Source organism: Vidua chalybeata, chromosome 1 (assembly GCF_026979565.1).
Source record: "Vidua chalybeata isolate OUT-0048 chromosome 1, bVidCha1 merged haplotype, whole genome shotgun sequence".
Taxonomy (NCBI): Eukaryota; Metazoa; Chordata; class Aves; order Passeriformes; family Viduidae; genus Vidua; species Vidua chalybeata.
In genome coordinates, this window is record NC_071530.1 from 28,104,433 (window position 1) to 28,167,802 (window position 63,370).

At 35.7% G+C, this 63,370-nt stretch overlaps 4 long non-coding RNA genes across 7 annotated transcripts; 3 read left to right on the top strand and 1 right to left on the bottom strand.

Annotated features, from left to right (window-relative positions):
- The first annotated feature begins 8,777 nt into the window (after positions 1 to 8,777).
- Positions 8,778 to 10,156, top strand: LOC128801170 (uncharacterized). The gene is made up of 3 exons (XR_008435145.1): positions 8,778 to 8,831; positions 9,865 to 9,987; positions 10,095 to 10,156. It is a non-coding gene; the product is annotated as an uncharacterized LOC128801170 (long non-coding RNA).
- Positions 10,157 to 20,174: 10,018 nt separating this feature from the next.
- Positions 20,175 to 25,905, top strand: LOC128801163 (uncharacterized). The gene is made up of 3 exons (XR_008435144.1): positions 20,175 to 20,285; positions 20,958 to 21,047; positions 25,843 to 25,905. It is a non-coding gene; the product is annotated as an uncharacterized LOC128801163 (long non-coding RNA).
- Positions 25,906 to 36,160: 10,255 nt separating this feature from the next.
- On the bottom strand, positions 36,161 to 57,608 carry LOC128795135 (uncharacterized). 3 transcript variants are annotated; one of them, XR_008433419.1, is made up of 6 exons: positions 57,492 to 57,608; positions 54,060 to 54,224; positions 42,434 to 42,557; positions 41,025 to 41,222; positions 37,533 to 37,590; positions 36,161 to 36,280 (listed from the first exon to the last, which is right to left on the bottom strand). It is a non-coding gene; the product is annotated as an uncharacterized LOC128795135 (long non-coding RNA). The 3 variants fall into 3 exon arrangements; XR_008433417.1 differs by lacking the exons at positions 36,161 to 36,280; positions 37,533 to 37,590; positions 41,025 to 41,222; positions 42,434 to 42,557 and adding exons at positions 44,817 to 44,921; positions 46,420 to 46,499; XR_008433415.1 differs by lacking the exons at positions 36,161 to 36,280; positions 37,533 to 37,590; positions 41,025 to 41,222; positions 42,434 to 42,557 and adding exons at positions 44,817 to 44,921; positions 46,420 to 46,551.
- Positions 57,609 to 57,750: 142 nt separating this feature from the next.
- Positions 57,751 to 60,745, top strand: LOC128796773 (uncharacterized). Of its 2 annotated transcripts, none has more exons than XR_008433892.1 (4): positions 57,751 to 57,929; positions 58,456 to 58,505; positions 59,940 to 59,965; positions 60,372 to 60,745. It is a non-coding gene; the product is annotated as an uncharacterized LOC128796773 (long non-coding RNA). The 2 variants fall into 2 exon arrangements; XR_008433893.1 differs by lacking the exon at positions 57,751 to 57,929 and adding an exon at positions 57,948 to 58,171.
- Positions 60,746 to 63,370: the final 2,625 nt, after the last annotated feature.

Below are 63,370 nucleotides of genomic sequence, written 5' to 3' on the forward strand. Positions count from 1 at the left end.
TAACTTGCATGACCAGAGTTTTGGAAGGCTAGATGCCTCAAGGCCATGTCTTAGATTTATCTTTTATCATGTGAGAAGGTGGAGTTGAATAGATAAAATTCAGTTTCTCAAGCAATGATGACAATGAGAAGATTTTCAGTCTTCGTTTTGGTAGTTTGTTGGTTTTTAAAAGCTTCCTGTTTTATTTCTGATTAGTTGTAGTGAGCTGTCAGTTTTTAAAAATGTTTTCTTCATTCTTGTTTATTTTGAGGTCAGATAGAAAAAGGACTGTGCACAACAACTGCGAAAAGGAAGCAAAATGTGCACTTCTCAGTTCAGACATATATGAGTAGTTGACATAAATTTCATAAAGGTCAGACTATCGAGAGTTTCACAACCCCAGAAGTACCTTAATCTATAGCTTCAAAATAGAGATGTTTAAGGTAAGACATATCTGTAATCACAAAAGACTTGTATTTCAATAGTTTTGTTTTGAGGGAGGTTATTCAATAGATATTAATGACTACATTAATTACTGTTATCCTCTGAAAAAATATACAGTTTAATTCCCTGTTTGCTAATCAAGCTTTGTAAGTCACCTTAAGCCTCATTGCAAACTTGTATTATATGTAGATGACATAAGAAGATAGCAATGCCATGTTCCTTCCATTTACTTGTTCTGATAAGATTTTTTCCTATGAGATATCTTCCAATAATGTTTTTTTCGGCACTTCTGAGTCTGGATAGCCTAATAGCACACAATGCTTTCAGGTTAAAAAAAATTAAATGAATTGTAGAATATGTCACTCTCTTTGTACTACTTCTGCTGCTGGAGATTACTATTTAGCTGCTGAGAGGGACAGAGTTGTTTTCATTTTCTACTAATCTCTCATCCAGAATTACCTAATTCTCAAATGTAGGTAAAAAGCAGCTCCATAAATATAACTTATAATGTCACAGAAAGTCACCGACTCAACCAATTGTTCTTTTTGATTGTCCTTGCTAATTTTGAAGTAAGGCTGGAATGACTTTATTTGCCACCAAAATGTTTTGTGTTCCAAAGGGCTTCAAACCAGAGCTATGGAGTGTCCTGCAAAGAAGCCCACAGCTACACACAAGCACGTCCTACAGCCACCTAAAAATATCATTGTCCCAACTCAAAAGCTGCAAGCTATTTAAAAACCTACCAGGTAGTGAATCTGCTCTTTTAAAATATTTTTAATTGTCCTTTGTTGTGAAAGGGAACATGCTACATATGTCAGTGTTTCCAGTGTGTTTCCTGCCACCAAGACCTCCATCTTCCATCTAGTCATTTGTAAGTCCCCAAAGTTGGCCACAAGCCTGTTTCTGAGAGAGTTTCTTCACCAACATATGGCTGTGCTCAGAATGATTGCTCTGGCCTTCAGTCTGCTCATTTAAACCTAATGAGGTCCACAGAGGTGACTGTATGACTCACACAATGAAGTCATTTTTCCAATTAACATTCTGACAAATGCCTTATAAGTAGAGCTGCTTCAATAAGTTTCCACAGGTGGAGAAGAGATCGGGTATCACAAAATACTCAGTTACTTTCTTCTGATCTGAGAAATTCCATTCACTCTAGAGTATGACTGTTCACACAACAGATGGATATTTCATGTCTGTGGAGTGTGACCCGTTCCTAAATCAAACTCTCTATCTGCAAGCCAAAGTGCTCATGCAAGGCACAAAATTAACCTTAGTCTTGAGTAGGCACTCATAATGTTCATACTAAAAAGCCTTCCTTTTATTAGGAAGTCTTTTATTCATTATTGTGGGATATAATGTTTGGAAATGTAAGCAGCTGACACCTAATGGAAGAGTTTTAAGTAACCAATTGAAAAGCCATTCTTCCTGTCTGCCTATGCCCTTCCATTTTAGTATTTGTGAATGTTTACTCAAACAGCTTTTGTTGCATGAATATGAGAGGAAGAAGGGAATCACAAATCATCTGAAGAGTTTTTTTTTATTTTTACTTGCTAAACATTATTTGTTCTTTCCACATTTAAAAAATATGAATGTTCAGAAAGCAAAAGCAAACTCATGATTTAGCAAGCAGTAATGCTCTACAAATTGTGAATTGTCAAAGTGAATTGTCAGCAGATCTCCCCATGTACTGAAATTTGGTACATATACTGTTTACATATACAATAAAAACAAGAAATAAATTCATAGGGACTCAAAATCTTTACCAGACAAATTGGAACAGAAAAAAGTAATATAGTGCTATAGATAATGTATGCCTCAGCTATCACTAATTGGAAATTTTACACTTAAAAGAATAATATTTTGACTTTCTTTGATAAAAGATTGTTATTATAAACAGTTTATTTTTCCAAATTCAACTCCTTGGATATATACAATCAGCACTACTACCGAGTAAAGCTACAGTAAATTGTGTAGAAGCTATTCAAGAGTGAAAAATAAACTACTAGAATTTCCCAAGAAACAACAAAGAATTAAACCTGTGGCTTCCTTCCTTTTCAGATTGCTTGGTGCAACCTTTCAATAATTTTATGGTGCATTTTTAAGTGGTGGCATTATTATAATAATAATTATTATTATATCCAGTAGTATATTCATTATCTTTTTATAATATTTAACTTTCATTTGAGACTTTATTACTGTTATCATGGAAGCAGGTAGTGAACCAGTTTAACCCTATGAAAAGACACAATGTAACCACAGTTCTTCAAAGAAAATCCCTTGTTTGAGATATCTCTTTCATATTTCTATGAATATATAATCTCAAACTATGTGGGAGTATGAGTATTAGAAGTAACATGAAGTGCAAATTTACTTTTACACTGTGTGTATACCCAAGCAGGGAAACTGTCTCAGTAGTAATATTCCTACCACAATATACTGATATAGTTGAGTAAAGATTTGCAAAGTGTGGTAGTATCTACTACTGGACCAGCTTCTACAGCTGGGAAAAAAATTGTAGGCTTTTTAAGACACATGAACTCCAGCAGATTTGGAGTAGGTGAAGGAAACTCCAAAGCTAAAAGCACTTACTTCATTTGTTGCTTTCAAAATATAAATGTGACTCATTACAAAGCTCTACAGCAATATTCAAATTAATTCGGAGCTAGCCAGAATGAGGCAGTGTGTTGCCTAGACAGAGAACTGTACTAAGGGGCTACAGTGACCAAAGAAAGGATTCCTGCATGCTCTTGCAAACTTACCAAGTCATTTATAGATAGTGTGGATAAGAGATCCTGTAAGCCAGTGTACAGTGAGCCATGGAGTCACTCAGATGGATTTTTTGTTTATACTAACTGCCTTTGGAAACACAAGTCTTACCCATTGTGTGATCCTTTTCACCTTCCTTTGCGTGTTCTACAGCATAAGTATCTACAGGTAGGGCTGTTTCAGGTTCCCATCATGGGAGTGAGATAGAAGAAACAGGAGCACAGTTCATGTGAACCACCTTTGACAACAAATTACTCTGACAGCAGATGACTTGCCTACTAAAACAAGAGACAAGGAAAGTCCTCTCTGTTTAATATAGTGGTCTCTAGATTTATAGGTGATGTGTTGCCCTCAATATGTTTTTCTTGTTTGATTCTGCTTTTGTGGAACAGGAAGCATTTTTCCTTTTACTTATCATTTGCAGTCAAATTATTTCCTATTGGTCTCAGTTAACATAGCCTGTTGTGAGCACTGCTCCGTAAGAATATGATACTGTAATCTTCAGAATTCCATTAGTGAATCCTTCAGAGTGACTTACAATTAATCTGTTAGCATAATATCTCAGTATTCCTTCTGGTAAGAAGAAAAAAAGCTTTCCCCCCCAAAAAATCCCATGCATTTAAGTGGTCAAGTAGTCAGATGGAAAAATCAGGCTGGACAGGGGGGGATAGAGGAAAGAGAGCAAGATACCAGCCTTCTATGATTCCTGAGGAGACAATATATTTGATGATCTCATCACGAAGGTTACTAAATAAATGAAAGTAAATGGCTGGTTGATTCCCTTTAATTCAACATGTGGTGTAGACACTTCCTTCCTATTCCCTCACTACAGTACATTGGATCACATTAGGCTTGACAATAAGGATTGACTTAGTGGTTTTCAGTTCTGTATAGTGATTTTGATTATTTTTCAAAATGATTTACTGATTGCTCTAATGTGCTTTCTAATTCCTCATTTTGTTAGTGGTGCTTTTGTTAACTTTTTTTTAAGCCATTACTAGAGCTTTATTGACGTACATTAGATGTTAATTTCCAAATTTACCAATTTGTTATTCCTATGTTGGTTTTGTTATCAGATCACTGGCCTTTTGGGTCTTTATTTTCCTTTTCATTTTTTTCCCTGTTTTTTGCTATTTCGTCTTCTCTGTTGGGTGGAGTGGGGTATGAGCATAGTTATCAAAGACAATAACTGGCTACCAAAGTTACTATTGCATTAAGGCAGGTAAGAACTTTCAGGTGTGTTTGATGTGAAACAGGAATGTAGTACAAATATTCCCCAGTGTAAAATAAAGCAAATGAAAGGAAATGAACATAAAGTACTGATTCAATGGTTCATGATCAATGCTAGTAAGGATGTTGGAATGGATGGTTTAGTATTTCTGAAGATGGTTGCACAATATTAATCCACTATCTTGAGTTATTTAATATGTCCTTGATAGATGCTAAGGCATTGGTAAGGCTTTGCATACATCCTGGAATTAGTGTCATTTAAAGAATTATCAGTTTTTATTGCCTCTCTTACCAGTCAGTACAAGTTAACTTATTAGACTGTAAGAGACAGAGAGTGATGGAGACTGCAAATTCTTTTTTTTTTTCAAATTTCTCATAGTCATCCTTTCATGTGACTTTCATCCTCATTGCTTAACAGCTCTGATCTTTCTGCAGTTTATTAATGGCAGAACTTTTGCTTTTAAAAATTGGTTGACCCAAGTAAGTCTTACAAATGTCTTCAGATATTTTCATGTATCCAGTTTAATTAATACGTTACTTACAGACTTTAACAGAAATAATTAGATATGGGCTCTTTCACCATTACATATTTTAATGGCAAAATCAATCAATTTCTGGTTTATATTATTAATATTGATTTACTTTCATTGTCCAAAAATACCCATCTGATAGCATAATGCAGTGGTGCTGGTACTTTATCAGGTTTAAAGTCATCTTTTCAAAGTAATTTTGATCTTAGTCAGGACTGTTTTCAACCGAAGTGGACTGATAATCAATAGAGAGAGAAAATATTGCTGTGCTTTTGGGACAAAAGAATTGGAATTTCAATCTATTTTTTAAGTTGCTAAAGGAAGAAACTTCTTCCTAAATTGTTTTTTGCATGTGTTGTAAAAATGGGAGAGTAGCCGGGTCCCTTAGGTTACTTGATTTAATTTAAGCAGACTGTCTCTTTTTTCAGTGCATGCTCACTTCTGGAGCACCCACCTTTTTAAGACACCTCTGATGCTCCTGCTTATGTAGTCCATTGCCTTCCTGCTTCTGGAGCTGAATAAACTCTTTTCGAAGACAGATGTTATGTGTTTTATGTGAAGGCTCCAAAAAATGAGACTTCAAAATCATACAGGGTGTCAAACCTGTCCCTGAACATTCAGTGATGTGTAACAAACTCATTCTGTTGACACTGGCGATTGCTGACTTTAATAACATGATAGCTAGAGATGTGTGAAATGTTCACAATGAAGCCAAACACCTCTAAAGTTTCATACTTTTAGAAAAGCCCTGAGTATTAAAACTGATGTAAGCCTACTCTTGAATGCAAAAGGATTTTGACATTGAATAAGACTCAGAACTTCATTGTAATTCAAAACTAATTCAGGCATTTGTTATTCTATTTATAGGCTTTTGTAAAAAATGAGTGAGTACTTTCCTCAAGGAAAACTAGTACCAATCAAAAGCAATGTGAATATTCCTGCAAGTTGTCAATGATCCATCACAAAAATTTTCATGGATCTCATAATGAAAGATTATCTATTAACTCTATTATTATGCTAAAATAATAAGCACATTCATTTAGATTCTTCCATTTATTTTAACTTCAAAACATTCTGGTGCAGTCATCCAGCCAACGGCCCACACAACATTTCTGGCCTCGAGGCTGACTCAATACAGGCAGATTTATCTTTTGAAAAGCTGTTGCCACTATTCTGAGACAGGAAAAAAAAAAGCTTCTGACTGAGAGTAAGGGTTGCCAGACATGACTCAGTCCCCAAACCCAGAATCCATGCAATGTTTAAAATGTCATTTCACATTAATAAATTATTTGAAAAATAAAAGAAAAAAAGAAAAAGGAAAAAAAAAGAGAGGGAGAGAAGGAAGATGGCACCATGCCTACATTCCTCCTGAGCCAATTTTGCACTTTCCCAATTGTAAGCATAAGTGGAACCTGCATTTGGATGCGTTTTTGTGAATGACTATGTTACAAAGCCAGTGAAGCCCAAGAAACAATAAAGTATTGGCTGTTTTACAGTCATATATGGTTATGGTGCATCTGCTGAGGTATGGCCAGCAAACCAAGTGTGATATGGAATGTGTGAATGTGATTTGCTTTGACCTTGGTATGTGAGGGTATCATCAAGCATATATTTTCACTCAGACATGTAACTTACCATTGGACCAGAGCGAGCGTGCACTAGGATGTGTGATTTGTGTATTTGTAACAGAGGGAGGGGACCTGAACTAGGCATGGGATCTTTGATGTAGTAAATATCCTCAATTATGGAGTCTGGAGGGAAAGGAGAAGGTGAGAAGGTCAGATTGTGACTAAGGAGGTAAAAGGAACAAAGACTGTTTCTTCCTTTGTGCTCATCTAACAGTAACCTGTGAACCATTTCCATCTTAGCACTATTTTGACCTGTTTAAAGGTCATGCATAAGAGAGCAAAAAGGAGAAAGCTTTCTTTGTCACCTCTTGTAAAGATGCACAAGGGACAGGGACTGTCTTGCCTGATCTAAACAAAATTCTGAATTTCCAAGCACATTTCAGAAGGGTAATTAGAGCTGATAATGTTAAATAAAAGTTTGTGCCTCTTCTTGTGTCAAGTCTTCTGTATTTGACTGACTGAATATTTGAAAAAAAATAGATTTAACTGGAACTTAACCTTTAAATAAAAAGAATTAGTTTTCATTTTCTCTCCTTTTCATCTATTGATAGTCATATCTCTTGCACCTTATCAAAAATTTTCAAAATAGGACTAGTTACGAAAAACCGAATCATTGAGATTTTTACTCCAGCACACTGTAAAGATCCTATCAAAAAATTGGCAAAATGTGTCATCTGCTCAGACATGAAAGTGTGTGATTTCAAGAATATGAACTGAAAAGCCCAATGTAGAAAAGCCTATGACTCAGCTGTAAGACATTTCATTGCACGAGAGCCTCCATGTGCCATTTAAAATGTATAAGTGTCATCATAAACCTCCCACTCTCCTAAGAATAGAGCTATCACTGGACCCTGTTATCTCACAACCCCAAGGTACAGTATGATAATGATACTGCTTAACATCAGTGTACAGAGAGAGAAAACACTGGAGATGCCGCAAGCATCTCAACTATAAAGAAAATCAAATTAAAATATTAATTTACTGATTAATATAACATTAGATGACCCATTTCTCCAGCTTGTTAAACAACAAAGACTTGCAAAACTAAATAAGGGCCTAAGAGATAAGTGTTTTAAGAATTCCCATAGAGATGTTTAGCTCCTTTTTAAACATCATTAAAGATGTACTTTGCTTATAACAGGCAGTTTTATTTTTTTGCTGCACTGACAACTTCTGCTTGTTTTTATTACTATACACTTTCAAAAAAAGGTTACAAAGTGAGGGGTTTGGCCACAGAGTTTGAACAACAGTTCATACTGTAGAATAAAAGAGCATGAGTACAAGGCAGACTTGAGAGGAAAGAGAATAAAATCATGCAGGTAAACCATGGTGCAGGGGGTTTAAAGTTTGATACGTAAGCATAAAAAAAAAAACCAAAACAAAAACAAAACATTTTTACCCTCTGTGCCAGAAAAGGCAAAGGAGAAAAGTTTCTTTGCTGACCTTTTCCATATAAAATGCCTGCTGTTTGGGAAAATGGAAATTGAAACACATGATTTTTAGACAGGTAATGACAACCTAATTTAAAGTAATTTACTTCAAAACTAAAAATACTGTAGTCAAATTCTATAGCAATTTTATCCTCGTTGGAGCATGGTAATGTCCCATGACATTAGAATATTGCTTGAATTTTTGTGCTATATTTTACTGAAAAATATAAGTAGAAATATTTGAGAGTTTTTTAAAAATTATCTTTCTGTGTAAGCCAAACCCTCACAGTATTGACATGGCACTCCTATGAGAAAATGTATTACTTGCTATGGGAAGAAACTGTGAATCTTTTGTTTCCATGGGTCTTTGTCTTTTCCTTAGTGATCCAGAAGATATGAGATTCTGAGCATGGATATTCACCTTGTATGTCAATATCATGAGTATTTTAAAATGAGCTCAAAGGGAAAACTACCAGACTAGTCAGAAAAAAACCCAAACTACTTCTGTAACAGGTACTTAATATTCTCCTTGCAAAATTTTGCCTTTCTGGCCTTGGCCCCATCATGCATGTGATTATGAGGGTTGGAAATAAGGCAGCTTGGGCTTCCTGAAATACAGGGGGATGTGTGCATGAGTCTGTTCCCTATATGTGCAGTGTTCCAAGTTCTTATCCTTCTCCTTTTCGTTCCTGTCCCCAGTCACTGCCTCCAGGTTACCAGCTTTCCTTATCCTCGCTCCCATGGCAACAAGTCTCTGTTCCAGCAGTAGTGGCTCTGTCTCTTCATCTCCTTCCTCTGTATCTATGTTCTGCAATTTAGAGGTAGCTTGATTTTCTGTCACTACTTTTCTTTCCTGTATTTATCAGGCCATGTGTGCTTGTTCCAAAAGTTCTACTCTGAATATACTGATTCTGTATGTGACACTACTTTAACCAAAGTGAATCCAGGCCTGTTTTCTTTCTTCTCCCAACCTTCTCTGAACTACTCTCTTCTATGCTTGGCTGTCTGAAAGAGGAAAGAATTACTATTATTTTAAATATTGTTCTCCCACTTATCCATGGCAGGAGCAGAATAAATTGAATTGAAACAGAAAACATTTTAAAATTTAAATTAGATTAAGAAAGGTTAGAGTTATATGTACTTTAAAAACAATCATACTGCCACCACCATTTTTGTAGGCACTTTGTGCACAGAAAAGAAGACATGAATTTTTGAAACAACCTGCTTGCATCAAATGAGAAAAAGATTTCAGAATAATCATTCCTGTTGATTTTTGTTTGGCTCCTTAATATGCTTTTTAACACAAAATATTCATGTTGGACCATGATTCTATCGTGCAAACAACTCAGTAGCCGCTAACAGTTCCAAAATAAATACGCAAACTTTTGAAATGCTGAAAGTAAATTAAAAAAAAAATTAAAATTTAAAATCAAAGAACAAAAAGGGGGAGAGAGGATAAAAGTTTAACATTAAGAAAGGGGTAAAGATCCAGTGTGGGAGTTATAAATCTCAGGGACATTGTAACAGAATCAATTGATAGATAACAGTAAATTTCTCATTTGCTGACCTGTGATTATTTGGAATGAAACAATGATGCTGCTAAACAATATATTAGTGTGCATTACAATGAGTAGCAAGTTCTCCACTTTTATTTTACAAAGTGATTTTTTTTTTTTTTTTAACTATAAATCACTTGATTTCTTTTTAAGAGCTAAAGGTTTGGGGCCTAAAATCCTCCTTAAATCTTAGTGGGAATCACAGGATATTTAGCACTTGTCACACTGCATTCCCGTGTTGTGGTGGCATTGAAGAGCTTCTTTCTCCTAAAATACAAATAATTGTATGGTTTTTTAGGGGGAAGTGCTGTTTTTGCATTGTGTGAGTTGGAGTCCAGCTGTCTGGAAAACAGCTCTGCAGAGAAGGACACCAGGATTCTGGTGCACAGCAAGTTAAGGAGCCAATTGTGCACAGCCAAAGGTAAAGTCCATACCGGGCTGCAAGAGCATGGTCAGCAGGTCATGGGAAGTGTTTATTCCCACTTCTATCTGTAGTGCCACAGTGTCGGGCTCCCCTCTGTAAGACAGGTACTGACAAATTGGAGCAAAGCCAGAGAAGGCTGCTGGGATAGACAGGAGCTGGAGCACACAACACCCTGAAGGAATGTACTTATTTAAACCTAGGAAAAGAAGACTAAAAGGTGATTAATTTTCTGTCTTAAAGTACATAATGGGTGGACAAACATAGGTAGTCTCTTCTCCAAGATTCAGGATGAAAAGTTGCATCATGAGACCTTGCAAGGGGACTTAAGGGAAAGAGTCTTCACAACGAGAATGGTGAACAGGCTGTCAAGAAAGGCTGTGGACTTTCACCAAAGCTTTCAGAATTTGACTGGACTATGCCCTATTTGATCTGGTCTAGCTTCTGAATAAGTCTTGATTTAGACAGATGATTGAACAAGATGACCTACAGATCTCCCATCCAACAAAAATTATCTTATGATTCATGAGTCTATGAATACTGGTTCCCTAGGAAGATCTGCACTGTACTTTCTGCACTGCACTGTGCTTTCAAGATTCCCAGAATAGGAAACACTAAATAAAAATAGAGTAAAGTTTGCGCATTAAGACAGACTAGGACAGAACTGTTTGATTCCAGCTCTTTGAGTAAGCCACTTAAATGATTGTAGGCTTGGGAAGCAGTAGAGCATCTGTGAGCTTCAATTCTCCTCCAGTGAAATAGAATGCATAATATTTCTTCACATTTTTTTTCTAAGAGTGATTCACCCTTATGCATCATAGGTTTTTTAACAGACTGAGCCAAATCAGTTACTGATCAGAGATGCTATGGTACCACAGCCATTGTGCATTTGGTCAATGTACATATTAGTTCACAAGCATAATCATCAAATATATGGAGAAAACAAAGAGCAAATAAATTATTCCAGAATCCTTCTTCCTGCATATAGAAACCTGCTTCGTCATCCAAGCAAGTATTTTAATTATTATGTCATATACACTCTGATACGAGATATAAGCGTAGGGGAACAGCCTTTTCTCTCTCAATTTTTTGAGAACTCCTGAATTGATGCCCCAGCATCTGTTCTACTCTAACACAAAATGCTGTCTTCAGGTCTTTGCTTCCTGGTCCTGCCTGCTCTACTGCTTGGCTTTGTGCTGAGATATTGTAGGTGGTATGTCAGTACTGTGTAAATGTTTTGTGGTTAAAAACCAAAGAAGTGATTTGTGTTTATAAGCTTTAAATTGCCTTCCTGACAAAATATGCACAAGCTGAAAGCTTCTGCTCATGTAAAATTGTGATGGATTGCATTTTATTGGAACTTATGAATAGCTCTTTGATTTGAAACAATGAACCCTTTAAATGCCTTTAGAAATTATAGTGAGATAAAGGTATTGTTCTCCCTCCATCACCACCATCAGAGAGTGACACAAAAGGCCTGTTTTTCAAGACAGACCCACACACAATGCACACTCACTCCCATATAGCCATAATTGCACATTCAAATTTATAGAAGATGACAAATATAGTGTTGAATTTTCTAAGTTGGTATTGGATAGATGCCTGATTTTCAAATATAAACTCTTTTGTAAGTACACAGAATACATGTCTATATCAGAATATAGACACTATCTAGTTATATATATATATATATATGTACAAAATATAGGTATTAAACTTAAAACATTATATGTCCAAAGACACACAACATCTATGAAAAATATTTCATTTTTTTTCACCTATAGCTGATTTAGTTAGTATCCTAGAATAAAAAAACCCCAGAGATTAATATATTTTCTCAAACTTTGGTGTGTGAGAATATATAGATTTATTTATACAGATGCACCTTCAGTTTTATCTTTGTGTTTATTTATACCCAAAAAAATGTCATTTTCATATTTCAAATATTTCTTTTAGGTGGAGGTTACTTGTTTTAGCACTCCCAAGTTAAAGGGAATATAAAGTCAAGGGAATATATAGTTAAGAGTATGTCACTTCTTTTCATTAGATTCTGTCAAAATAGAAAACTTTGTGTTTCATATATATGTATATTTAACAGGAAAACAGGGGGCAATAAGAGAGTTAAAACTATTTGTGAAAGCTTGGTTTTTTTCTGGCTAGGAAGCTTTTAGTGGCAGTAGTTAAATGTTGAATATGATTACTCAAAACTGCTGCTTAAAACTGAAAATAAAGTTGAGCATACTTGTGAAGACTATTTCAGAAATTTAAAAAGTAGTGCATAATTTATCAGTGTTAATAGCCTTAGGTGCATTTCAGTGCAATTCTGAGATAGTTCACCTAAAGAGTCAACAATTTATCACATCACAATACATAAAATGTACTTTTAATTAATAAATAGCATTCTATTGCCTTTACAGCTACAAAAAATCAATCCTTCCTTACCTTCTACCTATAGTTTGGGTTCCTTTAATGGGTTTTAATGGGTTTAATTCTATGCTCCCTTAGCAAATCTTATTCATTTGCTTCCTGGAAGACTTTCTGTATTTTGTGGCATAATCTCAGTGTCTATAGGGTATCTGCCTGATATCTTAAAGCATCATTCATTACTCGTGAAATGGCACTCTAGCCTACCTTCAAGTAATGAAGTTTCTGTAATGTATTGTAGTTCTTGTTAACAGGCTATCTGTGAAGTCCTTAAGTTTAAACTGTTTATTGGGAAAATAAGGTGTTTCCAGTATTTCTGAATGGTTGATGAAGTATTTCACTTCCATAGTCTCAAGACAGTTGGCAAAATAGATCTTTATCTCTTACAGAGAAGTAAGTCAGAATTTCAAACAGAATATAAAATTTGTTTATCGTCTCACCTTGTTATTATCATTTTGCAATTATTAAACTTCAGGAAAAGAGAAGTAAAAAGCACGAAAGGATTCCAACAATGTCACAACATGGAAAAAAAAAGAGGAATCAGGACCAAACTCAGTAACCAAATGTTTATAAGACCACTGAAATTTGTAATTTGTCTGCCTGTAATGTTTTGTCAAGTATAGGTAAGATACAAAACAAAATAATAATTAAATTATATGTATGTATTGAAATATTTCCCAAACAACTCTCTCATGAGCCATGATATCTGATTTGCTTCATGGGATAGTTTTTCATAGGCAGCACAGCACTGCTTAAAGGAATCTCAAGATAGTCTTACAGTGTTTTCCAGGAAAGGAAAATGACTCCTTTATATTTATATAAATGAAAATGACTTCTGATCCCTTATACTGCTCTAATTATGTTAAGTACATAATAGTTGTAGCTGAATATCTGTCTTGAAGGTTTTCCCCTTGTTATAGGATGGAGTTCTGCCTCTACAGGAATGAATTAGACTTCACTTTATCAGAGAATACAAAACACCTGAATAATCTGTCCTCAAGGCCATATGTATGCATACAGCTATTTAGACATAGGTAAATCCTCTTTGGAAAAGAACCAAAGATTCAGAAACTAAGTTTAAAAAGAATTATTATAGATATTTAAATCAATATAATTATTTCAAAATGTGGGAGTCAACATAACTCCTCATGGAAGCATAAAACAGATATGGGTTTTTTTGGAAGAACTATGATATGATCATTAGACAACATAACATAAAACAAATTACAGATGCCTGGTACAATACTGCTATTAACAGAACAGGGATGAATACACAGAAATATGTAGAGGCAGAATGTTATCAAACAAAATGTAACCTGAAATAATAGCACACAGAAAAATCCAGCTTCAAAATTATTTTTTCTTTTCTGCCTCTTTTCTTGATAATTTCCATACCTAAAAGTGCAGAAACATATCTCAGGTATTAAGATTCTAATTCTCTTTCATACGTCTCACAGCTGTTCTTTCACTCTGTATTAAAGCAAGGTGTCTGGCTCTTTACTATTTCTGTACACTCAAATCTCTTCTTCTTTTTTGGAGCTCACCCACTGAACGAAAACAACAAAACAAATTGACATTGACATCAGCTGTGATCCATATTCAAAACTTTGTTCCAAGAACATACAAATTTTAGAATTTAACCCACCCTTCCAAACCTAAACTGTTGCTACGGCATGTGTTACCTTACAAAGGCAGCCACACCTCAGATAAAGAGCCTTGTGTATCACAGGTAGCATGTGTGAATAGAAGCCTGACTCAGAGATGGAAATCTTCCAGTTTCCACTTTTCTCTCTTTATCAATTATTCTTAGATTTTTGACACAAAATTTTCAAAAGTAAAGGGATTTTTGACAAAGTTATTACAAAGTAGTAGATTAAATACCCTGTTTTTATCTCCAAATAGCAGTATATCAAGAATAAGAAAGATGGAAGCAAGTTTTTTGTTAAATATAATCATCAAAGAAGAGTTTTGTGGTTGGGCTTTTCTCTTTTGCTTCCTGCAACTTCCAAGTAATACTAATGAATAAACTATTCAAAGGTTGTGAGTCCAGTAGAGTAAAAGGGTAGTCATCACAATAAAATGGTCAAATATCACTCTTTTTATGATTTGAAAAATGGAGTAGTTCCATTGTCAACTGCTATGAACATTCATCTTTGAAAGTTTATTTAGTTTTTGACCATGACTAATTTTGAACCTCCTGAGGTAAAATTAGCTGTTGCTAAAGTTCTGATTGCAAAGAATGCTGAATCTGAATTTTTCTTATGTTAAAATCTACATATCCCAGGCAGGACTTTTTGTGATAATCAAATTATTTCATTACTTTATTATCCATCTACATAAATATACACCTAAACCTTAAGGATCTGTGAAGAAATAAAACAGTATTTGGTGAAATAACTTCCCACTCCTTTGACTTGATTTTTGTTATAGACAAAACAAGTAGCTGCACAGGTTGCTACCTCTATTCTGCATTTTGAAAAATGTCTTTTGCATTTATATCATCAGAGATAGCTCACAGGATACCATCAAGGTGTTGATGCAAAACCTATTGTGTGACTTGTTCTTATATGTTTTTCTTAATGAGCCGTATCCACTTTGAAGACTAAATTAGGTTATCATCAGACTAACATGATCTACAAAACATTGTAAAAAGGTTAAACTCTCTTAGATGGGGTTCCTTGATATTTATATGGAATTACAAATGCTCCTGTTAGAAGATTATCCTTGTACCCATAGATTAAGGCCACTGCATGAACACTCTTTTACAAATCAATATTAATTAAAAATTATTATGATCAGAGAACTAAACAAAGGGCCTATGCTACTAAAGAAAGGGTATGCCCCAGTGACAGATCACTGTTAAAACCTCTCATGCCATTGGGTGATATTTGCCATATGTCCAATGATTGATAGTAAGATTTAATGAGTTCTTACAAGCAATTAAATAATCAAGGGTTCCTGCTGTTACATGGCATAGCTTGATAGAACAGTGACAAATGAGAGAATATCTGCAACCTAATCAAAGGGACATATTTCCTTGGGAACAAAATAATATTATCCACCAGTGCAATCAAAGGACAAAAGAACACAGAGAGGACGCAACAGAATGAGATAAATTTTGTGCTCTTTTCATTATTCTGGCCATACAGTTTCCATTTATTGGATCCTATTAAATCAGAAAGACAATTAGGATACTTAAATATGTTTCATTTGTCATAAACTGTTAGCTAGTGGGTACATACCCATGTCCAGTCACCTTAGGTCTCCTTTCCCCATTAAACACTATCCTAGGTTATGGTTTCTGTATTTTTATGTGTTATTTATTTCTACTGTGATTACTGAAGTCCTGCTTTAGTTTGGATTTTGTTTTTCATTTTAACTAAAAGGGATACAGTAAAAGACTGCACGACACCAAATCTGTCGAACATTTTTGATTAATAAATTGTTCTAAACATTATATATTATCTATATGAACATTAGCTCCACTTTGGATGTGGAATGACATCATTTTAGAATTTCTTTTAATTTCTTTTATATTTTTATGTATTTTAAAATTTCTTTTCACTATATATATTCACTGCTTTTTCCTAATGTGGGATAAGCACAAGTTGTAAAACCTTGACATTTCCAAAAAGCCCAGAATACCTGTTTTTTCCAGCCAGCTGTGTTTAACACTGAAGTATCACTGATTCTACTTTTTCCACAATCCAGTACATTTGTTTTGTTTTTCCATACACAAAGTGAAACTTTTCCAGAGTATGTGTCATGTTTCAGACATTAGTTATATTGCTTAATGCGCTAATGGAAGATGCTCAGATACTACACCAAAAAGTTGGTACAAAGAATATACCTAATAACTATGGAACTAAGTTAAAGAAATCAGCAAGCAAAAAGCTTCTTAATTTTTCAATGATTTGAGTATATTTAGCTATAAATTCTCTTTATATATATATATAAATAAATAAATATATATATATAAATTCCCTTTATGTCTTCCAAGCTAATAACCTTTTTTAAAAATCTATGATAAAGCCACATTTGATAAAAACATAATTCTTTGTTGGATTTCAGCTGTGGATGATTCTGCTGAAATCAGAATGCAGTGATACATCATGAAAGTGAGATAAAGATGCTTAAAGTAAGGCATGTTTTTAGATTAAGAAGATCTATTTGGTTTCTGTAAGTCTTAAAAATTACATTGTCCACCTCAAATATTTGCCTTGAAATTTTGGTCGACTCCAAATATGTCAGGTCAAGAATTGCTTAGATTAGTGGCTGAGGCAGTTTGGGAATTTGAGGAATCCTGCTGCTGCAGAACCACATGTGCACAATGACTTTAATGAACCTGTCAAGTGATGCATCAGTGTGGTTTAACATGGGGGTCTGTCAGATCAGTGATCCGTTGGATCACATCAAGTCTGAACTTAAGTCTGAGCTTAATGTGACCTAGTGAAGATAAACTAAATGAGTTCTACATGTAGGTAGTGGCAAGAGTCAACAACTACTAAAATAACAACTTGGTTGTTCCAGAAAGCAAACCTCTCAAGAATCATAGAGCAATACCAACTTTTTGGCAGCATTAGATTCCTAAGGACCACTCTCAATCAATATATTCACAAAATGTACACACCTCATTATATTCTGTACAGATTGCAAAGCTAGCTATAATGTAAAAACAGGCAGACAGTCTGTCTCAATATTATTACAGGAAGGCTTGGTTAAATTAATAGCTTCTCATTGATTAAAAAATCTTGCATTTTACATGTTCTTAAGTTGGTTCCCACCATTACCTTTCAATAACAGAATACGAGTCTTTGGAGAAATGTGGGTATATTGAACTACTGTATTGAAATATGAAGGTAGGCAAAATAAGCTGTTTACCTTAACCTATTGTTGTTTCCTGTCATAAAGTTCTCTCCACCTGAAAGATAAAGACAACCCCATCAATGCGCCCTAATTTTTTGTTTTTTGTTTATTTTTATAATATTCCTAGACTATTACAAATGTAGTTAGTTTGAAGCAGTCATTGACCACAATTCCACCAAATCATTCCAGTAATTACTGAAAGTGAGAAATATTTATCTCCATGTAGCATTTGCTATTGTATACAACTCTCAGCTTTTGATTCTTTGCGATTACTATACTAAATCCAGCTAAAAATAATAAAACTAATTCTGATCCACTAAAATGCTTTTGAAATCATCCTAAGAACTCATGTTATGATTCTTGATAGCATAGAACTCATGTTATGATTCTTGATTCTTTGCTAGGCTGAGTTTTTCATGCTAATCGTATTATGTACACTCCATCAAAAACTGTTTTGAGAGCTTCTGCATAAACCTATTCAAATGTATTTTACTGACATGCAATGTTGGAAGACTTTTCTCAGTGCCACAAGATCATCTAAGCTGAATTGAAGTACCACAAACACACAACATTTTTTTTTTTAATATAAAGAAGGATTGTGATCTATTGCCCTTGTTCTTTTGTACTTCTGCAAACTTGATCTGCGCCACTAGCAATCTTATGGGTCAGATGTTCTTCTGCCAGTCAAACAGGAAAGGACAGATCAGATGTCTGACTATGCCCTGACATATTTAGACCTGAGTTTCAACATACTAAGACCTGAATTTCAGAATAATGTTGCTTGTTTTAGTGCAATGCATATGTCTTCCTCTTTGTCAACAGAAACACTAAACCAAGCAGCATGTTCTTGGATGCACAGCAAACAAATGGCAGCTGCCACATGTGCAGCGTGACTAAGATATTGGGGTGTGAAAGTGAACAGACAAGGAGATTGACGTTATGGGGGCAGGACAGCTGTGTGATTTTCCTGTCTCTCAGACTTTGGGTTGTCACTTACAGTAGTGCTTTCAAACAAACACTCCTCATTTTGTACACTTTGTGGTTTACACCACTTTAGAGACTGATGATTGAACCAATTGAAGTGGCTGCCTAGAGGTTTGGGATTATGTCTGGAATAGACAACAAGGTAGTAAATTAATGCAGAAGCATTGCTAGCTGCTCTTTGGAGTCCTTCTCTTCACAGTTCATGTAACTAGTCTTTGAAAGTATTAACTTCAGCATCATCTAGAGATGGTCTGTGCTTTTGCCAGTTGAGTTTTCACTATAGAATGTCTAGCAGATTACTTTCTCTTTAGAAAAATATGAGTCCATATGCTAGCTGAGTTAACTTTGTTACCTTCCAACTCAGTTTTTCATAGAATCATGTCATTTTGTAAAACTCTCTAGGAAGCATTTCCTCCTCATATTGGGCCACTGTCCTGATTTTCTGTGTTGACCACAGTGGTGTGTGTGCAATGTGGCAGGGAGGCTTTTCCTTCCCAAGAGGCTGAGTCCATTCCAAGTTACAGGGGTCAAGCTGCAAGTTTACTTCCAGATATTCATCTCCTTAGCTCTGTGTGTGTGTTGAATCGTCTCTTTTTTTTTTTTTTCCTCTGTTTTCAAATCATCAGTCCTGCAATGCAATGAAAAAATGTTGCTTGGTTCTCAATGAATTCTGTGGAAGTACCAAAGGGAAAGAGTAAGCATCTATATTTGGAATAAACACAAACTATTATTAGACAGAGATTTTGGAAGTAGTTGTAATTTATCTGCTATCAGGAGCAATAGAAAACCATATGGATGATAAGAAACATAACCAGGGCAAGGTCCTTCCTGTGTCTGTTGACAGCTAATATGCACCAGGAGGGCAATGCCATATGTTTGCATGTACATTACCACGGGGGGCACTGACATATGTTCACACGTATGTCACCCCTCTGGCCTGCTGTCATAAGGCTGTTTCCAAAGGGGAGTGCTCCCTTGAAAAACAGAAACAAAACCCATAAGTGTGAGTCTCCTACATTCTCTTTGTCAGCAGCTTTTCTAGGACTATCACTGCTGTTTGATGAGCAATCAGAACAGATGCATCAAAGCAACAAAGGCTTCTGTAACCCTCTCCTATATCTCTTCAAGGTATTTGAATGGCAAAGGAAGAAAATACAGACACCCCACTAGAACAGTCACACCTCCTGGAAAAGTCATACCTGCTGAAATACTAGACCTGCTATAAGCCCTGAGGATGGTGAGCAGGCGCTTCTTCCAAAATATTTCATGGACTGTTCTTCTTTTCACTTCCTTTCAGGGTGGACATATCCTCATATCATGTCAAAAGCAGTTCTTGGGAGGATAAAAGAAAGAGTTTGAGAGTAGAGGAGTGACAAAGTGAGAGAATAAAAAGGTGGTGTTCATGATACTAACTCCTGCAGTTTTGGGGAGTTGGAAATAAACAGTACATTAGATTATGCCGACCGTTCCCCTGGCAGTGCAATATTATTCCTTGCAATGTAATTTCTAGTGTTTTGTTCATTCCATTTAGTACTAATCCAAGCAGATAGCGTTTCTGTTCTATCTCTTGGGAGACCATTTATCCCTCAATCCACTTATTCCACTATTAGGTAGATTTTCTGAAATTTGCAGTGTATTTTTCTCTTTTTTAATTTCCTTCCTCTCTTTAATTATCTCTTTTGGTGCAAATATGGCTCATCTTTATATATTTGCATTCCTTCAGAGGTCATCAAGTCTGGCACACAGAGCAGGAATGCAAACCTCAGTATGAAACCTGCTTTTAGGAAAGATTTTTCTGCAGGATTTTTTGTTTGGTTTCAAATGACATGTGGCTAAGAGTACTTTGGACTTTGTGGATATGCATCTTTTAACTAACTATGTCTTATTTGGTCTAGGTGTATTCCAGTATGCTAGTAACTTGACTTGAATGCTAGTAACTATACCAAGGGCTCTCTGTGAAAGTTTTAATAGGAGCATAAAAAGCTTCTTGTTTTGTGAGAGCAATCCCTTACGTGAGAAAAATGGTGAGTATCTTGCTCTGGACTGTGTGCTATTTAAAGCCAAGTCTAACATTTCAGTAGCTGATTGACTTTATTTTCCTGCCCATAATTCAAAATTAATGAAACTGCGCTTGCCTTGCATTTTTGCAAAGGTCTGGGTGTTCACTAGTCTTTCCTGTGAAAGGACTATGAATTTGGCTTGCCTTTTTCCTTTTCTAGACATTTATCTACCTTTTCCCCATCTTAGTGTTCTGAAAGCAGAATTACAGCAATTTCACCTCCTTCAGTGCCTGGAAGCTTCTCTGTGCTTTAAGCAGCTAAGTTTATAGCTCCAGAAAACTTCTCAGAAAAACTTAGCAGGAAGCTATGAAAGAAGCAGATAGCTGAGGCAAATCCAGGGCATCATCTGAGAGTGGTCTCTGAGAAAAGTAAAGCAAGCTGAGTTAAAGTCATGGGGAGGAACAAAAAGACAAGATGCTAGGTGAAGACAGTCTTCCTGTCCCTAGGAGGAACTGGCTCTGCTCAGGATGGAAATTTCTGGATTACAGGATGTGACAGGCAGGACAGCCAGTCACAGCACAGAAACAGAAACAGGGTTTGCTCAAGAAGAGGTTTGGAAACCACTGAGAGGATCAAGGATAAAACAGCTCTGGCTTCAGAGATATTTGATATTTGATGTTTTCTGTTCTTCTCTAGGTATCTTACCATAAGAGCAAAGTCCTGCGCTTCAACCTCAAAGAGTTCTAACTCCAGAACCAATACCATTTCTTAATGAGGCCACACAAGGTATGGAAATAAAATCTGAATCCAGTAAAGATTTTGAAATATTTTTTTCATTTGTATGCATTTTTCTCTTTTTGTTCAGTGTTATAGAAGAGTTGAAAGAGGTGCTCAGCTTTATTTAATGACCATATTGTTATGATCACATTACATACCCTAAGAACGTAATATGGACTCTTCACTCTTTCTGGAAAGGACAAACAAAAGACAGATTTGGTCTTCTCATCACCTTAAATGAAACAGCATTTTACTTTACTTTTGGTTCACTCTTCTACATTTGGCTTTAGGCCATCAACACCAGACTTAATTCAAAACATCAGCAAGGTTTCTGACGAGGCCATAGGGTGAAAATTTCTCACAAAAAATTAGTAAATACTTTCAAATCCAAAAAAATTAGACAAAGCTGTAAATGCCTTCCTTATGGATAATCTACAAGAGGAAGGCTGAACTTGAATACATTATTTATTCAAAGTAATCTGCTGTATCAAATAAAATAGGTTGGAAGTAGAGATCAGTAATTGTTAAAAGTAGATGCTGGCAAAGGATATGAACCCAAAGGAAAGAAGAGAAACATTCCCCGTTCATGGGAATGATTGTGAAGGAGTGCAAATTGGACAGGAGTAAATGGAGCAATGAAGGCTTTCAGTGTTGTAGCCAAAGACAGTAATTTAAAGAAGCACAAAAAAATGTTTACATTTATTGACTTTATTTCAAGGTATCTTTAAAATTCATAAGAAAAAAAATGAGAAGAAGCCTAAGAAATCATTGAAGAAGATTGTAGTCATATTAGGAGTCATGCAAGATAATCATAATAGCAGTGTACATCTGCCTACTAGTATTTTGAGCTATAAACTACGATATATATAACTTGAGATTTATCCTTAAGATAACTTTGTTAGTTTACCTAAGACCTTTTTAGTAATGGAATATTGTTCTTTCTTTTATGCTGAATAGAGAATTACGTATGACTGTGATAATCAAGATATTCTATGAGTTCTTTATTATCCATATTACAGACTTAGATTTTTCTTTGAGTGCATGTACATGCATTTCTAACAAATGGTAAAAGCATTAATTTTGTGAATATATGCTATCAGCAGAGTATTGTAAAATTTTATTTTAATAACCCAGTCAGATATTATTTCTGCTTCTGCAGTACCTGTGCTTCCTACTTTTGTTTTAGTGGATTTGAACCCCCATGGACAGAAGACAAAAAAATATGATGTCACCTCACTCATGTTTTGTTATTTGCATTGAATTCTGATTTATTCTTTAATTTTTACAATTTGTTTTATCTCTTTCCTATTTTTGAAAGTTGGGTGAAAAGTAAACATTTTCCCTCCTGCATATGCCTATATAGAAAGCAAGTACTCATTTTTATCACCATGTCTCAAAAATTTTGGTTCATCTGGGCTTGGCCAGAACTCTACAAACATCTGTCTTGCAAACAGGTTCTAGAGCACTTGGATGGGCTCAAATTTCCACAGCATTTTACTACCTGTGCTCTATCTAAATGTTTTACTCACAGCAGCAATAATCTTGTGAGCCCTGTGCTTGTTCCTGACAAACGAGCTGTCTGTTATTCATTTGACAAAAGAAATGAACTGTGTTTTGCTGTACTTCATTTCAGACACACAAATGTCTCATGTGAGTCTATCTCCATGGAGATTGTGATTCAACATAGCATCTGGAAATGCATTTTGAAACCTTATTCCTCCTTTTCTCCAGGACAATGGGCTATCCAGAATCTTGTGTTTTCTTAGCACCATTCAGCTGATCTTAAACTCCTTGCAACAAAGCTGGTGTCTTGGAAAAAAATCTCTATATGACAAATTTGGGCTACCTTCTTATTCCTCCCAATATTTTCATCATAATTTAAATAAGCAGGCATACTCACAACCCTGGGATATACCAATGTTCTCTGCTCTTGTTCATAATTTTGTATTTGCTTAGTTTTTGAAAGAGTTCTCTTATAAGAAGTGGTAACTATCTGTCTGTCTTATGGAGGGTAAGATTTCTCTGTCAGGTTATTCCTTGATTAGGTTGCATCAAGGGAAAATGAATCAGTTCTAATGATGGAAGTGGCAATGAGTGCTGCTGAGCTATAGTTTCAGTTTTTTGACAGAGTTCCTAACTTAATAAATTATGGATCAGTAGATGGGGAAGAAAGGTCTCAAAACCTACCTGAGCAGCATATGAACTGGTAGCACACTACATTGCATCTCCATTCAATAAATTAATAAATGTCCATTTCAGTCTGGTTTTGCGGTCAAGTGTGAAGAAGAAACATCATCTGTAATTAATAACTGTTAAAAAAATCCATATGAATACATGCCAGCACAAGGAATGAAACAGGGAGAAGACAAGGGTTGGAAACAATAATAACAAGTGCTTCAGAATAATGGTGAAAACTCAGACAACCAGTCTGTGAGGTGAACAGAAGCCTCCAACACTAAGCTTTGTGGAACACATCAGAGATAAAGGCCTTTTTAGAGCCATGTTGGATTCCATAGAGAAAAAATATATCATCACACAGGTTATTCCAGTGTGTCAAGTAAGGTGCAAGTTGCTTCCTCCATGTATCTGTGCATTTTCCCCACCAAGACTGTGAGTATTTGAGCATTTGTAGTTGAAAAAAAAATACAAAACCCTGTTCTTCAGTGTGTTCATAGGGGCAATATTTATATTTCAACTGTACCCAAAGTATAACAAGCACTGTCTAAATATTACTTATTTATTAATATTGAATACTACTTTCTTAATAATAAAGCCAGATAAATTTGCATGGCCACTTTTTTAGACATGGATTTTTCTGGAAGAAGGTCAGTAAAATATGGCTTCATAGAGGCTCAACAGTAACCCGAGAAAAATAATATATGAGTCAAAAACATATATCTCTAACTAGGTTTATGGATCTATGTGTCCTTTTCCCTGTGTCTTTTTTGCCTGCTTCTCTTTTCTAAGTTTACTGTACTAACAAATTACACAAAGGCAGGGTATAAGTTCAACTTGGGCACTGCATTTATCGTTTGAATTAATAATTAGCACACTCACTGGCACAATATGGGCATGGTATGGCTTGCAGAGTGAGTTCCCATCTGAGGAGTCTGCCCTCAGCAGACCAGCTGAGCACAGCCTCCCTGCTTCAGGGAGCAAGGAGCAAAGCTGGCCTCACTTATGGCTTACTCTCAGTGTTCATACTACTACAGAGGTAACTTTTACAGCCCCATTCGTGAGATATCTCATGGATTAAAACTCTTCACCCTCTCTGAAGTCCTCTGGGGGAGGGGGAAAATGTGTTATCCCCACTCCAGCAGCAAGGAGGGAAGCACAGAACTCCTGAGTGGTAGCAAAAGAAATCTCTTCACAGTGGTGAAGCTTCAAAACCTGGGAACTTTCATATGATTTTCTGACTGTCACTGATGTTGGCTAGTAAATCAGAATTTGACATCACAAAGGAAAGTTTGATTTGGAAGCCTAGTAAGAAATTAAAATCAAGCTGATTTCATATACTCAAGATTAACATTCATACTTCTGAATCCAGTGTAGACAATGATCTTTATACTGACCTATAATATTGAAAACCAGATTCAAATAATTTAGAATAATTTTGAAAATCAAGAATTCAATTGCTGCTCTCCCAAGTGCCAAGTTGACCTTTGATTGCCACAAGATTGGTGGAAAGGGACAAGTTGCTAATCAATCAGTCCCCATTATCTAAGCTTTTATTCAGTCATACAATTTGTATTAAAATTGTCAGTTTCTGATTAAAAAAAATTAATTATTTTAAGTATCTTGGTCATTGTCTTTGCTGCATTACAACAGCAGCGCTGATTTGAGTTTTAGGATTTTCTATTGAATTCAGTGGTGTTCTAAATCAACTCACCCTTTATGAAAATCCAAGTGAGCCAGCAAAGTAGTACTTGATGGGGCTTGAAAAGAAGGTTTTTTTTCAGACTCAAGGTTTCTAAAAGAAGTGATCTGCTTTGCATGTAAATTTTAATAAACTGCTGTCCAAAATCATCCCAAGAAGTTGCAGTTATTTTGCTTTTATTTGCTTGTTCAGTATTTTATGATACACACATATTAGACTGCCACAGTATGAATATTGCTCTCTTCACAATGAGGACATGGTCTCAGTATACTGGGTCTAGGAATTTTTTGCATGACTTCACTAGTAACACATTATTTCAAGTCACATTTTATCAGCTAGCTCAACAAGAATGCCAGTGACTTTCACCTTGTTCCAGCTCCCTGTAAACATAGTAATTGCCAAAATTATATTGTCTTTTATTTACTTAACAAGCAGTACTTTTCAAAATAAATAGTCTGCCATGAGCAAACACAAATGCTAGCAGTAGTCATAAGTCTTCCATGCTTTCAAACACAGCTTCTAGCTTTTTAAAAGCAGACTGAAAAAAAAAAAAAAATGGTGCGAAGAAGAGATGGCTCAGCCCATTGTCTTGCTTGAACTTTCCCCACAAATGTCCTGTTGCCATTATTCTGGGCATAGCTCCAGCCACGGGTGGGGCAATACGTACTTGCAAAGCACTAATGCTGTAATCAACCTACCTAACCTTGTCAAAGTGTATCAGACAGTTTGGTTTGCAGTGACACATTTTTCTTGCCATTAATCTGATCCTTTTCTATCAGGGATGAATGGCCACAAGAGTTTTCTAGGAATAGGTGGAAAATATCTAAGAAGCCAATACGTGGGTTTACTGTCAAGTGGACATTTGTATTTTTTGACATTGTTTTTCTGGAAACATGTGCCATCACCTTTCTCTTTTATTCTGCTTAGGTCTTGGTCTTGCACACACATTAGCACTTCATGCTGCCCATCATCTGACTAACTACTTTCAGCTCATGCCTTCTCTGTAAGTTTAGTTAGTGGATACTTTCTTGATGATTTCAAAAGTGTATGCTTGATGACTGTCTAACCTAATATATGTTTTGTGGTAGGATTTTCATCATTACTTTGCAGAAGTTTCCTGTACAGGTATGAGACAATGGAATTTCTCTTATTTTAAATCATTTTTTTTTAATTAGGAAGTATATCATCTTGCTTTAATACAAAATTAAGTATAGTTATTATTTTTAAGTACCATTCTAATTTTAGGAGCTGATAATTTAGTAAGTTAGACTGTCATAATCTGGGGAACAGGCAGAATCCTCTCTGACAGAGTTCTAAACAATTATACCTTCAAACCCATAAAAGTTATGATATGCAGTTTTCCCATTTCCCTCTATCCCATTGAGCATATATTAGCCATTCTTAGTATAAACTATTGAAATTATTCAGCCAGTTCACAGTGTTGTTTTTAAAATGAAAAATGCTATGATCTTTTAATGTCTCCAGTGTTATAATATGTACTAAATTAGCAGAACCCTGATGCTCTGATAATTTACACCACAATGTGCTATTTAAAACTGGAAACCCAGCAGGAGATTTTATTTTTATTAATTTAGTATAATTTTAAACATTACAAAAATAGCTGTCTCACAGCTTCCCTGCTGAGCCCTAGATTGTTGCCACAGCCTGTGCAATACTTTATCAGGAGAGTAACATCACTATAAATACTGCATAGTTGATTCTGGCTTCAACACAGAATACAAAAGGATGTGGAAGACTGAAGACAAGACAAAGAAAAAACAGGGTTTGCTCTGTTTTACATTTTGTCTGCCTTTTTTTCTGCCTGCTTTCTTCTATAACTTCTTTTCTTACAGGTTTTTCTCTAAGGGTAGTTGTGAATTTGTAGTCAAAGCCAAAAGACTGAAGATCCACATTGTAGTTAACTTTAGATGTATCACACAATGCTGCTGTAAGAAAATGAGTTTTACTCTGCCTCCCTTGTCTATTGCCCTGCCATTCTTGTGGACTAAACATTAGTGGAATATTACTGTTCAAGTATAACATGTATTATTAAGAGCAACCTCCTACGAATTGCAGTTTTTCAGTTTTATGTACACAACTGGCTCACATCTGCTTGCCTTTGTGTGTATTTAGTGAAATTATATCTGCCTGATAAAAAAAAAAAAGGCAACAGTCAGTTACCATATCCAACCTTTTAGCAGCATTAGGGATGTCAGATCCAATAGGCATAACATCTTTTGGCCCTTTTATGATGCTTGTCACTTCTTTGAATGAGCTGAGTTGACCAAAAACTCTTGTCAGGAGTGCCACATTCCAAGGAACCTCTGCCCCTTTAACAATGGAGGAGTCTTGGCAATGAAGCAATATTTGCTGTGCAAAAGATGTGGATTCAGGTTCCACCGTGCACTGTTCATAATGGAAGCTGGAGGGGAGAACAGACTGTGGTTGAAAGTTATTTTAAAAATATGTGAGCTTCTAAATTCAAATTCATTGTGAAACTCGTCAGTGCCTATATTATTTATATTTATTTACTGATCAATATTGCATTTTATATTACAGAAATGTATAGATTAATTTAATTTATTAATTTTTTTACTGGCTGGCTGTATCTTCTGCCTGGTTTCCAGGTAACATTCTTAAAGTAAAATGTGAAAACTGAACAAAACTCAATTCCAAATGTTTAGGCTTTACCACATGACTTTAGTAAGACAAAGCATATTTCACTGGCAGGCAACTGACTTCCTCGTAAAACTCCCATAGTTTTCACAAAAATTTTGCAACTTGACAGATCCACAGTAGAAATGCGATTAGTGCATATGTCCCCCATTTGAACAAGAGGCCCTTATATTCAAAACATTTGGTGCTTAGGTGTTAAATGCCATATAGATTTTGGTTGAGTGACATGTAGGCAATTCAGCTGTGTCTTAGCCAGGAGCTGCATGTTCGCCTTTCTGAAGCATAGAAGGCAGTCAACCCGCTTCCTTGATGAGCCACCAATTAACCCTAACTAAAGCAATAGTATTTTTCTTTGAATAATATTATTACTGACTAAAACACCCCCTCAGCTAATTAACAGGCTGTATGGACTGAGGGCTGCTAAGGTAAACATTTTCATCACTGAAATATTTGTTGTTAAAAATTCTTTCTCTGTCCCTTGTGCTGTGATGTTTACACCTGTGTACACACATACAGGAAATAACAATTCATTTGCAACTCTCTTCTTTTTCCACAACTGCCAGGAGAATGTGAGTGAGGTAAGTCATTCCAAGGATATTGGAAGAAATGAGGCATGAAATAAAAGCCTTCCTGCACTATCTGCTGATCCTCAGGAATGTAAGGCAACCTGCTGTATTAAAGAGAAGCATCCAGGCTATTAAGTAAGGCACTAGGACAGTGAGGAGTGAGTCCTGTGTGAGACACTCTCCTGAGCTGATGACATCAATGTCCTCAGAACTATTACTCCAAATTCATGATTATGAGATCTGCAAGATATCTCATGTGTTATTCTTGTTCTTGGCAATGTCAGGGGACTTAAAAACAGGATTTTACGTTATTCACTTTTTTTTTTTAGACATTTTATGAGCTGGATGTAGTCACTGACAGTGTTACAAATAATGTAGTATTGAGCAGCTTTCTGCTATTAATATTATTAGTCATACTAATTAAGTTAATCAAGTGAGTCAATCCAAGCAGTGTTGCAGCTGTTTCATGAACAAAATCTGAAGGACTCTGAATGGCTTGTACTGAGCAGTGTCCTGTAGAAAAAAGTGGGATTTTGCTACTTAACACTGGAATTTTCTTTTCACCTGGTGAAAAATTCTTGTCCGAATTAGTTACGCTGTTCACTCAGTAGGCTTGCCTGACAAGGTGACTGAGAAAAATACTGCCACAGATTGGTAGTAGAGGAGATTTTGGATTAGGAGGATTTGGAGGTCTTGCTCTGAGGACATTGCAACAGCCCTATAGAATGATAACTGAAATGGTTATAGAATGATATCCTGAAAGGAATGTTGATTTATAGGTATCATTGTCTTTCATTAAACTGCAATAGGAAAGATGACTGCAATAGTGATTGAGCCAGAAGGACTAAATTCAGGTTTAATATTGTCTTCATGTCGAACCAGAAATCTTCATCCGATTAGTCCAAGTAGCACAAGTTCTATGTATTTCAGCAATAAGATCTAACATTGCACAGTTGTTCCAAGGTACATGGAAAATATATATTTTTGTAGTCTCTTTGTTTTCATACCTTGTTCATAATACTGTTACAGAAGCCAAAATATGAGAAAATTTCTAATTTGTCTCTCCAAGAAAAAATCTACTGAAAAATAGATGTTTTTGGTGTGGAGAGCCATGTACATCAATATGGAAAAAAAGCACATATATATAAACTTAATGTTTTTCTTGTGCTGTAAAATGAGAATTTTCACAGCAGAATATGGACAGCAGGTTATGGCTTCTGCTAAGAATACTACACATGTATATACAGTTTGTGAATCCTACATTTTTTTAAAACTTGAAATTAAATGTGTTGTCTGTGACAAACATTAGATTGCAACTCTCCAAGACCAGTTAAAAATTCACTATATTTTCATGAAGAGTGTACATATAAAATAGCTTTAAAGAATCATGCTGTTGTTTGCAATAAATGATATTTTTAGTAATCTATACATAAATTACGTATTAGATTAAAGGTACATATGTTTTGATCTATTCACATTTGCTTGAGCCACAGTTTGCCTAAGACCACAGGCATTGCAAAAAATATTCTAGATATACTAAAAACTGCTTGAACCTTTTTCATTGTTTCTTAGTAAGGCACATACAGCTTTTTATTAAATTATTTTCTAAATGTTATTTTGTAAAGAAATTTAATAAAATTTACTACTCTGCAATCCATTGAGCACTTCCTAATTTAATTTTCATATTCTGCATTTCCTGGGATTTACAATTAAAATCGTGATGAGCCAGACATTCAAACTCTTACATGTGTGAGATTTTATTATTTTTTTAAGCTGAAAAATATGAGCAGGATTTTGGTTTTATAAAATATTTTCAAGTAAAAAGGTGCAAGTAAGTGAGGCATTTTATACATAGATTATGAAGTTATTACTAAGTTTGACAAACTTTTTTCTCTTCTTCTTACTTCTTTACCCACTCAATGCATTGGCAAAGTAGACTGCTTATGCCAATGCCAGATACAGTTAATAGAAAATAATAGCTCTGATCTTTTATACTCTCCGACATTGATCAAATAAAACTAAAAAATCCTATTCTCCAGAACAGACACTGTCATTAAAATTCTTGCAGATTTATTTACATAAAACTCAGCATGTTTGTAATCAAGAATGAGCCATTGTGTTCAAGAGTTAGCTCATTTTACTACCATTTTATTATGCAAAGTTCTTTGAGATCCCTACAGATCAATACATTTATTTATTTTACAGTAATAATCCTTATTTTTATTTTTCATTTAGGACACATCTTGAACCTTACAGAATATTGCCAAGTTTGTATTAATTTCTTCACCCATTTTCTAAAAGACTATGTGGTGTTGCACCACTAGCCCAGAAATAGAAGCACTCCAAACAAACCTTAGGGGTTCTGGGTCACCTGGACCTTATGATCCTGATAGATGAATTTATCCTATCCTGAACTTGGTGAGGATATTTTAACTAGTCTCTGAACTGAGGCCTTATGCACTAAAAGCAGCAAATGCAGCAATGTTTGCATTTACTCAGCCATTCAGCCAAAATCTTTCAATCAGGGCTTCAAGCAGCAGCTTGCAATTTATGTTCAAGCTTTCACCATTTTCATATACACAGAACTCTTCTCAAAGTTTTGTAGTACTTTAAATTGAAGTTCTTTTGTATGGTTTGAAAGTAGCTTATCTTTAGGCTTATATTGGAGCAATAATATACCTAGTTTATAGGAGGACATATTTAAGGATTGAGAGCCTTCTATAACTTCCACCTTACAGAAAAAAACCCTGCAAACCCAGATTTTGTAGATGTCACTAGGAGAGCATGACAAACAATTGGCTCCAAAAACCAAACAAGCACACAGGGCAGTGCAGTGCCAGAGGAGTTGTAGACTTAGAGGGCCTTGTAGTTTGGCTGCAGTTCTGAAATAAGATTTGTTACAAAAAAAGCCAGGTCTATTAATTTTCAGAGCTGTAGGTCTGCCTAGGCTCCTCTCAGCATTGGAAATCAGTACCCTGTCACTGGATTTCTGTCAGCAGTGAGTTGTTTCTCAGGTATTTAATTGGCAAGGAGAAAAATACGAGTCCCACCCACCTGATGACTGGGACAAAGGATGTCTCGGTATAACAGGATACAGCTGGTCCTCTTGGATGCAGAGCCCTGCTCATGGTAGACTGGATAGGAATGCATAATGGGAAACGGTGTCAGAATGAATAACACATATGTGCATGTCATGTTGTCTCCACTGTGGTGTTTCTAGACTTTCCAGCACTATTTCAAGGTCTGTTACAAGACATAAGTTTGCTGAGTAAAAAAAATTCAGTTCTCAAGCAATGATGGTGTATATGAGTTAGGGCCTAAGAAAAGAAGTTATAGTTTCAGGTGCAATTCTTATCAGTATTACTGACAGCAGACTGTTCTGCTTTTATTGTATTTTATTTCTATTTTTAATAATTATCTTTGAGTGGCTACTAAACTTTGCCTAGAACTTAAAGCTGATTTCAACAGAAAGGATTTGCAAGGAAGAAAATAAATTATACTATACTTTTGCTAGATTTCATCACTGAGTAGCCTTTTGATCTTTTCCAACAGACATATTTATAGCACCTACTGACAAAATGCCAATCAATTATGGAGAACAAATAAGCCAGGGAAGCAAGTGCTTTGTATTACAAGCAAAAGAACATTTTTGTCCATCGCTAATCACTGTCTCAGCCACAGTAGATTAAAAGCAGGATAGAGGACAGAGGCTTCTAATACTCTCCAAGTTTTTGAGGACTTTGCATAGAACTCAAAAAAACCCCATGAATAATAACAGCACTATCTCTTAGAGAAGTTATGATCTTTATTGTCTCTCTCAGCTTTCCATAGCCTGCTTATACACATTCTCAAGTAGTTATACTCATGTGCAATTAAAATGAAATACTAATTAATATTAAAAAAAAAAGACTGTGCTTGCTGAATATAACTCAGTTCTAATGAATTTCACAATACATTTATTCAGTGGAGAAAAGACTTTTTTTTAGCCAGCAAAATCAATTTTCTGATCTCCGAATGGACATTTTATCCTCTTCTCTTCTCTTCTCATTTTATGGTGGCATCATGAATTTTACAGACAGCTTGGTTAATCAGCAGAGTGCTTCAGAAGAGAGTTTCCTCAGCTAAATGTAGTTACTATTTCTCTTTAAACATCCATGTTTTAAGTTCCTGAATTATAATTTTGAACCTAACATTCCTACAGTATCATTGTACTTACAGTATGGAAGAGGCTAAGGTAGCGTTAATTATTTCAGAGAATACCACAAGTGGTTCAGACTACAATTTATGTGGACTATATTGGGTTATTTTTATAAAAGTTACATATATGTTATTAATTTTGTACCTCAGTATTCCTGTGCCCTTGCTGTCACTTTCCTTCTTTCTGAAGTTTTCTTTCTGAAATTTCAAATTGTGTTATGGCAGACTGAGACATCTAAATTATATTCCAGGTGTCAGTGGTCTTCAAAATAGGAAGTATTCTGAAATATGTGTTTCCATTTGTTGCCGACTTTAACTTTTTTGGGTTTGTTTTATTTTTGTTTGTTAGTTTGTTTTACTGTTGATTTACTGTTTTTACTTGTTTTACTCTGATTTACTGTTGAATGCTGGTATTTATACTGGTCTGCTTGATATAAGCATTTACATTAAACTATTATAAGAGAAATTGCTCAGTTGAAAAGAAGGGAGAAATATTCCTGTTTGAGAGCATCATGATAAAATGATTACACATGCTCACATAAAATGAAGGTTTATGTTATTCTGTCTCTGATAAGTTTAGTACTTCTGTAACTGTCACAGAGGGTAAGATAGAAATCTTGTTAATTGTCTAGAGAACAAAAGTAATCTCATATATTCTGGAAGTCTTCAGTGATATCTGTGTCACACAGCAGAATAATCTTATGTGACATGGATTAAGGTGTACAGTGACTCTTTAGCTAAACTAGAAACATGCTCTGAGTTAAAGTCTTAACAACTGATGATGAAAACATGCTAGCACTTCAGAAGATTGTTCCATCTTCTACTACTCTGTATTTCCTTAGTTTTCCCTATTGTGAATGAAAATTAAGGAACTAAGTTTTATCTGAAAAAAATATAATTATTTTCAAACACTTTATATCCAGTTTATCTATTTATATATTAAACAATATTCTTGTTCTGTTGTCAACATTACTGAGCTTATTTATACTAACGCATCACAACTATGTAGTACAAAGCATAAGCTGTATATTGAAATTATGTATTATGTAGATACCAGCAATGTTTATTTTACAGGGGTTTTGGTGTCCTTTTTTTCTTCTGTGAGATTGGAATAAAGAATGAACACTTTGGTTTACAATCTAATTTGGGGGAAATGAGAAGTGATGAAATGTCATGAAAAGAAAACAAACCTCTGAAATAAAGCAGAACTATTACACAACACAAAATAACTCCTTCTCTGTAACTCGTAAACAACACTAATGTCCATTCCTATTATTCACTAATAACTGACATTATGGCTGTGCTTAAAGTCAAGCGTGTCACTATTGCAGCAGTGTGGACACCTGTTGCTCCTCACCCTGTAATTCCTCCACTATGCTGCCTTGAAAGAGGGATCCTGACTCTTTTGTCCACCTCAAATCAGCAAAATTGCCACAAGATGGGAGAGGAGTTTGCTGAGCAGAAACCTCGAGAACAACTCAATTCACACTGAAAGTAAGAGTGTAAGTGTCAAAAGAGAAAGGGCTCGAGCTGGCTTCTGTCCCCTGCCCTGCGATCTTTTCCTGAAGCACAAATAATACTTTTCCAGGCAATGGGATGGAAAGGGCAGCCAGGCTATAAGTGTGCTCCAAGGAAAATGCAAATATAGCCACTGTGAGGAAAACCTGGTTGAAGCTGACACTTCTCCAGGCAGATTGCTCAGCCCAGTCAAGAGTCAGCTGAAGAATAAGAAACAAAAGTCCCTGACAAAATCTCTCTCAATCCTATCAAGTAAGACACAAATCCGTAATACTTACAAACTGCAGTGACACCATTATAAAACAATGGCATCGAACAGCAATATCCAAAGCTTCATGAACACAGTTTACAATGTCTATAGCACACTATTGCAATTGCAGATGACCCATATAGCAAAAAGTGAAAACAGGTTTCTTTTTATACATTTAGGTTGTAGGTAACTATTGGTCAAATCGGTTTGATTTACATGAATTTCCAAGGTATCAGCCTCAGAAATCATAAATCTCAATAATGCATAGGTGATGGAAACACTTCTGTGCCTTTGAACTGTTTTTTGCATTTGAAACTTCCATGAATACATTTCCAATCTCTCTCTCAATTTTCTTTGATATCTAAAAGAAAATTTAGATATTTAGATAATGATTTAATTAATGGAAAAATATTTCAAAATTCTGTCCTTTTCAAATCAGTATTAATGCTTTTATTTACTTCAATAAAGTAATTATTTTACCCTCAAAATTATAATCATTCTACATTCTCCCAAATCAGCTTGTGGAAATAATTTCTAAGATTACTTCTTTTCCTCCTTTAATTATTTTAGGAATGGTTTCATAATAACTATACTTTCACAGCTGCAAGAAAACATATATGTTTCATAGTCATTAAAGACTATGCATTAGTCTTTAATAAATAACTCATTTTCTGCTCACTGGAAATTGTGGCTCTGTCCTATAAGATATACAAAACTTAGACTTGTGTTTTGGGGTGAGATTTTTTGCATGTGTGTTTTGCTTTTTAAAAACCATGAAAAATAGAAATCTATGTATCTGATGAGCTGTAAGTGCTTGTGTCTCTTGGAAGTTTGTATGTATTTTTTATTTATTGAGTAAATGAATTAAAAAGTTTCTGTTAAAAATTTTATTGGTGGAAACCAGAAAATATGGACATTTTCTCTGTGTCATGATTAGATTTCACAATTGCCTTTTGAGAAGTATATGTAATACAATACTTACCTTCACTTTGTGATATTTATTTGTGGAGTATAATTTTATAGGATATTTTCTTATAAAACAAATTCCTGTCAGTAAGGCTTTTGCTTAAAAATAGTAATAACTAACCCTTGTGTCTCAGTCAAATTGATTTTTCTGATGAGAACCTTGGAAAAAGTTGTTATTATTTTTTAATCCATCACACTGACACTATATGAGAATAAATCAATGCTGTAGTTTTAGTTTATTGTATATCTCTTTTTCATGGCCCTTCATTTTGTTCATTTCTCACCAAAGAACAACCAGTTGATCAAAATTTATTAGCTAGTGTTGATCTCTTTGGATCTAGTTAGAAACTGTGGTCTCCTACCTTGGCCATTTAGTGAAATTTTCTATGTAGCTGACCAGAAATACTATTATGTTTGAGAATTTGCATCTACTTTAGTGTTCCCCTAAATTTAAGGGCTTAAGAATAAGTTTTAGACTTCCTGTATTGCTATTAAAGGAGAATGAAGGTCCTGTTTAATTTATTAAAGATGATGGACTTGCATTATTATTAGAGTAGTAGTATTTTATATAAAAGCCAAAGGAGGATGTTCATTTATAAGGCAACTTTTCCCAGAATTTAAATTGGTGGTAACAGATAATGGACAGTTAAAATGTGGTATTAGTCACCACTTAACATCATGAGCTATGGCTGAAGTAGGTGAACACCTCTGAGTGCTAAATGATCCTGATCCTGGAGTAGATGATTGAAGAAACACATACTCAGATTGGACTCTGCAGATACGAAGATATGGCAACGTTCTACATTTAGTGTAAAATAATAAGGCAGTCCTACAAGTGGATGATTGACAAATTATATGATTTGACTCTTACAAACCAAAAGCAGGAAACACTGAAAACTATCTTGCCTATCCATCAATTTAATAATCCCTGTATTTTCCTTTACTGATACTGAGTGACTAAGGATGATAATCTTTCCACTCCTCTGATGGGCAGAGATGTCATATCTTATTTTCTTAATACAAATGTTTCTGAAATAGGATAGTTTTTACAGAAATTGCCCTTATTTTAGAAATAAATTTTCTAATCTGATGTATTATTTATTAAATATCTTCTTAGATGACTCTGTGTTTATCTTAGGGTATGCTTTTATAAAAGCTGCTTTTTTTGTGCTCACAGTGCTGCTTTTCCTTCCTGAAAAAAAAAAAAAAAGGGGCAGAAAAAAAAGTTATTATGCAAGTGAAGTCCTGAAAAATATTTCTGGAAATAATCACAACTTCAGATGTTATTAACACACAAACAGGAGAATTCCTAATTCATAATGACCTTTAATTCATATACCAAAGTCAATACCCAAGTCAAGACTGAGTTTTATCCCCAAAAAATATATTAAACATTATGAACTGAAATCAAGAAAAAATAGGAAAAAATACAAGTAAAATAATTTTTATTCTAAAATATCCCTGCAAAAGACAAGGGGCATACTGATTACTTCTTAAAAAAAATTGCTTTGGGCAAAATAAGTTGCAGTTTCGCCTGCCTTACATCTCTACAAAATTCCAGTTGAATGTCTCTGTTCTCAGTATTGCGTCTTTCTTTTAATATTATGGATTTCAATTAGTGTTCATCAATATTTGTCATAAAAGAACCTGGGAGAATCTCATGTTGAACAGTCTCACACCTCAAACTTCTACTCTTTCTCTTTTTCCCCAGTAACCACATGTAGAGCTCCTGCTTGAAACATAACAGCTGCTAAATCTGACACCACTGTTGTCACAACATACAAAAAAGTTTCTGAAAAAATTTATTTCTAAATAAAGTTCATCTATGTACAAATGAATCAAATCACTACATGAATGCTGATTTTGTTAATGTTATTCAAAAGAAAAATACCTTTCCCTTCAGGTAGATAAATGCGCATATTGTAGATGTATAATGCTGCCTAGTGCAATATGAAACATAAAAGAAAGGCACACACGTGTAATATTGGAGGAGTATGGGCCTCTCAGGAAGGAGCAGTAAGGGGGTCAAACAATGCCTCCCCTGCTCCTCTCTGAGGTTCCCACAGAGGAGTTCAGCTCACAGCAGGGCTCAGGTCAATGCTTTGCACCAGCACAGCAAGGCCCACTCTGTCAGTCTGCAATCTAGTAGTTCCTGTGGGCTGTGCAATGTGTGGGGAGAGCATCTGTATAATCTGAATATCCAGAAAAAAACACAATGCATAAGCTTGAACAGCCAATCAAAATGGGAACTGAATTCCAAAATGATTCGCTTTTTGTTATGTTTATGTTATTAAATTGTTGTCCCTAATTATTTTTCTTATACTCTCTTTAGTATGAGGCTTCACAGGAAGTTTGACAACATATTTGTTTACCTGAGGCTTCAGCCCTTTGCCTTTGCCCAGAGACACAAAGCAAAGTCAGAAATTTAACAATTTTACCCTTACCCTTGGTTGCTATCTTAACCAAATGAACCTTTTGAACTTGTCTTGAAGACAAGAAAACCTAAAGAGAGGAAGAAAGATAATCAAAAGTAAGAAGGATGCCTAAAAATTGTGTTTCTTATTTCTTAAAGCCAGCAGGACTGATCTTTTACACACAATGAAGCCTCAGTTCCCAGTACAGAGATACTTTATAAAGACAAGTTTCAGTGTTGGTGGTTGAAACACACCATATTCAGCTCACTCTTGACCCACCTGCAGTGGTGAATAAAGTTACAAGAGAGGAACTGCAGCCTACTTTTCAGCTTGTTATTTGCTGGTGAATAACCTAAAACACTTGTAAAGCTGTTGATTCTTTGGTGTTTTTTCAGACTATTATAAGTCTTTTTGCTAACAGTATGACTCTCACTCTTTCTGCAGACCTCAAAACTTCTGGCCTCAGACACATTGTGTGGCAGCAGGGTCCAAGGGAGCTGCACTAAGAATATAATAACCTTTCCTAATTATTTCTAAAAGTGTTGCAACTGAATCCTATCTACTCTTTGCAGTATGAAAGGCAGTTAATACTAGGATCAGAACTTCAATCCAAATACAATGTATTATTTTATATAATTCTCCTGTGACTGTCCTGGTGTGTGTATATATATATATGTATGTATAAATATCTCTTTAAGTAAATTGCATGAGTAATCCCCTAAATGATGTGAAAATTGAAGGTTTTTTACAAAAATACTGGACTTTGTATGTACAAATGTACATGACTTTTTTGAAGAAAACAACATATAGTTAGCATGGTGGCCTAACTCCAAAATCCATTGGCACTAAATTTACAATTTTATACCTGTGACAAGATATGAAATAGAGTGAAAGAATATTGCTCTGCTATCCCCTAGTTGCTAGTTAATTTTATTAGTTATTTCATGTTCATGAACCAAAATGAAAACAACTTTGGGAAACAAAGAAAAATGTCTTTGTGTGTTTTGTTTTACGTGTATGGTGGAATTGCTGAAACTTTTTAAAATATCTTGAAATAATCATAGGAGAATGTATCAGAGTTCTTCTGGCAATGGCTCGGAAATGTGAAACTATTGTCATCGTGATATTCACCACTGATAAACATACTATGCACACTAAATCAAAATGGGTATAAAAGTGTGCCATGTGACAGGATAGCCTTTGCCAAATGGGCTGACCTGTAATGAAAAAGTCAATCCTCTTCCTCTTTTTTTTAACTGAAAAAAAAATATAGCAGCAATAATATGGGTAAAAGCCTCAATAAAATCTGTCAGAATTGATTTTTAGTGACACATAATGTCTGGCAATTTAAAGCTTTATTTTGCCAACTGTTTAATCTGTACTACATGTTAAAGTGTTCCATATGCATAACTTCCCCTTTCAGTGATGATCCTGTTTAAAGATTTGTTCCAGCAGCATTTATTTAATGACCTTTATAAAGACTTTTCTCATTCTTCTGTGAGTTATATTTAAACTAGGGAATAATAAAATTAAAGAGCACAATGGGGAAAAAATCTCCATTACCCACTACTTTTTTGTTCAAAAATGTAATTACTTCTTAGGCAACATTAATGAGGAAGCCTGGGAATATAGGCATTCCAATCTTAGAAAAAATAATAAACCAATGGTCATTATTTGCATCCTTTTAATGCCCTAGCATACATTTTTTTGTCACGTAATACCTGTGAAGAAAACTCACGTGCACTGCAATATCCATTGCCATGGCTCCCTTATTCTATTGATTTAAATATCTTTTTGCTTCTCCCTACTCAACAGGAAGTATGAGGTCATTGCTATAGCTGAAGCACATCTTGATAGAGCACTATTCAAACCAGATATACACCATACTTTATATCATATTTTGAATTATTTATCTGTCATGGGAAATAACAGGAGAGGAAGGAGTTAGCTGGGTTTTTTGAAAGGAATGTGGCAAAAGAATTAATGTGCAGGTCCAGATGCACAGAATTAGATGTTGAGTCCTGGTACAAAGTGTCAGAGTCAGTGATGTTGGTAAAGCTCTTGGTAACACCAGGAGAGCAAAGAGGGTCATAAATCCAGAGAAAGGCTATCACATCCTGTAAACCAGGTACAGGTGAAACAGAGTACTAATTTCCAATGTACCGTGGAATATGGCTGCCTGAAACATATGTTTAAAACTGACACATATACACAACCCTGCCATTCAGAAACTTTCATATATCTGTATAAAGTACTGAGGAAAAGGTTAATCAAGAGTGCTGTAAGGCTTAAGGAAATGCACAGAGTGGCTGGCTGATTTGATTTATGTGTCCCAATGACAAAATTCTTTCCTGGAGATCCATAATGTCTGGATTCTTAATTATCTGGTCTTCTGTGCATGTATGCGTGTATTTAAAAAATGGCCAATAAAATTTCAGCCAAGAAACACACTGTTCATTCCTTTCGGTTTATTTTAAACCTATTGCACTTAGGTTTCAGCTAAATCAATTTTTCATGAATATCTACCCTAGCAGATTACACCTCAAACCAGTTCAGATCTCCAGAGAATTAAAAAAAAAAAAAAAAAAAAAGAAAATAGAAAGAAAAAAGATTTCTCAACAAATAACACCCCAGGAAAAAGAAACGGGGTTTTTAATTGCTTTGTGTGCTCCATAATTGAAGGCAGGCACCTTCTTGAGGCACTCACTGCCAGGAGGAGTGTGACTCCACTTGGCCCTGCCTAATTAATCCTGTGATACAAACCTTCTGGCTTCAATTTTCACATTTCTGTCTCTTTTTAGAGGTGATAATAAAACTAAAAATTTATGTTGGTTACTGTATGACTATAACGGTGCCAGCAGAACACAAATAAACCCATATGGATGAAAGAGACCTTGTCTTCCCATCCCTGGCTTCTCTGCTTTGTGCTGTGCACAGGGACACACTTTGTGCTAACAAGAAAAGGTAGAGAACGATTCAGTAGCAGGAAGGAAGTACAGGTCAACTGATTCTTGTGATAGTCTGCTCTGCTCAGATGACTCACTGAAGCATATGTCTTATTTGTTTATTGACAAGATCTCAAAATAGAAGTACACACTCTGGAAGCTCAGTTGAGCTGGCTACAAATCACAAAACTGCACAACAGCTCTTAATGAAAGACAAATTGTGCAGCTTAGCCTTTAAAAAGCAGTCAAGGCTGTTTGTGCAGATGCCTTCAATCTTAATAGCTTGAATACTGTGACCTGTGCACACTCCCTTACCAGTGCCTAATGAAAGTAATAGACCATCTTTATTTTCCATAGAATGTAAGGACACCTCTATTTTTATTATTATTACTAGCATTATGAGGCAAGGATTTAATTCTTGGACACTGAGAAATTGTATTTACAAACACACAGACACATATGTAGCAGTTATGAAATAGAGTAAGACAAATTCTCTTTTTACTAAATTGTGTCTATTTTCATTGCATTATATAGAAAGTGGACTTAGACCTTACTGTATTAAAGTGGAAGGGTTTACCTTTCCAAGTGAACTAGAGAAATATTCTTCCAATAGAGCTGTTGCTTTCATCTAGAAGTACACTGCAGGTTTCATTCTCTTCATCCTACTCCCAGGTCCCAGGACCTAAAAATGTAGTTCTGTACATTCAAATGCCTTTATGCAGTTGAGTACAGTAGAATTGTCCCATGGATTTGATCATTTTCATTAAGAGCAATGCTGAAAGAAGAAAGGGGAAAAAAGAATTATTTTAATTTTGCTGCTGCTGTTCTCATTTCCTCATCTTGTAAAATGTCACATGTCTCTAGAGATATTGTTTTAAAATAAGTAATATATTTTAGGGTAACAAAATGCCTCAGCTTTGTGGTGGTGTGCAAGCTGTCTGCCACACAGAAGCTGGGAGGATCGGTGTGATTGGAAAATTAGGATAATTTTGCTGCCAAACTCTAGCACTCTAGCAAATTGCTACTGAGCATCTACGATCTTTTTTTTTTTTTTTTTTTGACTTCACACTTCAATGTGTTGGGACAAAAATTCTCTCTGGATAGCAAAAAACTCAGCCCTTTGCAACTCCTCAGAAATTTTAAGTGCCTTTTCCAAGATGTGCCAACTTAATTTTTTATCTAAATATTTTTATCTGAATGTTCTGAACAATTCACCCTTGTTTCTGTAAACCTTTGTTTTGGAAAAGGCATTACTATTACAGCTGAAATTTTTACTCACAAAGAGAATACCAAGAACAGAAAGCTCACTTGAAACACTTGGAACAAATGCTAAAAGAAACATGTAGCACAAAGCACATGTGGCATGGCTTAGGGTTGAATATAAGGCTATAGAAGACAGCCTAAGTGAGAGAGGTATCAGAAACCAAAAAAGAGACAATTACCCCACAATCAGTGCTCTCACTGGGAAGGTCTTCCTAGGGAACAACTGCTGCTCCACCAATATGTTTTGGACAAGGAATACAGTTTGTTTCACCAAATGCTTAAGGAGCAGAAATGCATAGATAGATAGATAGATGATAGCTAGATAACTAGATAGATTTTTTGTGGGGCAGGATGGTGGGGAGAATCCTGTATCAGTAAAAATATATAGAAAAAGAGATGAAAAAATTCCCATCACATAAATATAGGATGTTCCAGAGAAAAGAAACTGTACTTATTGATTATTTGATGTATCTTCTACTTTAAGAGACTCTGGATTATTTAATCTCTTTTTAAATAATGAATCTGAAGCAAATATAACATATTCTATCAAATTCTCAAGATTTTTTTTACATAATCAGTTATTGAGCTGCATTGTAGCAAACAGACCAGTTCACCTCTCTTGAATCAGAGATTTGAGCAACAGATAGCACAGCAGGAGAACATGCCCTGCCCTGGTATCAGCTGAGCCAAGAGGCAGGAGGATGTGGGGCACAGATATGGTACCTTCAGCTGGGCAAAGAGCTGTTGAAGCAGCACATCAAAGCCGCTGTTTTCTATATCAGCCAGAGTGCTCAGGATATCGGCTTTACTGTCATCCTTTTCTGCCACGTATTTCTCTGTGTATTCTCTGCAAGAAAATACCAGCCAGGTCAGAACAGTCTATCCTCAGAGGAGAGAGAGAGAAATTCTTGTAGTAGAAGTGTCTACTTTTAATTGCCAGTAATTCTATGCGTGAGCCATCTGACTGTCTTGAACTCAGACTATTTAAGGCAAGTTTCATTTCTAGATTGCAGCAGCAAGTGCAGGATGTAGGAGAGAGTTTGCCCTTTGCTCAGTTCTGGAGATGGCTGGATAAGGCCACTTTTTATGAATGGATGCTTAGTCTCCAAGAATGCCTTTCACAGCCTTCTCAAGAATAATGTAAATATTTTGTAGTATTTTGTCATTTACCACAAATAATTGCACAGCGAATTGGGTTAAACCTGGTTCACTGTAGTGTTAATCTCTAACAATTTGTCTAAACTGTTCTTTTGCTGGAAAACTTGGGGGTTTCTTTTTAAACCAATATTAAATCTCCATCTCCCATGAGGAATTGTACCATTTCTAAACAAATTATATTTGTTTCATTTTAAACTATTTTTCAACCAATTCAGTTTCCATGCTTTCTAGTTACACAGGCATGTGGGATCTTATGTGACCCTGATCAATAGCAAATTTGTTACCATGAGTCTGTGGGATAAATTTCCGGTCTTCACAAAGTATATCAGGTAAGTCCTCTCCTAGCTCTCAGTGAGTTCTGCTGTGGGTAGCCCCAAATCTCACACCAGGGGTTAAAGATAAGCAAGCGGTGGCTTTGCAGCCACTACGGGGAAGCCCAGCAGCTCAGAAGCAGCAGTAAAATGGGTTAGTTAATCTAGGAAGGGAATCAGATCCTTCTGAAAAAGAAAAGCCCTATTGGTACAAGCACTGTCAGCTAAAGACTGACAATGTCTTCAGTTATGTTGATATGAATGTGTGAGAGGAAGAGGCAAAAGAATGTTAAAGTGCATTTAGCATAGTCTTTTTGTCCAGGATTTTGAAGTCATCCTCTCTGACTTGGATTATGTGATATATTCTAAATATTTTTACTACCACTCTTTAAATGACTGGACTCTATGTAAAATTGTATTTCAGGGCTTATGTCCCATTCCAATTGCACTTCTGTTCAGAAGTCTCACAAAATCTTTCCTTTTATGTTATTTAGTAATATGCCTAACCAGAGCCAGAGGGGGAAGAAATAGAAAAAATAAGAAATGTAGAACAGCGCCTAGCCTACAATAAACATTTTCCATGTAGGTATTTAATTTTTTAACATGTTTTTTCTTTTTATTAATCTAATTTAAATAACTGTTTTGGAGACTATTATATACATACAAATGTCTGACAAAACTGTCATTGTAAACAGTCAAGAAACTATATTATTTAATATTAATAAAATCAAATCAGGGAAAGTTTTGAAGGAAAACTGCACTCAAACTTAAAATTCTGGAGACATAGTAACTCATAGCAAAATGTATTACAAAATAATGTAAATAACAGGATAATATATAATGAATCTGGGAAATCAGAGCAGAGGTTAAACTTTAATGTAATCTCATTACAATAAAATATGAAATCATACTGATTATCTCAGCCCTGTTGATGTTGCTATGCAGTGACACAAGTGTAGTAAATATGATTATAATGAAACCATTTATGGTTTTTGTTCTCTTACAGGATTGAAAAAAAAACAAAAGGATTGTCTACTCACTTTGCTTCCTCCCTACTCCCAAAAATGCTGGCAAAGTTGATACAGTTCTGGGCAGGTTGAAAATATGTAGATTATAAAGTGTTACAGAGATCCACAGATGTGTTACAAATTATGGTCCAAATTGTGACCCAGTTTGCATGGTTATGCAGGATAGGAGGGAGAATAAAGAAATAAAACTCTCCTTTATTGCTAATACCCAGGGGAGCTGTAAGAGGTGAATAAAAAGAATAACCACAATAGGGAATCTTGCACTGTATGACCTAGTTGCACCACCATGTAAGAATTCAGGCACTGAAAGGGAAAGCCAGGAGACTCATTGTCTCTTTGAGCCACAATTTGTCTCTTTGTTTATTTAAAAGCAATGCAAAAATATGCTTGGCTTTGTTCAGGGCTAAAGAGCAAAGACCCAGCAGTAATTATTTCTGTGAAAAGTGGTTGATTTCGATGTGTAGTATTGGTGTTTCTTTGAACAACTAAGTTAATAAGACTGTGTTATCCTTCATAATTAAGTATGATTCTTTTGGTTGTGTCATGCCTTCAACAATTAAGCCAAATGCATATAGCTCATTCCCTTTCATGCAGCAGTCAGAGATTGGATCCATTTCCTGCCATGTCTTTTATTGCAAACGGTTCGAGCTTCAGCAGTCTTAGCTTTGCAGATGAACAAATTAATTCCATCGCCGTGAAATGTGATGAAGATACCTCAAGATAAAACGCAGACTTGTGAGCACACTATGTATCAGATTATGTATAGAACAAATTATAGAAGCAATTAACAACAACAAAAAAATACTAGTTTTAATTGACTTCATGAAGGAGGAAGAACATTCTTGAGATATATGATACAGTCCTTTCTTTAAAGCAGAGCACTTAGCTAAAATTTGGTGCCTAAGAGTTGAAAATTGTGATAAAACGATTTAACTTAATCCTTAATCATAGTAGTAATCTGACCCAGGTCATTTAGATCATTAAATTCTTAATCTTATTACTCTACTTTTTCTCATGTCCAGGTTCCCTGTGTTCTTCTGACAATAGTTTTGCTCTCTCAGGAAGGGCGATAGCAGTCTCTATATGTATGCAGAGCTTCAATCATGTGATACCAAACGAAAAATAATTGTCTTTACTATTGGAGTTCTTAAGTGATGCTAGGAGGACTTTCTTTTTTGGACTCTGGAAGGTTTCTTTGGGTTTGGCTGGAATCTACCTTTGTTTCAGCTGTCCTTTAAGGAGCATAGCTGTCTCTTACAATTGTATGGAAGTTACTAGTGGTGGACCCACCAATTTTCATTATGTTTAATGCACCATCTAGCAATATACAGAATGTTTTAAAAATCATTCATTAAGTTAATTAAATTCCAAAACCATTGGTTGTTAGTACTTTTGCATCATCCTCCACCCACTGTTTTATTTTTTCATATAATCAATAATGTCATCATGTGTTAGCACTAATGCCTTTCATCTGAACTCCCACTAATGACAGCTTTTAAATCTCCTCTGGATTCAGTGGGATTTGACATGCTTCAGTGTTGGTGGAAACAGTACCCCACAATGTATGCAGACTGATGCTCTAGAAGGCTTTCTGATATGATATTCTTGTGTTATGATTATTGCAAAGGTTGCGCAAATCCTGTTGGGACTTCTAACTGAACTGTAAGGCACACTATAAAAAAATGTAATGACTTTCATAAAATCATAATATTCCTTAGGCAAAACACCAAGTCACTCAAAGCAGAAAAATATTTGATCTGCATCTAAACTTTAGCTGGGTTTCTGAGTTTCTGTTTAGAAAGCATATTAAGGCCCTGCAACTTGCACTGTGCTCACTTTAAAATTTATATTAAGTAGATTGTTACATTATGGTAATGTACTAAATTACCTAAAGCAAAGTAATACAATGATTAACTGACCATAAACATTGGTTTATGGTCAGTTTATAAAGTATTACAAAGATTAACATTATGCATTTTCATATCAGAAGAAAATTGCAGGATGAAATATCTCTGGATGGACTTGATGCTATTAAGAATAATAAAACAGTGGTATAACTCACAACAGTCTCAAGTTACAGCTTGCAACTAAACTTTGGTTTAAATCATCTTTGAAAACAGCAGAGGTAGCCATCATTTAAAAAAATGCCCAAAGCTTTCCAAGCATAGAATAATGGTTTCCAGTATATGTTTTCTAATATATAATGTATTACCTTTTTTCTGCCTCTTTGTTATTCAGCATATCATATCAGATTCTGCCATAGCTGCTCTGATCTCAGAAGCGTTTTACCACCTTAGCCAAGACAAATAGGGATCTCTTTTTATCTGATATTTGTCCTAAAAAGCTAGAAACAAAGTTCAGTGCTTTTTGAGTTAAATCAATTCAGTCATGCATAAGTAAAAGTGCTGTTCACCTGTTGTTCCAGGGTTTCATCTGCTCTGTGAGTTTAACCCTAGTAGCCCCGTGGGCTGTGGCAGACAACACCCTGTGAACCAGCCGTGCTCCCTGCAGGCAGCTGCAGGAACCAGAGCACGGTCAGCAGCCCCAGGGGGGAGATTATCCCCTCCTGCTCAGTCCTAGTGCAGGTTTGTCCACAGTCCAGCTTTGGGCTGACTGATGCAAAAGAGATACTTAGAAGCTGCAGAGTCCAGAGGAGGGAAAGCATGACTTGGAGGGGGCTGGAGTGCTTGACATGCACGTAAAAGCTGAGGAAACTGGGTCTGAAGGCTGAGAAGGGTCTCTATTTGCCTCAAGGGGAGTCACAGAAGATGCAAACAGATGCTTCACATGGGTGCACAGTGAAAGGAAAGAAGTCACAGTCACAATTTGTAGAAAGAAAATTACAATAGGAATTAAGGACAAAATGCACAAAGGGAACTGAAAAGCCCTGGAACAGGTTATTCAAGAACTGTGGGAAACTGTCCTTGGAGATTTTTCAAAACTTGGTTGGACAGGTCCCTGGGTGACATGATCCAGTTTGAGATTAACCCTGATCCAAGCAGAAGGCTGGACCAGATGGCCTCCAAATCTCCCTATAACCTAAATTTTTAGATGATCCTATGATTCTCCTTCTGTGTTCCTTCAGCCTTAAAAAATGCCCTTGGCTACTACTGCATTAAGATTTCGATATTCTAAAGGTTAAAACCAAAAGTAATATTAATTTTACTTCAGTATAATAAACCTTAACTTGTAAAGAACCTTTTGAAATTAAGAAAACTTTAAGTCTGCTTTCTTCCGTTTCAGAAACTTCAGGAATCTGATAAGCTCAAATTAACTGAGAACACTTTTTCAGGCTTTTCTGTGCAATTTGGGTCTAGAAATATGCTTAATTTTTAAATAAAAGATAAGAACTACTAGATCAGGAACTCTCGGATAATGATCCATTACCACAATGCATTATTTGCTAGAATTAGTGAATGAAATTTCTTGTATTCTTATATCTATGTGGATCAGTTCCCTGATGTAATCCACAGTTACATGCAGCAACATGATCAAGAGGATGTTAAAAAACTGAAAACAAGGCAGGACTGCCTGTCATAATGATACATTTAGGTGGTTTCAATATTTTCTGAAATTTTAGGAAATTTGCTTCTGAAAGGACTTATTTTCCTCCATTATTATCTATACAAATACAGTTAAGGTTATACTGATGCCTAAGGACTACAGTGCTAAAATTGGTTGTAAAAAACCAAAGAACACTTAAAATACTGGAAATTTTCTCATAGACTGATATCTTGAGAGAGAACCAATGTTTTTGTTTACTCCACACAAATTATTAACATGGTAGCTGAAAGACATATTGAAAATGCTGCACTTATTATTACAGTTGATTCCTAAACATCAATATATTATACTATATTTATATACACATTTGAAAATAGCATATGTGTTATTTATTCATTATGGAATAACATATGATCAGCATTACCTGGTAACAGCTGTAAAAAAAAAAAAGAATTAAAAAATCCAATATCCAGCCTTCACTAGTTTTGTCTGGCAGCATTCCTCTCTCTTTCCACTCATACTAGCACTTTCAGGAAGAAATACACTATATCCTCAGCCACTGGGGCATTTCATTATTCTTATACAAATTTTTCTGTCCAAAAATGGTTTGCCCCAGAGGCACTTCAAAATGCTCATTCACCAATACAAGCAATTGCATTCTCCAGCTCTTCTCAAGAAGTCACTACTTTCCAAATAATTTCCATCAAACACTCTTTCTTGATATGCAGTCATTAAAATAACTCTAACAGGAATGTTTATGATCTAATTTGGCTCATTTCATACTGGATGACTAAATTATCTGGTAAAATTGTGCCTAAAATACTTAAGGCAAGGCTGCACACAGAGCAAGTAGAGAAACAGGACAGCAGTAAATAAAGACCAGAATTCACAGAGAATATAAGATAAGAACACTGTTTTTAAGGCGTAAGGACAATGAAATTGATGACAGAAAGCTGTCATCAGCACAACAGACATCTGCGGGCACAAGCACCAAATGTGGCAAAGAAGTGCCATTAAAAACAGGGATTTTGAAATTTGTATCCCAATTTAAAGCTGGCACAAGAGAAACTAAGAAAGGCTATGACAAGGAAGGCTCTGTTTGAGAGAGAATAAAAAAGTCATCGAGAAGGGACTTCCATCCATCAATGCCTCTGTCCTAATACATGAGAGCAGATCTTGCCAATGGTGAGTGCAAAGTATGAGCAGATGCAGGGGGAGTTATTGGCTTTCAGGTGAGAAGTTATAAAATCTTGTTACTATGCTGACTATTTCCCATCAGTTCAGACTATATTTCTTTGTTCTCATCTAGGAAAAATTTACCCCACTTCCAACTGCCTCATCTATAGGCATGAGTGGGTGTCTGAAGGGCTGCATTCATCACATTTCCTTTCAGCTGAGTGGGACAGATTCCCACGGCACTCAAAAAAAGCTAGGCACAGATATTACTTTAGCACCACAGAAATAAATCCAGGAATAGCAAAATTTTCTGACTCTGGAAGGGATTCAAACCGAAATTATTCTAACAGTTGATAAGATGTATATTTGAGACCCCTGTAGAGTAGAGTTACTGTGAAGTTTTAAATTTCAGCCTCCTGGATATATCCTATGCATTAGCTAAAAGACTTAAATATATCCAGAAAGTGATTTTATTGCAAAAAATTAATGTCATCGCAAGTTTTTGAGAACTATTGCCTTTTAAATTGTTCTTTAAAGGGATAAAGATGGAACCAAGATTTTTACCCAAAGAAAATAACGGTTTATGAATGTCTTACCTAACAAAGCATAGTAATGGGTCTCATCTTATGCTGCCATGAACACGGGCTTGTGATTTCTCTCTTCAGTTTTAACACAGCTCATAATTTATTAGTTTAGTTTAGTTTAGTTTAGAAAATGGATTCATGTGGTTACAGCCTGCACCATTGGAGAGCCTTGATAAAACTGAAAAAAAAATGTTCTAAGCTTTCTTTCTGGCTTAGACTTCAGCACTGTCATGTCACTGGCTCTGAAAATTGTCTGGCAACAGAAGGATGATACATGTACAGAGGTTCATTCTCTAGGGTACACCAGAGAAGCTTATGAGTTAGCCCCCACAAGACTTACTGTTTTTAATACTAAAAGTATATGCTTTGGTGACAGGTCATTACTTCTGCCAGTGCTGCTGTACTGAAATCTAACTTCTTGCTGTAGGGAATATTGTCACAACAAAAGTGGGATCATAAGAGGTAAACTTTATGCTTTGTTCAGTGGCATTTCATGCTGACTTGTAAGGTCTGAGTTTCATGTGTTTTCTCACTGATTAAGAAAAGAACTCTTCTCTAGCTAATGCTTAGTTTTCAGAAGCAATTTAAAAACAGATATTTTGCAGCCACTTTTTTGGTGGTATAGAGGATGGATACAAAGATGACAGAGCCAAACTCTTCTGTCAGAGTGAACAAGGAGAAATGACCACTGAGTGCCATCTCAGAGATTTGACTGTTGCTGTGGCATTTAAACTACTGGCACAAGAACACTGGCTTTCATAACCTATTGTTCAAAGGAGCAGGTTATGACCTATATGTAGAAAAATATTGCCTTATTCGCTCTGAATGAGCTAAATTCTTCTTAAATTGAAAGGGGATCTGAGTAATGATGTTTTAATAACTGAAATGAAGAAAGGGCAATACTGAGTACCTAAACTTACAATTTTTACAGGTATTGCCTGTGTTTTAGACAAATACATACTATTTTATATTTTATGTGCTTCATTAGGCAAAATTTCAATAGTAGAATATGGAAAAATCATTCATGATATAAGCAGATACAGCTAGACTGATGACACTGGAGAGCTTGCATGAGTTTTGCCTGGAAAGTTTTCATGACATAACATTTACATTTGCAGAGAAATTTTCTGTGGAAATGCAGTTTTCTGGAGGCTTCATAGTACCACCAGGTTAATGACTAATTTTAAATTTCTTTATGTATTTTTTTTTTTCAGGATTAGTTCAGCTGTGGTTTTGCCTAGCCAAATCTTACAGTATAGTCTCCTCTCCTTTCCTGAGAAAATGACTTTGACCAGGGTTGAGATCTATACTACTGTACTCAAATTCAATTAATTTTGAAGACACAGGGAGACCACAGGCACATACACAGAGTCAAGGTGACCGCAGCGGTTACCTGCTGCGACCTCAAGCAGTTGAGAAGCCCCAGCTAGTGCTGCCTTTGTAAGGCCATAGCCACCACGTGAGCGGGCACTCCACGGTTATGGAGTGTCCCAGCGTGGGTAACGCAGCTTTGGTAGCTTCACACGCTGAGAGGAAGCAAAGGGACGAGAGAAGGACACTTTGCTTGCGAGCCTGAGAACGTTTATTCCCCCATGCGTGGTTGGAGAGAATCGCCCTCAGCCCAATGCAAGGCAAAATGGCCCCGGGCCAAAGGAATGCATTAGATTAAGTAGGGGGTGGGTGGACAGGGGTGGAAACCTGCCTCACCCTATGGGGACAGACGACAGGAGGGTGACATGGATCACAACAACCTATGGGAACATAGCAGAGGTGGGTACAGTGTTCTGGGACAAATAGGAATGCTAAGGTGGTGTGATTGATGCAGAACTTTCATGAAGAAGCAGGGAGTGGTTACAAGACTGACACCCCAACAAGGAGTGACAACCCCTGACTGACAGAACCATGTAAGGAGAGAACTGTGAGAAGTGAGGAGATTGACAGGTCTGAGTGGCAGGAGCTCCCGTGGTAAACAACTTGGAGCAAACCGCTGTGAAGGAAAAATAGGGGTACAAGGAACCAATCTAACTAACATTAATAAAATCCCTGACTAAACCAACCCAACCTACAACAGGTGACTGCATATCTCTTCTTTCCTTAGCACCATATCCTTGGAAATTGATTTGACCCCATATCAACATGGTTAAAAAATAAACTTCTTTCTTGATCTCCAAAAGCAATTTCTGTACTGAATGTTCTAGATATCTAAATACACAGACTCTCTCTTATTTATCTCAGATAAGGGGAGGTGGGGAATATAATAAGAAGTGTTTGTGAAAGCCAGCTGAGTTTAATGAAGCTGGTATATAAGGCTGGCATTAAAAAAAAAGGTGTTAACATTGTTCTTTCTCCACACAATCAATGCAAAAGAGGAATAGTGACACACAGGAGTAGCCATGACTTCTATTACCTTCTTTCATAACCTCTTCTCTATATGTTGGTAATTTTTCTCTTTCTCTGCACTCAAAATCCCTCACTGCTGAATGCTGTACTGTGTTATTGATATCTGGAATTGTCTCATGTTGGTCAGGGTAGTTTGGGATTCCATGATTTTCATACCTTTCTAAAAAATATCCATGACTTGCAACATTCTGAGTCTTACATGAGAGCCAGTGGACTGGGTGCATGGAGTGAGCCTAATTGCACAAAATGAAACAAACATAATTAAGAGCTGTAAAGTTGAGCTAGGCATTGTTTTGGAGGTTAGTAGAAAGGAGGAGCTCAGCCTGACAAAGGAGCCCACTGGCCTGGCTGACTTGAGCTGAAGGACTGCACATGATTGCACACATTCATTACAAGTGTCCACTAAAAGCTTAGTGGACACTTACATTTCATTACAAGTCTCCACTAAAAGCTTAGTGGAATAGGTCAAGTTCACAAGAATAATTTGTTTACTACAAAAACATATCCATGACAATTGACACTTTTAATGCAATCATAGTAATTCTGTCCTTTAAAGTCCGAGCCCTGCTATGACATAATTGTCCAGGTTCATTCAAGTGCTTACTGTGTTTGACCAAAGCATCTAATTAGATAGACTAATGACTGACTCTATTCCTACAGTTTCAATGTTCAAAAGTTGCTTTCTGTGGGCCACAAGAAATAGTAGAGGAGAAAAAGCTTTTATTTTTAATGAACTGAAGGAATTTGTGGTGGATTTGAAAGGCAAGTCTGCAATCAAACACTCCCCATTGGTTTTGAGATTAAAATAGTGGAAGATTAAACTCAAATGTGATATAACTCTGTGTGTGCATGTATGCATGTATGCGTATGTATGTCTATATCTCTCTACATAAATACATGCTTTTTGCTAATTATTATCTTTTGCTAATGATTTCTATTGCAATATGAATGGTTAAACTCTTTTGATTCAGATTTCAACATTTCCTTTTCTTCTCTTAATAAATATTCTTTTGACATGTAAGTGCAATTGCCCTGTGAGTTTCCCCTTTCAGTGATTGCCTAATCAAGAACATACCCTGGTTTACGGAACATGAAGTATCTCAGAATAGCTTATCTTGCAAATCACAGTGGGTTCAGCACTACTGGTAGTTATTTTAAAAAATAATAATAGATAAAAGAGATACAAGGCAAACCCCCAAATACTATAGTAATGAAGGCTATTTCTTTTGCATTTAAAAACCTTCTAAGCTTTGCTCTGATACAGATTACATATAAAGCATATTGTCTTCGTAGTATTAAAGGCTGACAGGCAGGGAATATTTTCTCTGAAAATGCCATACTAAACAGAATGAGCATATTCCTCTGAAATTATTTATATAATCATTTTTCATAACACTTAAATTTTCTTAAGAATGCTAATATGCACTTTTTTACACAACTTTTCAATAAAACAAAAGACAAAGAAATATTGTATCTGCGCAAAAACATGTATGCACAAACTTGGTGAAAAGCAGTTCCAAAGAGTGGGATTTTTAAATTTACCTAAATTACCTAGTGTATAATACACTAATACTTCTGGGAGGCATGGAAATTTAATTACCCCCTTCTACAGAATAAGAGCTGAGGTACTAACCTCAGGCTGGCAAGTGGTTGCTATCATGACTAATCGTATTAAAATCAATGACAGTAGTTGTGCATGAAACTGCTCACCAAGCTGAATAAAAGATTTCACATTCTGACTCCAAGAGACAAAGTGGTTTGCCCAAGGTCTATAGTCTGTGACTCAAAAACCACTTAAGCTTGTCCTTAATTTGTAGCATATGTTTAAGTGTTTTTCAGCAGCAGAAATAAATAGGGCATTAACGATAGAATTTAAATCTAGGTCTACCAAGTACTAGGTTATTTCCTTAATCATCAGACCACCTTGATTATATGTGATAAATGTTAATGGGAATTGAGTATGTCCTATATCAACATATTTGATGATTTTTGTTTTGTTTTAGAAATCTGACTACAAGGGCATAAATCCTAAATGCATCTTATTTTTTATGGGAAGATTTCTTGGCTGAAGTATGAAAAGATAACAGACACAAGGTAGGGCACACAAATCCCTAAAAATGAGATGATGAAAAGATTGCTCTTACCCCAGCAGCATAATTCATACAGCATAATTCATAATCAGGCCTACCTTTGTTAATATTGTGGCATGGTGGGCTCCTACAAGAAGCTGGCAATACAGCAGGTATCATCAATTTCTTGAAATGCATTTGCTGTGCACATCTGAAATTCAGTATATTTTTTGTAGTTCCAGCAGAAACATTTTTTAGAGTTGCTCTCCTACAGGCAAAATAGTCTTTGAGAATGGAAGATGTAGAGAAAAAAGTCAGGAACAGTTTCATACAACATGTACAGCTTATTTGTATACGTGAACCAAGAATGGGATATCTCTTCTTCCACAAACACCTAGCTTAATACTGATCAACCTACATTTTCACTTAGTATACAGCAATCTGTAAACATAGCCTTATACTCATTTCCACAAAAGTATAACTGGTATGGGATAAGACACTTGGGGAAAGGTGAAGAAGGAGATTTACTGTACCACTAAAAATATATGTAAGATAGCTCACTGATGTGAGCACCAAATCTCCCCATCTTGCGGTCAGCTTCTGTCTTAGGGATTCTTATGGATGCATATAGGTTTGATCTATTAGCATTTTAATATTTGTTTTCTTATAATGCTGTGTAGTCTGAAGCTCTTGCTAAAAGACTTACAGATTTATAAAGACAGGTTTACTTGCTATCCAAGGTAAATTGCACTTTGATCAAGATATCCAGGAGAACATGAAACACAGGAGAAGTTGTTCCCAGGGAATTGCTTGCTACTCTTTGAAGGTAAATTGGAGAAAAAAAAAAAGACTAAAAAGCAGCTACTGTTATATAAATGTTATGTTGCAAGCATCTGGCTTGGGAAATCTATTATACTGTACAGGCCAGAGTTCCTCCTGCTGAACTGAGGTGCCAGCAAAGCAACCCTTGAAGCCCTGGCTAACTGCCACATTTCACACAGCAAAGAAAATTTAATCTTTGATATACAATAAAACTAGAAATAATAAAAATACTTCATGTACTTTATTTTCCAAGTCATTTAACTCCCTCTGATTGCTTTATATGTGTACCAGAGACTGTGCACTTAAGCCTGAAATTTTCTGGTAGGAATTATGGGTGGGACACTGGGGAGCTTTGGTGGTTAAGAACTCCCAGGAGCTGCATACAGACTATAATGGATCTTTTGCACACACCTTAAGCAAGAGGTACCCAACAAGTGCTACTGCTGCCACTTTGTATTCACAAAACTGTGGAAGGAATGTTTGCATGAAGAGGAAAGGAAGAAGGGAAAAACTCATATTGGAGTGGCTCAGCTGTACATTGTCTCCCATTAGTATATAGGAATTTATCTTTGTGGAACAGAGAGTAGCCGATCAGTGACTGACCATTCAGGAATGTTCTGTAAACAGAAGTGTTTCAGAAAACTATAGTTCACTCCTGTACCAATGTTTATTGCTGCATCTGCTACATCAGATGTAGTGAGGAGCCAGATTCATGGTAACTTATTCCTTGAAAAAAGACAGGGATGGCTCCCACAGAGAGTGAAATTGTTTGCTGTTACATGTCCTTTTCTATTTTACTCATGTAAGGCACTGCTTCAATAATAGACTCCATCCATCTATGTCTTTCTAGTAGAATTTGTGAATGACATCATCACTCAGTCTGTACATTGCATGTAAAACCTTCCTTATGCTGTAGTCTACTATAGACAAAAAATTATCATAACACTTCTAAAAAACCTAGAGATTCATGCCCAGAAAACATTCTTTCATCCATCCTTTGGGGACAGAGACACTTGGATAATGTATATGCCTTGCGTACATTTCTCTCCCTAAATGCAGCAGCTGGAATGAAACCATCTTTGTAGATAAAGTTGATGTTTTAATTTTTTTACCCTGAAGGACAGCATATAATGTAGCTTTTCAGTTTTCATTGACTATGGCTCAGGTTGCTATAGGCTAAGCTTTCAGCTATGAATTAACATAAAGCAAAGAAACTCTACAGAAGAGCATTTCAGCTAAATGCCAACCTTGGTGTTTTGTGGCAATGCTAAGCTTGGATGGGACAGTAGTAATTATGTTTCTGTCCTGCTCTTCTAATAGCAAATTCACCAGGAAGATTTACTGTCTTCCCCCCTGTTCTCAAACCCATGCCCCTAGGTAGGTACAATGATGGGGCATCTTAACTGAAAATGTAAAAGATCAGAATTAATAGATTTAAGAAAAATAGGATGATACTCAGAAAGAAAAACTAATGCAGAATATATAGAATGGGAGAAGAATAATTCCAGAAACAATAGAATTAGAATAACCTCTAGAACAATTGTTACTTTGGTGACTTAACATAACTCCAATACTAGAAAACATACTGACTGTATTAAGGCAAGAGACAGTCTCCATAACCAGCAGAGTCTTTTCTACTCCAAACTTGAATACTGATGCCTCTTTTGAATTGACTTCTGTGCATTCTCCTTGAATGGTATACTAGTCCTAGGCTTGGTTGCACCACTCCTCAAAATTAAGTAGTTAACACTGTCTTCTGAGAAAGTTTTATTAGATGCTAGCATAAACTTTCAAATTACTGGGAAGATGATATTAAATACTGCCAAATCAGAAAGTCTTAATACATATGTTTAGGATGTCATCTGATAACTATTGTGCTTGCTCTTTAGGTCCATTGATTTTACAAAAAGGAGCTTTATTAATAAGAATACAACGCTTAGAAAAATGAAGACTATGATTTCCATCTAGTCTCCTAAAAACTAATTTTAGGTATGTCGGACAGATTTCATAGGCTGAAATGTGTCAGTCTTTAGGCAAGTCTTCAATAGTCCTCACACAGCTTGCTAAAGTAGAACTGAATAGTTTTTATTTGCAGCCTAGTTGCAAAATTGTCAAAAATGTAACTACATATTATGACAGTGCTTGTATAACGTGGAAACACATAGAGACAAGTTTATTTTCCCTATTTCTGGTTCTTCCTCAAAGCTGGGAGAAGGGAAAAGCTCCCATCTTGAAACACAAAAGAATTTGCAGAACAGACTGGCAATATGAACAAATTAGCCCTTAAAAACAGAGAACTGATCTTTAGGTAATACCATGTTATATAATCTCTCATTATTGATTATGTTAAAAAATCAGATGTATAGTACAGCAAGTGTACTTCTGCTTTTTCTTTGTTAAGCCATTACATTATGTCGTACATGGCAAGTGAGAAAGAAATATGCAGCTCATACTCATCCAGTCTGGCCCAAATAAAGATAACATATTCAATATGAGATTTATGCAGAGAACCTATCTTTCCTATGATGCAAAAAAAAATTAATTATTTTTCTTTAGTCCTTTGGATTTGAAGCATTTATTTCCCTAATGCTTCAATACATCTATGTGCTGACGGGAACTAAACTTTAAGATACCATCAGTGATCAAAATAGTGACATAAACTGAACATATATTTAAAACATAAACAATTGACATATTTAATGTTAAAATAAATCTAAAAGCAAACTTACTGTCATGTACATAAAGCTATTCCTAAGCTTCTAAGATTTCAAATACAGTATTTAATGGTGATCTGCCTTGATCAAGATACAAGGTACCATTTGTTACTCCTTCATCCCAGTGACAATCTAAACTGTATATCCTTGAAGACTCACTATGGCAAGGATTCTTTTGGAGTGTGTGGAACTCCCAACTATCGTTCATACGTCACAATCTGGTTCAAAGGGCTCAGTGTCACATATCAACTTGTCCATGAGAATGCCCAATGCTAGTCCTGTCAGTGTACAGCAAAGGGAAAGTGAGATAACTAAAATTAAATCTATTCTCCTACTCCCGCCCTACAAGGGTGTTCTGTTGAAACCCTTCAGTTCAGTTCAAAGTCCTTTGCTTCCTCTGTGTTATAAGCATTCACTGGAAGGGCTGGAATTGCCACGCATGGCTGCTGAAGGGTACCCAGCTAGCTTTGATTTATTACAAGGCTTTCAAAAAGCATGTTAAAATTTGCTTGCTGGATGTTCAGCTTCTTTTCTTGTTGAAAAGCAGAAGCTGTAATCATAAATAATAGTACCTTAATCTATTAGTGGTCTTACTAACAGTTGCATAGAACACTTAATAATAAAATAACATTTTAAGCTATAAATACTAAATCAAGATGGAAACAGATTGTCTTATACCTCAATATAAATTGCAGGTACAATACAACCTAAAATCCAAGCTGAGATTTAAGATGATTCCCAGATACTTAAATTCCAAGACATAATTTAATATGGGTTTAACTAAAGTACTAATGTTTAATTGCTCCTTACAAGAGCTCTTTCAACAGAAGACTTGATTATGCCTAAACCAGGCCAGAATGATATTAAAATCATGCTGCAGAGCAATATAAATTTAACCTATCACTGATGCAGTTCAATAAAGAATGGCACCATCTTCATGGAGAACCATTTATTTATATTTTATTTCAATTTTGTACAGACTTGATAGCTTCAAGGAAATAAGCTCTCAGAAAGAGCAGCTGATATACTGTAAGCCTGAGAATTTGTTTAATCAATGCTTTTCTTTGTAATTAGATAACATGAAAATGAGCAAACTTGAATATCTGTTATACAGATAGTTCTTTTAACAAAATTTTGCAACATTCAGTTATATTTTGGTAAGTTCAAGCTGAGTCAAGACAGCAATAACAACTCAGCAATAAGCAGGGTCTGAGTGGATCTCAGGAGATCATAGCCTGCATCCCACTCCCTTGGACAGAAGGCACTCATACCTCCAACATTCACAAAGAGTGGCAATTAACCCACTACCACCACATCCCCAGGAAACATGTGTGGATTTATCATCCTTACTGGACACTTGGAAGACCTGTTTAAACTAAGTATTTCTTGCTGAAGTTTAAACCTACCTCTTGTCCAATCCTCCCTAAGGATAAATTATTTTCTTCCCTAAGGATGAACTCCTTTCTTCCCTGAATCAGTGTGAAATTTTTTGCCATGGTCTCCTTCTCCCCAGACTTTCCTAGACCAAAGAACCCATTTTTTTCATCCTTTTATTTTTCAATTTCTCACCAGCTTGTCTGGACTTGTTTGAACCCCCTATAAATTTGAATTCCTACTGCACATGGGTAAAGCTGAAGTTCTGTCAGTTCCAGTTCCAACTGGTTGACAATTCACTTCACATAGTCTGCATACCAGGGACAACTCAACATACAGCCTGGTGTGTTCTTTCCTCCTCTTTCCTCCTTCAAAAGAAGGATATTGTTGACCAGTGCTGAGTATGTTGTTCCCAGATATTTTTCAGAAGTGTTACTGAACAAGTTCCTCATTCTCTGTTTTCACAGTTGATTATTTTTGCCCAAGGGCAATATCTTGTAGTTGGTTTTAATTAATTTCTTATATTTTGCTTTTCCGAGCTGCTTCTCCATTTGTCAAGGTTGCTTTGGTTTGTAACACTGTACCCCAGTAAACTCACTGCTACACATCGTGGTGCCATGAGCAAAGGTCGGCTGTAGGATCTGGTCCTTTATTCAGGCTAATAAGGAAAACACGGAGCACATTCCTAACTAAAACAGACCTTTGAGGAACCAAATCTTTACATACCTTCACAAAATATGACAACTATTTTTTCAGTATATTTATCACTCAGTTTTACAACTGTTGTCTAGTAATGAAATAAATTATGATGTCTTGTCTAAATAATATACAAGACAGTGTCAAAAAACCTTACAAAAGTTATCTACTGCTATGCTCTATTTGTGTAGCCAATTACCAAAATGAGGAATATAGGAATTATAAAAACAGCAATTAAAAATTAAATATCTTATATCAAAATTCACTTATTTATTGTAACTCTCTCTTTTCTCCCCCTTCCCATTCCTGGCTACTTTACAAGGAAATTTCACCTTTTTTATTTTTTTAAATATATTTCTACTCCCTTAAAGCAATACAATTTTTTTTTTACAGGAAAACAGGACAGGAAGAGGCCTAAGGTGGGAGTACTTTTCTTTGGTCCATGGAGCAACTTTCACTGAACGACTGAACTCAGTGACTAGGGAAATACACGAGTGGCCCAAGCATGAGATTCCAAGTGTACCTAAGCCTGTTCTGTAATGTTGAGCTATGTACAGCCATTTTGGATGCTATAGGATTCGAGGACCTTGCTGATATACAGGAGAACACCAAGGCTCCAAAAGAAAACTAATTTATTTAGATATCAACATGATATCCAGAACTGGCTCCCGATGGCCTTCTGGTCATAAACCATAGGATTCTTATGCTTTCTGGTCATAAAATGAAGACCTTTTTTTACACCCTGAACCCCACTTTGTCTTGAAAGTGGGTAACTGGGACAGGTTATTTATGTAACGAGAGGCTATCCCACATTTATGCACACAGCTTGCTCCACGTGTTCCAGAGGATGGATGGAGGCACACACCGCCCAGCCAAGTGACAGGATGGGGACTGAATGTTCAGTTTGCAAAGACTAAAACATCTTTCATTCCCTTCCTCCTGCCCATGGAAAAAGAGACTATTCTGGGTATGGAATAAACCAAAGAAGACAGGATAAGAGAGGCCCTATGAGAATCCACGTGCCTCAGAAAGGGACAAAACTCAAGCAAGCTAATAGAATGCCCATAGGAAGTTCCACCTTCAGACAGTGGCTAGACTCACCTCAGCTGGAGCTAAAGTCATCATTTTAAACTGTCTTCCAATTCTTAACCCAAACATCAGGGTACTTCCCCTGGTGTAGGAGCGACAGTGGGTAGGACGGTCGGGACAGATGCAATAAAAATCTACTCGTATTAACAATTATCATGGTATTTTATTTATCTGGAATGGGTGCCATATGCAAATCATTCCATTACTAACCCTTTGAAACCAAGGTAAGAGCCTGAAATCTCACTAAGCAAAGTATTCAAAAGAAAAAAGTCATCAGTTCAGAGTAGAATTCTGCCTAAGAAGGAATTTTGGGCTCCAGAAAAAAGAGCTCTACACAAGATCTCTCAGGTATGGAAGACTGAAAAAACCAAACCACAAACAAACAAAGAAACAAAAAACCCCAAACAAACCACTCAAGAAACCAAACTACCACCACCAGCAACATAATTCACAAAAAAAAAACCAAACAAAAAGGAGATTTTGAAATTACTATTTTGCTCCATGAGGTGTAATTCTACTGTATAACAGAAAAAGCTTGGGATGGACTGTATTTCTCAACCTGGGGGGTTGTTTCATAACTTTCCAATTTCTTAAAAATATTAAGAAAATATAAAATCAAAAGGATTTTTTTCCCCTAGACATGTATCATTTGGAGGAATATTCTGCAGCAGACTGTGACTTCTGACCTGAATCCAGCAGAAAATCAGCAAGTCCATAAAGATGAACCTGGACACATCCAGTCTGAAAACAAGATCAAAGTCAGGGTTGGAGAGTTAGTTTCTTAATTAAGGCAATTTGAGTAAAAATAACGAAGGCGGAAGTCACATTTCTGCAAAAGCAATTTGGCAGAAGGGCTAGCCCTCTTCTTTATAGTACTTCAGATGAAAAAGGAAGACGCTATTAGTTGCTTTCTTTGTTAAGTGTTTGAATTGAAACCTTGGTGCCACTCGTTTACTATTTGCCAGTAGCGCTGAGTGAGTAATTCTCTGCCTGTAATTTCTTCTACTAAATTAGCCTCTTTTTCTTCCCATGCAATATCCATCAGCAGATCATGATTTTCTCATTTAAATGTACTCAATAAATATGTCTGAATTTTACCCTGCAAACAGATTGCAAATATTTGAAATTCAAGCTGCATCATTTATTTAGGATTGGTAAATCAGGTCACACTGTTTGTTCTCTCTGGCTGAAGTAGTGTGAGAACACTACTTCCTGTGTGCACGGTTGTGTGCTCCTCCTCAAAATCAGACATCCATAAATGCTCATGGGAAACAAAATTTGCATTATTGCTTTTTATATGCCTTTCTGCTTAAAGTAAGTCTCAATTGATTGTTCTTTCATCAAGAAGCAAATTTGAATGGACTCTGAGTGACTATAGATAAAGAGAATTAATTTAAGAACTTTAATGATTTCTTGTGGACATTTTTTGGTACTACTCATGCCATTTTTGTTTATTTACAAAAGATGAATCATATAAAAAAGTCCTTCAGTCCTTAAAACATCCTTACAAAAGACAGAAAAATACCAAAAGTAACAAAAAAGATAAAAATAAATATTTCCAGTATTCAAAGAGGGGACTGCTGAATCATACAGAAAATTTGGCAAAAGCAGAAAAACAGGAAAATCCCATCACTCCATTTTGCACCATTAATCAAAAAACACAATTAACAAGCCAGGAATAAGCTCCAATCTACAGTTTTTGTTTTCTTTCCACAGAGCAACAGGATTCTGGTTAAGGAGGTTCCTTGTGGACCATAATTGCTATGCTGTTTGCAAATGTTGGTATAATTTGGATGTGTAAAATTATTGTCATGGGATGGTTCCATGGATTCAGCTAGTCCACTGTTGAACAGAGAACAAGCAAAAAGAATAAAAGAATATTCCAAGATGTGGTCATTTATTTTTGCAAGGGTTTAATTATTATAAATATAAGCATGCATTTTCTAAGTATTTTGATAATTTAGAGAAACAGATTTTCTGTGAGAGAACTGGGGAAGAAAGGAGTGATTATACAGATAGTGAATGGCATCATGAAAAAGCTCATAAGTAAAATAAGCACAAACACACACAGGGCAGCTGTCCTAGTTCCCAGATTCTCTTTCCTACAGGCATTCTCTCCCCCTTTACTTCTCCTGACCACGGTCAGCTCCTTGCTTTACCATTAAAGCAGCCTAACCAAGATTTTAAATAAGCAAAGGAAACTTGACCACTCTCCCTTATAGCCATGAGGGCAGACTCTCCAGTAACTGTGCCAGGCACATAAAACTCATACATACTTTTCAAAATTGCAGTCATCAAGAACATTCAATTTGCTCTACCAAAATGCTGACCTGATGTAAACTCCCATGATGTAATACTATGGTCTAAGGGTATGCATTTCAGCATCATTCACACTGAATTCTATGGTCCAAAAAATACTCAAGTAGAAAATTGTAGTTCTTAATTAGTTCTTAGGCACAAAATCTGTCCCATCCCTCAGAGAGAGGCAATCTTTGACTTGTCATTTAGGCTCTATGCAGCTTAAGCCACTCATCCAGGCACAGACCAATTCATGGCCTTTGTCTTACAGTATTTTTATTCAAAAGTTGCTATTTACTGTTGACACATATTATATTTCAATATTGTCCCTTTCTGAAGAATCAAAACTGTCCCAACTCCAGAAGCATCAACACAAATATTGAACAAACCTCACCCCTATTCAACACCAAAGCAATTGTCTAAATTTAAGTAGTTTA